This window comes from Armigeres subalbatus, chromosome 3 (genome assembly GCF_024139115.2).
Source record: "Armigeres subalbatus isolate Guangzhou_Male chromosome 3, GZ_Asu_2, whole genome shotgun sequence".
NCBI lineage: Eukaryota > Metazoa > Arthropoda > Insecta > Diptera > Culicidae > Armigeres > Armigeres subalbatus.
Genome location: NC_085141.1, coordinates 159,585,211 through 159,646,158, shown reverse-complemented (window position 1 = coordinate 159,646,158; position 60,948 = coordinate 159,585,211). Strand labels below are relative to the sequence as shown.

At 40.6% G+C, this 60,948-nt stretch overlaps 1 protein-coding gene and 1 pseudogene across 1 annotated transcript; both read right to left on the bottom strand.

Annotated features, from left to right (window-relative positions):
- Positions 1 to 352: 352 nt before the first annotated feature.
- On the bottom strand, positions 353 to 27,609 carry LOC134221272 (neuropeptide SIFamide receptor-like). Its single transcript, XM_062700469.1, is given in 6 exon segments — positions 353 to 1,134; positions 1,456 to 1,569; positions 1,572 to 1,778; positions 26,104 to 26,369; positions 26,925 to 27,259; positions 27,331 to 27,609. Coding segments are annotated over 6 exon segments (1,392 nt in total). The 5' UTR covers positions 27,556 to 27,609; the 3' UTR covers positions 353 to 889.
- A 15,698-nt stretch (positions 27,610 to 43,307) lies between these two features.
- The window catches only part of LOC134222090 (persulfide dioxygenase ETHE1, mitochondrial-like), a 21,328-nt pseudogene continuing 3,687 nt past the window's right edge, over positions 43,308 to 60,948 (bottom strand).

Below are 60,948 nucleotides of genomic sequence, written 5' to 3'. Positions count from 1 at the left end.
CCTACGTGGAATCCGGTTTTGTTTTTCCTTCCGCTCAATTTCGGACCTAGTCCCGCTACTATTAGATTGATATTGATTGTGATAAATTATGTGTGTGCGGGATCTAAAAGTGAACTTAAACTGAAAATAATGGGACCGAGCATGGATGACTGCTGCTCCCGCTAGGTAGGTAAGCAACCATTCGTCGGTCGTTTTACGGCTGCTACAATTTAGCAGCGGTCGGACCCGATGGGCAGAGAGGGTGATGCACAATGGAGATGATGCCAACGTCTTCTTTGATGATAGTGGGTGGGTGGGTTGGTGCGGTGGGTGGTAGTGTGTGCCGTTTTTCTAGCGTTCATGCTTGTTTTTTTACAGTTGTTTTCGGGAAGTGGGTCTGGATATGGCGAAATATATATTTTTAGCACAGGACATATGAGAAGCCGGATTTATCTGGTGCACTATGCCTCGTTTCGTTCGTTGGTTGAAAGCGTGCTGGTTTTGCTTTTATGGACAGGATAGATGACAGTTGTTTCAGTGTCTCTCTCTCATTCATTCTGTATCGCTTTAGCACTTGCTCACTTTCTACTCGATGGATGCTGCTGCTGCTGCTGCTACTGACTGTCGCTAGATTGTGCCGTCGTACAACATGAAGCGAGGATTTTCCTTTTTTGTTAGTGTTCCCTATTCCTAGATAGGGCAAATATAAAACGTTGGTTTCTAGCTTGTTGTATGTTGGTTTGGTATACGACTACTCAGGACGAATGGTCTCGGCCTCCCCTACTGTTGGGTCTTATATGTCACTACGCTAAACATCTGGGCAGGCGTGGGGACGAAGGTCATTCAGTTCCGTACAAAACACAGGAACCAGGGGAAAATGTAATAAACAATAGACGGACACATGGCCGTCTTATCCGTCGAAAAATCCAATATTTTTCCTTATCGGCGAGGCTGAGCTGCACTGCGAGTCGGTCTTCTTCAGGATGGACGATATGTACGGACCGTCGCCGTTGCCGGTCCGGTGAATGGTCGTGACGGAGTCCTGCTTGGTTAGGCTACCGCCACGTTTCTGGTCAGCGAACGAGATAACCGAGTGCTGCTTGACCAGCTGATGGCGTTTGTTCGATGGTGGTGCGACCGCCGCATTCTCGTACACTACAACGAGCAAGAACAATAGAGGATGCCGTTGATTAATGGTCGACGGTGGGTGAAGCGACGTGCGACGCTCACGACTGCAGTAGCATTGCGGGTGGTTGTGAAGATGGTTTTGGTGATGATGGTGGTATTGGACAGGTATTGGTGAACAACAACTACGAGCTCCGAAAAGCGGCCAGCTAGAGGGATTGGCAAGTTCTAGACAGGTTGGTTTTGGATTTGCTATTAACAGTGGTGCGGGTAGTGGTGCATTGGGAAATGTCGTGCTTTTACGTGCAGGAGACGTGCGTAGACACCAACTATGAGAGGGCTGCTGCTTACCTGATTTGGGCTCATTGAACGAGAAAATAGAGTCTTGCTTGACGAGTCTGTGTCTCTTGTGTTCGATTATCGACAGGACACTGTCTTGGCTGGACAACGAGGCCGAGTACTTTTGCTGGCACTGGAGTGCTCAATGTACGATATTTGCGTGTCCTGCTTGCACAGGATACCTTTGCGTGGCTCAATATACGAGATTTGGCTGTCCTGGCGGGAAATCGAATCCGATGCTGAGCTTTGCTTCGACAACATGTCTCGCGAGCCGTTTCTATCCTGCTTCAGCAGCATCTGGCGGGAATTGTCGCTATCTTGTCGATACAGTATGGCTAATGGATGGATGTTTGGTGTTTTTTGTTCGTGAAGTAGAAGTGGATTTTGATGATGACAATTGTGGTTGGTGGCATGATGGTTGGTGATGAACCGGACAGCGACAGACAGAGTTCGATAGGAAGAAACAAAGAAAGACAGACAATTCATTACGACTCATCTTTGGAAGTTGAAGTTCTACTGTCTCTAAAATAAGACACCACATCAGAGTTTCTCAATTAATCCATAATAACAATGAATAAACAAATGAATAAATTTTCTACCAAATGTTTTCAACTCATGTGGTTTTTGCACGTGATTTTAAGGACTATGCAGATAAGTAGCTTTAATTACATTTATATGCAATTTAAATGAAATATTGTTTGCTCTATGGACTGATATAGTATCCGTTAGATTTTTGGTGTGCCAGATCGCGTATGCTTCTTATTATTTCTACATGTTTTCTCCGACATACTATATGCAGCGCCGTATCGTGGTCTCTCATCGCCCTTGGCGGGAACTATATTGGGCGCCCCTTACTACGTAAAGTATCTTATATTGAAAGAATTTTAATCTTAAATCTAAAAAAAATATAGGTTCAGTTGTTCAAAGATGCTTCAAATAACAGTCAAATCAGCGGTGTGTAAGAATCTAGTCTATGTGGATTTCAGAAAATCCATCTGACCGTCTACTAGACCTTTGCGCCAATGAAATCCAACTCTGCAGTAAGATTGTCGATGATCAAAATCGATGTCGGACCTAGTCGAATCAAGAATATCCCTGAAATGGGATGGTTGTTGACGGAATTGACATAGCACCAATTCAGATTAAGACAAATTTTACCATAAAGTAGGTGTCGGTGATTTGGAGGAACATCTGTACATAGTTGAGTAAAAAAATCAACTCTAAAGTGGGTTGGTCGATGATTGGAGTCACCATTGGGAGCAAAACGGCCACAGAATAAATAAAAGTTAAGACCCATTTGAGTCTGATTATTCACCCCCATTCTTGTGTACGGAGGAATGAAACTTACGAACGGATGCAATTCGTTCTAATCATTTTCCCATTTGATTTGGCTGGCCTAAACGAGAATGCTCGTCAACTTTCGTTCGAAACCGTGTTCGTACGTGAACAAGAATACGGGAAATTATTTCAGGAAAGGAAGAAAAATCCAGTAGATTTAAAAATCAGAAAGTTTTTTGCCGAAATCATTTCCATTGATTTCTCCTTTAGCAAAATTAAGTTTCTATTTAGAAAAATTGTCATACGTGTACCATAATTTCATATACGCATCCTCGCTTTAAGTTTTTTGACTCTTTAGACCTCATCTAATATTATATTTGCTTTTCCAGCATTGTACTGGTACATGTTTCTGGTTTGCTGGAATCGGAAGTGTCGCTTGCTTCGGAATTTGGTTAACCGTCTGTTAATATTGTGTTGTAGTTCCTGAAGCAAACCACTAAGGAAAGCTGATTCATATCAAATCAATGAAATTGAGAGTGAATTGCTTACATTGCTACAAAACATTAAGATTCCGGAAGCCGCTTGGTGACCGTAATACAGCCAACTTTAACTCGTTGGGCTATCTTTAGATGGGCTACGATTTAGTTTGGCTGTAGCCCAGTTAACAAGAAGTTGGATTTTAAATTATGACGTCAACAGATGACTGTAATGACAAAAAATATAACTAATTAAATCAACACTTTATGGGCATCTAACCTCATTATTTCCAAAAAAAAAATATGTTTATACTTTCTGATTTCTTCTAACTGGCACCTTGATACCGGTTCCCGAGAAATCCTTATGACATGCCGATGTAAAAAAAGAAATATTTTTTGTTAGCTCTAGATTACTCAAAACATCTCTACCATAGTCCTTTGCACTTTGAAGTCGATTTGTTAGTTATCGGTAGAGTTATTCAGTATCACTATCACTACAGCGATTTAAGTAATATTGATAGCAGTGTTACAACCAAAGTCATTATTTATCATAGCATTCAGCGATCAATGACAAAAAAACAAAAACAAAAAAAATAAACATTATATGAAAACAAAATAAGGTACACCGGGGCAAGTTGAAACGGTTTTTTCAAAGTTGAAATTCGAAGTGCTGTGTAAAAATCACCCTTTGGTATATTTTGAATCCGTTTGCGGTGTTTGCTAGTTCAGGCCAAATATTATACATAAAAAATAAACAACCTTAAAAAACTTTTTTATAAATATTTTTTTATATTTAAATTATTTTTTTGTATGCATCGTTTCAACTTGCCCCGCGAATCAGGGCAAGTTGAAACACTGTGTTATATTCAGACGTAAGCCAATTTTGCCGTATTAATAACAAAATGTATGTACTCAGACACTCAAGAAGCACGAGGTTGTAAAGGTGACTATAAAACTGCCAGGATTCGCATAAGACTCCCATGTAAGTTTTTGACGATTTTAATTTTCTTCCAGAAATTAGCTGAAAATTGTCTCCTGCTTAAGAAAAACTGATAAAATAGTAGGCTTTGTTCTAGAAATTTGAAAACAAATCCCACTTTTGTTGTCTCATCTTGATATTTACTCGCATAAAAAAAATTAGATTCCAGATTTTGATAGGTACTCTTTTACACAAAAAATAAACTTATGGTCCATTTAATTGTCCCACATATATTCATCATCATATTCATAATTGTTTCGATTTTATTCATTAATCATTAATTTTAATCATTGGATACATCGCTTTTATTCATTAATCTTTAATCATAATCATATAATTTTTATACCCAATTTGGAAGAAAGGTTACTTGCTTTTTGATCACTATGCAAATCATTCAATTTGATTATTCATAATCATTAATCATTAATCATATCGATCGTTAATCATAAATCATACACATATTGTGTCAACATTTAATCATGATTGGTAATCGTTAATCACACTCCAAACATTTTATTCATTAATCATAATCGTTAATCATTGTCAAAAATTAATTTAATCGTTAATCATAATTATTAATCATTGTCAAAAACGAATAAATCATTATTCATAATCTTTAATCATAGAGTTGAATGATTTAATCATAACAAATTTAATCATTCATTAGAAGCTTTATTCATTAACGCTCTGAGTCACAAGCGTATTTTCAAAGACCAAACTCTGGAGAACGCACCACGCAGAAAAATTTTTCAAATTGATTTCCTTCTACTGGTGACCACTCGGATTACTATTCAGGATGCTTCATTATTTGGTACACTTGTATATTGCGCAGCTGATTAATTCGATTGTGGCTTCTTCACAAATGCACATTAACTAACCAGCCATCATATCTCTCATAAACTCTTCGATTGGAGAAATATGCAGCTGGGGAAGTGAAAGGTGGAGTAAACGAAATGTTTATATACTCTATGCTTTATTTTTCTGAGAGTCAGTGCTCAGTAGATTAAGAATCTCAAAACTGCATTTTAAACATGACCCATTTTCATTCTAGTGGATATTGTAGGAGGGTTGCATTCATGACGGAATGGGCGGAAATTTATTAAATTTATGTTCAGAAGTTTGCATATTTTTATAAATTTGTGTTTTTCGAATGTATGTTTGAAACCATGCTGAATTCCGGAAAAAAAATACTTTTAAATCGAGGGTGACGTTTTGAATTCTTGTTTCAACTTGCCCCGCACCACGGATTTCTATTTGCCCCGATGAGTTGAACATGCAGAGCAAAATCAATCAACCAAAAATACAAAAACTAAAACGGGTCTTTCATCGATTTTTCGTAATCATTATGCTTATTCAAGATTGAATGATTACCTACCGTGAAAATTTGATGAAAAAACTCTTCCAAACATCGTTTTGAGACCTATTTCATTGGCACGTCAGATAGTTGGTTTGGATTTTGCAAAGGGCGAAAATAAACAATGGCAGGGATTGCCTTTGAAAGCTGCAATCTTTCGGAAATGCCTGTCAGAAGGTGCGTTTAGGCGAGTAGTTTGTTGATAAAAATTATCAGAGCATTCGGTCTTTTCCTATCTGAATTACAGCTTCCGTTTCAACTTACCCCGCATTTCAACTTGCCCGGTGTACCTTATGAAATTATTCATGAGTAAAAATTGGTTTTTACCCATTATTTGTTCACGTAATTTTTTATATATTTTAAAAAAAATTCGGATATGTAGGGATGAGGTTGATAGCCAATGTTCGAGTTGAGATCCCAACGAGAAGTGAAGCGAAACCAAGTCCTGAATTGGGGATGGTAACTGGTTGGCTTCCTTATTGTGAACGATTGGATTATGTATTTAAAATAAACGGAAGATTAAACCATAATTCGATATTCAACACACCTAAACTGCCGCTTTGTGAGCAGCAGGGACTATGTCCAAGGGCTTGACGATCCCTCCCCAGGCCATCTGCGAGTTGTGGTGCCTGCCTAGGATGTGGTGGGGTTTGACAGTGGGCCCTGTTAAAGCTGCATGTATCCGCAAGTAGGCTCCGCCAAAGCGACCGTGTGCCGCTCAAAGCGCACAAGCCCAAGTCCTGGTGTTAGGTGGGACGCTAAACAGCCCTGACACGACGGCCCTCCGACGAGACAGGAGGTTTGCGCAGGCCCAATAAGCCTCTTTTAAAAACAACTATTACGAACGACATAGAAAATAATATGACTCGATACAATCGGCAACGACCTAGGCGACGAATAAAGGATCACGATTGGAAGCTTGGAACATGGAACTGCAAGTCGCTAGGCTTCGCAGGTTGTGACAGGATAATCTATGATGAATTACATCCCCGCAACTTCGATGTCGTAGCGCTGCAGGAAATCTGCTGAACAGGACAGAAAGTGTGGAAAAGCGGGCATCGAGCGGCTACCTTCTACCAAAGCTGTGGCACCACCAACGAGCTGGGAACGGGCTTCGTAGTGCTGGGAAAGATGCACCAACGTGTGATTGGGTGGCAGCCAATCAACGCAAGGATGTGCAAGCTGAGGATAAAAGGCCGTTTCTTCAACTATAGCATCATTAACGTGCACTGCCCACACGAAGGGAGATCCGACGACGAGAAAGAATCGTTCTATGCGCAGCTGGAGCAGACATACGATGGATGCCCACTGCGGGACGTCAAAATCGTCATCGGTGACATGAATGCTCAGGTAGGAAATGTATAGACCGGTCATCGGACCGGATAGTCTGCATACCGTATAGAACGACAACGGCCAACGATGCATAAACTTTGCAGCCTCCCGCGGAATGGTAGTCCGAAGCACTTTCTTCCCCCGCAAGAATATCCACAAGGCCACATGGAAATCATCTAATCAAGTAACGGAAAACCAAATCGACCACGTTCTAATCGACGGTAAATTCTTCTCCGACATCACGAACGTACGCACTTACCGCAGTGCGAATATTGAATCCGATCACTACCTCGTCGCAGTATGTCGGCGCTCAAAACTCTCGACGGTGATCAACACGCGTCGGAGTCGTCCGCCGCGGCTTAACATTGTAGTCTAGCCCAAGACTACGCTCAGCAGCTGGAAGTGGCATTCCCAACGGAAGAGCAGCTAGGCGCAGCATCTCTTGAAGATGGCTGGAGAGATATTCGATCCGCCATTGGAAGCATCGCAACCGCTGCACTAGGCACGGTGGCTCCGGATCAGAGAAACGACTGGTATGACGGCGAATGTGAGCAGTTAGTCGAGGAGAAGAATGCAGCATGGGCGAGATTGCTGCAACACCGCACGAGGGCGAACGAGGCACGATACAAACGAGCGCGGAACAGACAAAACTCGATTTTCCGGAGGAAAAAGCGCCAGCAGGAAGATCGAGATCGTGAAGAGACGGAGGAACTGTACCGCGCTAATAACGCACGAAAAGTCCTATGAGAAGTTGAACCGTTCACGTAAGGGCCCCGCGCCACAGCCCGATATGTGTAAGGACATAAACGGGAACCTTCTTACGAACGAGCGTGAGGTGATCCAAAGGTGGCGGCAGCACTACGAAGAGCACCTGAATGGCGATATGGCAGACAACGGTGGCGGTATGGTAATGAACCTAGGAGCACGCGCGCAAGACATGCGACTTCCGGCTCCGAATCTCCAGGAAATCCAGGAGGAGATCGGCCGGCTGAAAAACAACAAAGCCCCTGGAGTTGACCAACTACCAGGAGAGCTGTTTAAACACGGTGGTGAAGCACTGGCTAGAGCGCTGCACTGGGTGATTACCAAGATTTGGGAGTATGAGGTTCTGCCGCAGGAGTGGATGGAAGGTGTCGTGTATCCCATCTACAAAAAGGGCGATAAGCTGGATTGTAGCAACTACCGCGCAATCACATTGCTGAACGCCGCCTACAAGGTACTCTCCCAAATTTTATGCCGCCGACTAACACCAATTGGAAGAGAGTTTGTGGGGCAGTACCAGGCGGGATTCATGGGTGAACGCTCTACCACAGACCAGGTGTTCGCCATACGTCAGGTATTGCAGAAATACCGCGAATACAACGTGCCCACACATCATCTATTCATCGACTTCAAAGCAGCATATGATACAATCGATCGGGACCAGCTATGGCAGCCAATGCACGAAAACGGATTTCCGGATAAACAGATACGGTTGATCAAGGCGACGATGGATCGAGTGATGTGCGTAGTTCGAGTTTCAGGGGCATTCTCGAGTCCCTTCGAAACGCGTAGAGGGTTACGGCAAGGTGATGGTCTTTCGTGTCTGCTATTCAACATCGCTTTGGAAGGAGTAATACGAAGGGCAGGGATTGACACGAGTGGTACGATTTTCACGAAGTCCGTCCAGTTATTTGGTTTCGCCGACGACATTTATATCATGGCACGTAACTTTGAGAGGATGGAGGAAGCCTACATCAGACTGAAAAGCGAAGCTAAACGGATTGGACTAGTCATCAACACGTCGAAGATGAAGTACATGATAGGAAGAGGCTCAAGAGAGGTCAATGTAAGCCACCCACCACGAATTTCTATCGGTGGTGACGAAATCGAGGTGGTTGAAGAATGCCAGACAGTAATCCGGTAAAAATGGTTCTCGACAACGATCCGACGGGAACAAGAAGGCGATTCTCGAAAGTGAAAGGTTATTTGAAAAGTTAGAAGTGAAAAGTTAAGAAGTTGGAAAATTGAAGAAAGTGACAGTAGGAAGCAATTACACATATAAAAATTTGTTGTTATTTTAAATGAATTTTCATGCAGATATTTGGAGCATGCAAACAAACGCAACATCCAATCGATCTCACTGTTCTTTTAAATCTAAATAAATTTAGAAGGTGCTTGCTTGTAAAATTTAGTCAAATTCAATTGAATATTGGATGTTAATTTGTTTGTTGGGATCAGCTGCAATTTTACACAGGAAAGTGGTTTGATTTGCTTATACCGTGGGGCATCGAAATCCGTACACTTAAGCACCTTAGTATATGAAAAAGTCATTAGAAAATAGGAATCGAATGTGAATAAAACATTTGTCATCGACACAAGAGCATGAAGGCTTCTACTTTTGAACTGTTTCACATTTACTCATTAAAAACTACGAAAAACATGATAAAATAATGAATTAAATCAACTACTTCTGACTCGAAATCCGTCCACCGTGGACGGATTTCGAATCAAAGGATCAAAATCCGTACAGCTATTTGTTAACTAAATATTTAAATTGAAACAGCCTGATTGACCGAACTACCACTGAAAATAGTTCTATACACACCTTGAGAAGCGATCCCTTTGATTTGTATTCCGCTGATCTTATGTAATGATTCGCAATTAGCAATGAAACACAGTTACTTTTGGTGCAATTATGCTCTACCCGAAAACAAAATGGCGGCACAAACTCTGCGTTTGGTGGGTGGAGATTTGTTTTTGATTTTTCTTGTTTTAATTTCAAAGCCTTCTTTCCAATTCTATGTCCTAAAAGCTTACTGCCAAGAATCTGAACAGGATAAGATTAATTATTTCTACATTAATTACCTTTAACCCCCTTTAATTTATTGATATCTCATGAGGTGGACGGATTTCGGTGCTGTACGGATTTCGGTCCCGCACGGTATAGCATCGCGTGCGGAAGGGTTTCTATCTACGAGTAATGTCTCTAAATTTTTAATATGACATCAGTATCTAATCAAATTTTTATTGCGCAGTTCTGTTTTCTCTATGCGTTTGTCTCGTTACAACTTACTTAGCTGTCTCGGAGCGAACAAAGCAGAGTAAAGGCACTGCTGCTTTACCGTCGACCAACAACAGCCGAATTGCCGTAGAAGTAGCCGTAGAAGTAATACACTCATATCACTAATAGCCCTTACAAAATTAGTGTGTCCGTGAAAGACTTAGAGGAGAAAGGATAGATTTGATAGTTCTGTATTAAGGTTACGGCAGGCATGAAAAATGTCGACGGACGGCAGCAGTGCATTTACCCTGCTTTGTTCGCTCCGAGACAGCTAAGTAAAGGGCGAGCCATAGTAAACGCGACGTGCGATGCGACGCGACAGTGAAATTTGACAGCCTGTTGATAATGATTGTCATTCTTTTACGTGAGTCGCGTCACGTCGCATCGCTCGTCGCGTGACAGTGTGAGTCAGTGTGACCTAAAAATGAGAGTACAATGTACATTGAAGATGAATGCTAGTCCCAAGCAACTATGGGCGGTCAATAAAACTCAAGTTCAAGCTCAAGCCTTAGAAATCTAACCTAAGATTGTGTTGAGAAAGATGAGCGTGCTGCTCTTCAATATGAGTAAATTTCTAATGAAAACTATAAACAAACAGACAGAGAAACCAATTCATTAGCAGTTTACTTCTAAAATGTCTGGTTGGCAAATGCAACAATTTCAATACCAACAATAGAAATTTAGCATAGCAATAAAATATAGGTTGGCTTTAATATTAAAATTGCTGTTTGTAGTAATAGCTTTTACATTTAAGAGGAAGAGCACACACATGTAAACCAAATCAGCTTTGTTCGAATATTAGGCTAAAAATATTCACTGTTTTTATATTTTAATTTGCCAAAAGGCTTAGATTGCCAAACATGAATCGCCTGCTTTGAGCGTGCTTACAGCGGCACACTAGGAGTTAACTTTCTGAAATCAGTTTGGCGAAAGGCATCTAAGGTTCGATTTCTCAAAATTGAGCACCTTAATCGAAAAAATAAGTGGTAGGCGTAGTAGCGGACACCATCCTTCATAACCGGTACCACATAGTTTTTCATGAAAAGTTCCTAATGTTGAGAAAACCCGCGTTAGATGTCTTTCGCCATACACATTTCTGGCAAATTTCTAACTCATGCTTGCTATTTGCGCACATAGTATAGCGCCTGGATGTGGCAGCGGCGGGTAGAAAATCAGCCACTGCCAATAATTCATTGGATTTTTTGCCTGTTTGATGCATTAACCTAAGCTTTCTCTAATGCACATCATTAAGTCATTGCTTAAAATAAGTCATTGTATTGTCAAAGTAGTACATATTAGATATCTTGATAATAGTCATTAATTTGTTTCATGTTTGGGTAAAACATGTTTTCTCATCTTCCAATAAAGATATGAAATTCATTCAGCAAATGATAATACTCAGAACCAATTTGCTGCGGTTTGCTCTAGTTACAGTGTTGGGATTTATTGTTCTCCCTGGAAGTCAATGTTTTGTTCGCCATATCATCCAATGTATATTCATGCTTCTATAGAAAAAACTTCTCAGATGTGGAGAAATATCGACAGGAAATTTTTAATTGGCACATCTGCATAATTATCTGAACTTTGAATTCGTCATGGGTGCTTCCGTAGCCCTGGTTAGTTATGCTAGTTAGGCTGATGATGTATGTTAACAATTTATGAGTTTTTCCTCAATGACAAAAGTCGGTCAGGGCAAAACACAATTACTGCTTCTTCTAGTGGACGTGGAAACTGATCTGGCCAATTACACAAGGTAGGAATATGGAAAAGTTGTTGGAGAAAAAACTGCCGAGCGGTTTGATACGAACAGTTTTCGATCTCATTAGTCAGAACTTTTGTCGGAATGTGGTGTCCAGTCGAAATACGAGATGTAGTTCAAATTTTGCGTGGTCACTGAAACAATCTTTAGGAGGGTCAAAACTAATAAACCGTCATGCAGAATCAATAGGTTTCCAATCCAAAATATAACTCACCACATAACGATTATGTATCTAGAGGATCTATATAAAAAACGCAAGAACAAAACTATTATATTTACAGGGGGATCAAGTTTCTCAAGGAATCAAGTTTCTCCACCTTCCCCTATACAGTCTACTTCACTCCACATGATTCGTCTTGACAATAAATCATGTTGCTGCATTGAACAATCAGATTTCATGTTATCGTGCCACATTGCATATGCTCGACATACCATGAAGCAATAGATGAACCTTACCTTTGGAGATTATTGATGTCATGTCCATCAAACTATTTCATAGTGTGATTGAGTAGGTACTTTGCGATTTACTTTTGCGCGGTACCTACTTTGCGCTTTATTAGACTCCTGAGCTGGAATAATTTGCCCAGTTACGATCCCTCAGCTCAATATGAACGCGTGATTGCTTGGATTTTTCTAGGGTTGTTTTGATCATCTTCGGATTATTTGTCTGTAAAATTTCGTAAAATGCTTGTTGATTTGTTGTCGTAATGAGCTGCATTGGGCATTTCCGAAAGCAATTCCAATAAATATTATAGTTAAACGAAGGTAATCTATGAAGTGATTGAAACAACAGCTTTTCTAACCAAACACCTATTTCACAGCTTTCAAACTATTCTTTGTCGAACTTGCTCAGAATTTCCCTAATATCAATTGGGACCCCTGCTTGTGGAATTATTCGATCATTTGTGGGGATGGAGCTGATAGAACAGAGAACAGTTTATTTGAAGCTGACATTAGCTTAACATTCAAAATTAAATAAAACTCTTTAAAAATGATTTGATTATTTGGCGCTACAAGCATCACAATTCGAATGTGTAGAATTTAATAAAAGTTTAGAATATCTTGTGAAAAGATTCAAAGCACAACAAAAAAACTATTGTGGACACGCACAAGATACCTAAAGTTAGTGAGTATTGAGTACTGCTGATAGCTTGCGAATTTTTGCTAATAGTACTAGCCTTTTGAAAGCTATCCAAGGAAGGCTCACAAGGATCTCTGCTTATCTGACACCAACTGCTCACCTACGCTGATAAGTATTTGTGGGATGTCCAATTCTGGAATTTGGTATGGCCAACGGTATTTGACAGATTGCTTTGATGAGGAATTATGACCCACCATCAAAAATTTTCGCAGAGGTCTAAAGATTGATATTGTAGGGTGCTGTCAATATGATACACCGCGCGGCTGTTGTAATGTTTCCAAAAGCGCATTTGCTCAAGATTCCACGCGGCGTTTTCCATTCGAAAGGAACAACCGCACCCTAGGAAACGCCGCAATGTTATCTCCCCATAATTGGCCAAACACAATGGATACGTTTGCGTGCGTTTTGACAGTTTTCCCATGACAAATTTGTCAAACCGCACGCAAACGTATCAATTGTGTTTGGCCCATAAGAATCGAGTATATACGGGCAGCAAAAAGCGCGGTGCATCGTTTCCTCTGGGGAGCGCCGCGTGTACTGTTGGGCAAATGCGTTAATAGCATAAGCAATAATGACCATCCCATTTTATTGGTATGAAAAAGTAGGCCGTTTTATCCAGGTATCTGGCAACCCCAATCCTACCCACTACGTTTGACAATAGCCAACATCTTTGAGTTTCCCATTGTTCGGTTGAAATTGGGTTTCCACTGACAATTCTATTTTGTAAACAAACCACTATTCGAAACTGATTTTTCCAAATAGACGTAATTATTTTTACCACTTTTCGAGAACTTGTGCGAAAGTATAAAAGCGAGGTGTGTTTCAACAAGAATATTGATGCTTTTAATAAATTTTCAAATTTCGATCGGCATCAAACGCTCTACTTCGCCCAAATATCACGGCATTTGAAACATATTTTCAATGGGAGGTTTTCGATGACTATAATTAGGCCTTCGTGTTAAATTAATCGATGTTTAGTACCGACTTTTCAGGAATATGTGATGTTCACTGATGTAAAACAAAAAGTCAACAAACGCTGTTACCGACTTTTCAGTATTTACAATATTGTTACTGAGTTTTCATTAAAATAGGATGACAGCTTGTTGATAATTTTAACGCGGTTATTCAGTTTATCATTATGACATCGTCCTCCACATTTTTCCAATCTAAGTTAATTCTAATGCTTTTTTTTATTCCTTTATTTATTTGATAGGCACTCTGTGTTACTTGACCGCTACTGTGCCGAGATCTACTGAGGTATTCTGCAGCCAGAATCCACACAGAATCTATTTTTAGATTTTTTCCATTATTCATTGTTGTTGTCGTTGCCGGTCCATCTCGTCGTGAGTCCATTGTGTTCGTTTTTGTCCATGTCGTGTATCCAATGATCGTTGCATTGTCCGGTTGCCATTTATCCGTGTAACGTTGGAGGAATGCCTCCGAGAAGAACAAGTTGTCAGTCGTCATCAGGCAGCCGTGACGGTGAGGCGTGCACCCCAATACGCCACCGCATAGGCTGCGCATCCGGCGACTGACGAGGGTTTTGGTGGAGGGGCTGGGAATCGAACCCATGACCATTCGCTTGAAAGGCGAACGTGTAGCCAACTACGCTACGGGACCCCCCTAATTCTAATGCTGTTGGAGCCAACTTATCTGATTAGCCCCCTTAGGTTTTGAAAAGTTAGTTAGCAGTGATATCAATTTTCAACAGCATAATGAATTACTGGAAAGTTTGAAAACAAAAGAGCTATCTCCCATATTCACCCTATTATAATGAAATGAGTGGAAGACACATGAGCTTGTTTCACATTTCTGAGAGAGATTCCTGTGTGATAGTGAAATTGTACTTGGTGTTATGAAAAGGCGATATCTTATTGATTTAAAAAGCATCAAAGTATGAACAACAACGGAGAGCCACCAAAATATCAATAAAAACAATCGTGGTACTTCGCCAGCAGCCCAAGATATGTATTCAACCATCACGGACTGGCAGCATGATAATCAACCATCACTAGCTTGCCTAGCAGCTTGATAACCTCCACAAATCCAATTAGCATTCGAGAAGGATTCTCATCAGAATCCAAAGGAATCCCCATCAGAATCCGAGAAAAACTCTCATTGGAATCTTTGAAAAATTCCTTTCAGAATCATCGAATTATTCCAACCGGAATTCAGAAGAATTCACACTGGATTCCTTTCGGTCTCGTTGAAAGATACCCTTAAGAATCTAAGCCTTTTTAATCCATGGAGGATTTGCTTCAGAATTTCGCGTTGATTTTAATCGGAATTCATCCGGAGTCGTTGGAAGATTTGCTTCGGAATCATTCGGATATTTGCTTCGAAATTCCTTGACGATTTGGTTCAGAGTACTTCGACGTTTTGCTTCGGAATCCCTCAATGATATGCTTCGGAATCATTCGACGATTTGCTCCGAAATCCTTCGATGGTTTGCTTCGGAATCACTCGAAAATTTGCTTGCGAATCCCTTAACGATTTGCTTCAACGTCCCTGGAGGATTCCGTTTGGAATCACTGGAGGATTCTTTACGGAATCCCTGGAGGATTAATTCGGAGTCCCTGGACGATTTTCTTTAGAATCCCACGACGATTTGTTTCTACATTCCTGGAGCGTTCTCTATGAACTCTCTGGAACACTAACGTTGGGAATCCTGGAGGATATCCGACGGAACCTCTGGAACGTTCTCGTTAGGACTCATGGATCATTCCCGTCGGAGTTCCTGGAATATTCTCATCGGAACTCCTGGAGGATTCCATTCGGAATCTCTAGAAGATTCTCATTGGAATCCATGAAACATTCTCGTCGGATTCTTTGGAACATTCCCGTCGGAATCCCTAGAGAAGGATTTGGAATCCCTGGAGGTTCCATTCGGTATGCTTGTAGGATTCCCGTCGAAATAGCTGGAGGAATGTTGCTCTACATTTTTTCATTTTAGATAGATAGAGAAATTATAGGTATTTGCAAATATATTCACAGCCTCGATGGGTACGTGACGGCGATCAATCACATATTGTCCTTTGAGTCTGCGGAATAAAGCCGAGAGCTACACTTAGATGCAATAGCCATAACGCTATCAGTTTGAGTCGTTCTCGCAATCATCGGGAGGTATACAAACACACTTCGATGCTGTGGGCTACAACAGAAAGCACGTGCTTAAGAAAAGAGAATATGGATGAGTGTGATTTATCCGCAATTGCCTTAGGTGGTTGGATCGGATTTATCACATTACCACTAAGATAACTTAATGAAGTGGTAAAATGTTTGAGAATTTTTGAAAAGAAGCTCAAAATAGATAAAATAGGTGAAGGGGCTAATAGCACCCCACCCCCTAGGTATCGGGGCTAGTTACGCCAATGAGCAATAGTGCCTGCATACATCATAGGGCACTGCACGGGCTAAGTGCTTTCTAGCTTTCTAGCAAAGCAAGTTCTTGGAGAGTAATCAATTCAGTCCGAATATTTTTAAATTCGATTTTTGACAGCACTCCAAAAAATCGATTGCGTATCAATAACAGCAGCAATTTACAGACTGTCACACATCAGTTAAGTTAAATTATATATGTCTTAGAGAGTCTGTGCGAAAACCGCGAAAGCTTATTCATTGTTTATCTTTAGATACATCGTTAGAAATTAGAAATCAGAAAAGGGGATCAAGTCTCCCTAGTCTCCCCTCCCCTTTTGGTACACATTTATTATATTAAAGCCCATTTTTCGTCATTACAAAAATAGCGTGTGCAACTCGTTTTTTTTTTATTTTTTCAGCACTAGTAGTATTTATCCAACTTGGATAAACGTACAACTCATGCTGAAAAAATCATCTTTTTGCAACTAGTTTCACACGCTATTTTCGCAGTGACGAAAAAAGGGGCTTTTATATGATAAATTTATACCAAAAGGACACTTATTCTCAATCGATTTACTCGCAATTGTTTCCTGTTGAAAATTGGCCAGTTCGAACTATGGGCTTTAAAGTAATGGCCAAAATACTATTTTAACATGAAAAAAGCGAAAAAAGTGTCACTCATTTTTTTTACACTTACCCTCAGGAATAATACAAGGGTTAGGTAGTTAGGCTAGTCATTATTTGTGATGCAAACTTTAATCATTTTTAAAGTTTTCCCCTAAAATTCCGTGCAATGCTGGCTGCAGATTGAGAACCCATCAACAATACGTAGAAATATGGTCATTTTTATAAAAATGGTCCTGGAATTTAAGCCTTGAGTCGCCGGACACAGGGGACCTGTTATTGATTGGCCAGAGAGTTTTACAGTACTGAAAATGTTTCTATAGTTACTATAGTCTAGCAGGCCCTGGTGTCAGTCCCTGCAAGCCAGCCAAAAAAAAAAACTCACGCAACGAACAATCAACAAGAAAGTACGGACCGGAACCATCGGCGAAGACCACTGCGACGAAAAGGGACTAGTGATTGGAAACTCGGTTCGTGGAACTGCAAATCTCTCAACTTCATCGGGAGCACACGCATACTCGCCGATGTGCTCAAGGACCGTGGATTCGGCATCGTAGCGCTGCAGGAGGTTTTTTGGAAGGGAACAATGGTGCGAACGTTTAGAGGTAATCATACCATCTACCAGAGCTGCGGCAACACACACAAGCTGGGAACAGCTTTCATAGTGACGGGCGATATGCAAAGGCGCGTGATCGGGTGGTGGCTGATCAATGAAAGAATGTGCAGGTTGAGGATCAAAGGCCGGTTCTTCAACTTCAGCATAATCAACGTCCATAGCCCACACTCCGGAAGCACTGATGATGATAAGGGCGCATTCTACGCGCAGCTGGAACGTGAGTACGACAGCTGTCCAACGCCCAAGCCACGACGTCAAAATCATCATAGGAGATTTGAACGCTCAGGTTGGCCAAGAGGAGGAGTTTAGACCGACTATTGGAAAGTTCAGCGCTCACCGGCTGACGAACGAAAACGGCCTACGACTAATTGATTTCGCCGCCTCCAAGAATATGGCCATTCGCAGCACCTACTTCCAACACAGCCTCCCGTATCGGTACACCTGGAGATCACCACTGCAGACAGAATCACAAATCGACCACGTTCTGATTGATGGACGGCACTTCTCCGACATTATCGACGTCAGGACATATCGTGGCGCTAACATCGAATCTGACCACTATCTGGTGATGGTTAAACTGCGCCCAAAACTATCCGTCATCAACAATGTTCGGTACCGACGACCGCCGCGACTGAAGCAACCTGATGTCGCCACTGCATACGCGCAGCATCTCGAGGCAGCGTTGCCGGAAGAGGGTGAGCTCGATGGGGCCCCTCTTGAGGACTGCTGGAATACAGTCAAAGCAGCCATTAACGACGCAGCGGAAAACAACGTCGGGTATATGGGTCGAAGTCGACGGAACGATTGGTTCGACGAAGAGTGCAGACAGATTCTGGAGGAGAAGGACGCAGCGCGGGCGGTCGCGCTGCAGCAAGGTACCCGGCAGAACGTGGAACGTTATTACGTTCAGGAGAAGAAACGCCGCCTAGAAGAAGCGGGGTGCGAGGAGATGGAACAGCTGTGCCTTTCTCAAGAAACACGCAAGTTCTATCAGAAGCTCAACGCATCCCGGAAAGGATTCGTACCGCGAGCCGAAATGTTCCGGGATAAGGATGGGAGCATCTTAACGGACGAACGAGTGGTGATCGAAAGGTGGAAGCAGCACTACGAGGAACATTTGAATGACGCTGAGAGTACAGGCAGTGAAAGTCAAGGCAGCGGAGGAGATGACTACGTCAGTTCAGCGGACGATGGAAGCCAACCAGCCCCCACCTTGAGGGAAGTTAAGGATGCCATTCAACAGCTAAAGACAAATGAAGCAGCTGGTAAGGATGGTATCGCAGCTGAGCTCATCAAGATGGCCCCGGAAAAGCTGGCCACTTGCCTGCACAAACTGATAGTCAGAATCTGGGAAACCGAACAGCTACCGGAGGAGTGGAAGGAAGGGGTTATATGCCCCATCTACAAGAAAAGTGACAAACTGGAATTGTGAGAACTTTCGAGCGATCACCATCCTTAATGCCGCCTACAAAGTGATATCCCAGATCATCTTCCGTCGTCTGTCACCATTAGTGAACGAGTTCGTGGGAAGTTATCAAGCCGGCTTCGTTGACGGCCGCTCGACAACGGACCAGATCTTTACTGTACGGCAAATCCTTCAAAAATGCCGTGAATACCAGGTCCCAACACACCATCTGTTCGTTGATTTCAAGGCGGCATACGACAGTATAGACCGCGTAGAGCTATGGAAAATTTTGGACGAGAACAGCTTCCCTGGGAAGCTTACCAGACTGATCAAAGCAACGGTGGATGGTGTGCAAAACTGTGTGAAGATTTCGGGCGAACACTCCAGTTCGTTCGAATCGCGCCGGGGACTAAGACAAGCAAGATGATAGACTTTCGTGCCTGTTGTTCAACATTGCGCTAGAAGGTGTCATGCGGAGAGCCGGGTGTAACAGCCGGGGTACGATTTTCAACAGATCCAGTCAATTTATTTGCTTCGCGGATGACATGGACATCGTCGGCCGAACATTTGCAAAGGTGGCAGAACTGTACACCCGCCTGAAACGTGAAGCAACAAAAGTTGGACTGGTGGTGAATGCGTCAAAGACAAAGTACATGCTTGTGGGCGGAACCGAGCGCGACAGGGCCCGCCTGGAAAGCAGTGTTACGATAGACGGGGATACCTTCGAGGTGGTCGATGAATTCGTCTACCTCGGATCCTTGCTAACGACTGACAACAACGTTAGTCGTGAAATACGAAGGCGCATCATCTGTGGAAGTCGGGCCTACTATGGGCTCCAGAAGAAACTGTGGTCGAAAAAGATTCGCCACCGCACCAAATGTGTCATGTACAAGACGATTATAAGACCGGTTGTCCTCTACAGACATGAAACATGGACAATGCTCGAGGAGGACTTGCAAGCACTCGGAGTATTCGAGAGACGGGTGCTTAGGACCATCTTTGGCGGTGTGCAAGAAGACGGTGTGTGGCGGCGAAAAATGAACCATGAGCTCGTCCAACTCTACGGCGAACCCAGTATCCAGAAGGTAGCTAAAGCCGGAAGGGTACGATGGGCAGGACATGTTGCAAGAATGCCGGACAGCAACCCTGAAAAGATGGTGTTCGCTTCCGATCCGGCAGGTACGAGACGGCGTGGAGCGCAGCGAGCGAGATGGGCAGACCAGATGCAAAACGACTTGGCGAGCGTGGGGCGTATCCGAGGATGGAGAGATGCGGCCTCGTACCGTGTATTGTGGCGTCAAATTGTTGATTCAGTGTTATCTGTTTAGATGTTAACTAAATAAATGAAATGAATGAATGAGTCTAGCAGAAACACGACGATCCTGAAAATGTGTCTGAATGTAATAATTTCGTCTAAATTTTACATATACAAAACTGCTACTTTTTTCATTGGCGTAACTAATGAAAAATTAAAGGGAGACTATTTTTTTTTAAACTTTTCTCTTTTTACAGTCATAACACAGAAAATTTACCATTTTTGATCAACCTAACTGATGTAAATTGTTCACAAGTTAGCCTACACCAAATTGACAAACTAACTTATAGGAACAAATTTAATGCATATTCACGTAAAAAAATTTAATGTCATTTATTATTAAGATTTCTAATACTTTTTTGCCAAAGTAGGCGCTTCTTCTTCTTCTTCTTCTTATTGGCATTACATCCCCACACTGGGACAGAGCCGCCGCGCAGCTTAGTGTTCATTAAGCACTTCCACAGTTATTAACTGCGAGGTTTCTTAGCCAGGTTACCATTTTTGCATTCGTATATCATGAGGCTAACACGATGATACTTTTATGCCCAGAGAAGTCGAGACAATTTCCAATCCGAAAATTGACTAGACCGGCACCGGGAATCGAACCCAGCCACCCTCAGCATGGTCTTGCTTTGTAGCCGCGCGTCTTACCTCACGGCTAAGGAGGGCCCCTAAAGTAGGCGCTTAATGATATGTATAAGAAAAACTTATACATCGCACTAGTTACATACAGGGGGGATCCCGTGGCCTAGTTGGCTACACATTCGCCTTATAAGCGGATGGTCATGGGTTCGATTCCCAGCCCCCTCCAACTACCGTTCGTCAAGTCGCTGAAAGGTGCAGCGTGAATAACGACGCTTTGGGGAACGCTTGTGATCACAATCATCGGACAGCGACTGACAATGACCCTCTTTACAACACACGAATAATGGATACCAGACCCCCACAGCAATGAAAAACGGACTCGACAATGGACTTGAATTGAACCACCGCGCGCACCTCTGTTACAGCGTCATGGACTTCATCGATCACGTCGATAAAGCAGATGTGGACGCAACAAAACAAGGCGAAAAACAGAAGCAGCAAAAAAAAATAGGAAAAATGACTCTGCGCTACAGTGTTGTAAAGCCAGATGTCGCTTAGAAATACGCTCACGCTGTGCCCAATGGGACGAATGAGCTTGATAGCAGGAACTAAATAAAAAAAACTAGTTACATACATTCCAAAACTTATACTTTTCATTAACTTATGAACGTTATTAGCTTTTTGATATGGGATCATTCATTAGGTGGCATAATGAAGCGTATAAGTATTTTCGAATGTTTTTTTGCCATAACATATAAGGTTATTTTTTTACGTGTTTTCAATAACCTGTCTGAGAAAATTCTTGCACGAGTTGTCACCTAACTTCATTTGTTCACGTCTAATGGGACCTTTTCACTGGTTATATTGTTGCGGCTACAATAGGAGCTAAGAAAAGCAAAATGAGTCTATGGAGTTCTTTCTTATTGAACTTTCGCCTTTCAATATCTATAGAAACGTGAAAGATGAATGGTGTGCTACATAGATCTCAAAAAATATTTGTTCCGTGACAGGGCATGAAAGTGTGCAATATCTGCTTTATTTTTGTGTTTATTATCACTTTCAACTCGCGTGAATTAAAGCAATATGATTAATTCATCTACTAGTCACTATTCTTCGCATATATCTATTAAAATAATTTGGAAATTTTAATTTTAAAACAAAGCACAACATCATTTCTTGACTGTCTTTCATGCGAAATTGATCAAAGAACCCACGATTCGTTCGTTTGGACGCTTGAAAAGGCGCTTTGCTCTCTGTCTTATAGCGATCACGACATTTTGCAGTACTGTGATTAGGGCTGTGACGATGTAGCATTTATCGATAATATCGATATCGGATTAATAAAATATCGATATCGTTTCGATATCGAGTTTTGGATATCGATATCGGGTCCGATATCTGATAATTCATACAAAGCTCAGAATTAATATTTTTTCTAACATTTTGATCTTAGATGTGCTATGCAACAAATAATCAACGATTCCACGATGTAATTTAAGCTACTCAACGTTTTAAAAAGCCACACTATCAACGATGTGCAAACAAAAATAATATTTATGCTTTCAGAATCATGACTGGTACCTATTTCGTTTAACATGCGCCCTAACAATGGAACAACTGCAACTTGAGGCAAAAATTTCACAGCGGCTTGAAAAGAAATTATTTCCCTTTTCAATACAATATTCATTTTTTTTTTAAATTGAATTCAATACAATTTCAAATTTCAAAAAATATTGCTACTCATAGATTCACTTGTATTAGCAAATATCGACACACATTTATATAATTTTCTGAGAACCTTTTTCAGAATAACGATATACAACAGGGCATTGCTGTAAATCTAATTTCATATGTAACCGGTACAGGCCTTTAACATCTTTACTCAAGAATAGGTAGTTTGCAGTACGGTACACATCTTATTGGGGCATGTTTATAATAACGAATAGCTGTCCCAAGGGAGAGAGCGATCTATACACACCTTCAAAATCTAACTCAATGACTCGATCAAAGGAAGGTTTGGTTGCCCTAGAAAGTTTTTCTAAGTGCATCTACTTTTTCATAGTTTGTTTCACTGTGAGTACCGGCATAACCAAAAATTGTATTGAAATGAGATGTAGAAAAAATCCGGATTGAATCGGTTAAAGCAGTGTAATGTTGGACTGTAAAGCGTTTGACAAAATTGTTTAAATGAATTTGACTCCTATTAGCTTTTTCAAACTGCGAGCTTTACCACTTGATAAAATGTATTATGATAAAGAGTAGATAAAAAGGAAACGTCATATACTTCTTTCCTAGAAAAAACTAAATTTTTGATCTTTGACAAGATACTTTTTATCTAATGACAAGCTTTAAAACCCTTGCATTTGGACTCAGGAGAAGTTTAGTTTAGTTCAAAAGTCTGTGAGAAAAGTTTAGATCAAATTGGCGATTAACATGTTTTAACACTGCTTGTGACAGAAAAGTGTACAGTCATTGTCAAATAAAGTCATATCGGCGATATTATCGAGTCAATTATCGACGATATCGGATTTTGAAATATCGGTTATCGTATCGATAATTTCAACTCGATATTTATCGATATTATCAGATATATCGATATCGTCACAGCCCTAACTGTGATACACTGCATCGTTTTCGTAAGGATTATCCCAGGGGAACGACACCCAATTTTTTCACTATGGATTTTGACAGGTTTGCTTGTTCGTGCTTCTTTGGGTGATAAATTTATCCCCCAGTGTCAAATCACCCCAATACTGATTTATTTTGCAATAGTATGTGCGCGAATTTTGAATGTTTACCTTTTTACAGGAGAGTATGATGCAAAACGCCCATTTAACTCAATAATGCAACATGATACAATCATGAGAAAATAGAGAAAAAATGAACGAACTATAAATTAAAACTATTTTAGACTCGATTCCATGCTTTAAACTTAAGAATGTTCAACTTATTTGCTCAATTCTTTAGAATTCTGCTTGCGTAAGGCACTGTCTATGCCTTCGTTCGTTTTATATCATTTGCACCCTGGAAGTTGTTTGTGTTGCATTCGCAGTGCACTCGTATTGGTGATTCAGAAAAGATGTGACAAAGATGGCGTGGCTTGTCATCCCCGTGGATTATCCTGGAATGCAATGCATATTTTTAGATAAGTTTTAGTTAGAAAGCTAAAGATCTCGTTTTAGTTAACAATTAATCACAAAACTCTGAGAAAAACTTGAAAATCTTAAAGGATTGATCATTTGCTGATAAATTCCATTGCACAGTCAGTTTTCGGCTGATTCGAATCGATCAATAAATCCAAAATTACACAATCCTGCTCCTGAATCAGCCGAAAGCTAAATAAAAGTTCATTTAATCATCGTACAATGTTCTGTGAAATTGTTCTGTAACATACCAGCTGCCCATTTTGCAATTTTAAGCTCAATCGAGCAATCAGAACCAATTTGCAGATCGATTAAGTGACGGAGGTGCATTTTCCTATATATTTTGAATGAAATCCCCATACAAACTTCAAATCACATACACCTACTTATGCAACAAGCAATTGAGCTGAAATTTTGAGAGATTGATGTTCTCACCAAAAGACACAATCCTGGGGGATGCCCCGTGGAATTCGACCACATTTTTCTCTTCGTATACTCAGCTGGGCCAGTCTGTTAACCATTGCTCGAAGTTCTAAAACTTGATCGAATTGATGCAATTTGTAAAGAGAGGGATAACGAAGACAATTTATTCTCTGCATTTACCCCCATATATAATGGCTAGATATTTGCAATACTTTCTCATGCAATATGGTAACTGTTCTAACTGGCTAGACCGTAGGTGGGGTGGGGCCAAAGCCCCCTAGTCCCCCTAGCCCCCTGTAGTTTTGCCAATGACTTTGCCGATCAATTCGTGGTAGAAAATAGAAAATTACTAACTAGTTAATTTGGATGACATTTTTTGAATTCACTTCTTAATTTTTCTGGAGGGAGTGACACGCAGAGCTTAAAATATTCATCTTCATGAAACAAATTCGGTCCGAAATTCGACAACACATCGCATGTTTATTCAAAACATAGAATGACATAGTCAGACGACTACTCCACCAACTCATTCATTTGACTGTCACTGACTGTGCTTACTATGCGCAGAAACAACATAATTAGCATTGTTCATATTGATGTTTACCATTGAAAGTGCCTAGCGAATGAAAATCGGATTAAGAATTTATAAATTTGCGCATAAATATTCAATGACTAATATTCAACCGAATATTGACAGTCCAGAGCCGACTATGAATGTGTTTGTGTTCAGGGTTGCCACATATACAGATTATTCTGTATTTTACAGATTTTTGGGGTACAGCGGTGACCAAGAATCTGTATATACAGATATACAGATTTTTAGCAAAATTACAGGTTTTACAGATTTCTTGTAGAGTTATAATTAAATTATAATTAAAATTAGATAAATAATATGCACTTAGTAAATACCTGTTTTCAATAAAATTTTAGGCTTATAAAATTATACTCTTCGCCAAACTGATCTTATTAAAGCCATTTTAAAATTAGCAAAAACTTTATTGAAAAGACAGAACATGTTGGCTCTGGCAGGTTTTACTTTTTGTTAGCAGTGTATGCAAATCAACGGTTTTGAAACCAGATTATGCTCCGCAAAATGTTCAGACTATATTTAAATACAGGGGTCTCAGAAAAAGTTCAAGCAATAATGAATAGAAACAGTTTTAGCCTTTTTTCACATATCCTGAAACAGTTAATCAGTAGTTCTGTTTAGTAAGTTTAGCGTGAGTGAGCAATGTGGTTGGTCCACTAAAATTGTTGCGTACATGGCTACGATACAATAGTTAAAGACGGACTCTCGACAGATTTCATTCACAGATTATAGAATTTACATCTTTTTGAAAACAAAGTTTTTCCAAAAACCATTTTGGTTGGGTTTAGATGGATACAGATTTTCAATACAGATTTTTTGTCTTGAGATACAGATATGAAGATTTTCTGGAGAAATAATACAGATTTAAATGTGGCAACCCTGTTTGTGTTTTCATTAGTCTTATTAAATCGGTATAATTCAAAGCCAATCCCAAGTTGTATTGATAATGTTTCATGGCTTTCAACTTGAATCATTAACTCTATTACACCTTTGATGTTTCGAACCGCGAGCTATATGTAGTTGAAAATGAATGAATTCTATTCAAAGTAATTGAGAAACGCTGATGTGGTCCAAAATAAATAATTGTACAAAACGGAAACTGCTGGTCTAAAAAGCTTTCCAACGAAATGTGTTTATGTGGCACGGTACACATGAAATCTACCGTCAGCCTTAATAGCTACATAGTAGACTACACAACACAGGGCTCTAGTACTTCCGCCGCTGAAACTTTACGGTACCCGATCGTGATGCGATGCTGTCCTGTTTGAGCAGCGTTTGCCGCGATATGCTGCTGTCCTGCTTGAGGAGCATGTGGCGCGAGAGGTTGCTGTCCTGCTTGGAGATGGCATGGTGCCGGCGGCCGCCCTTCTCCTCGTAGATGTACGACACGGCGTCTGTGGACTTCATCGATGGGCTGTACGGTGGGCGCTTGGTGCTGTTGTGATAGTGCGACGACTTTCTAGTGCTCGTCGAGGACGATGCGATGGCAACGGTTTCGTAGTACCTGGGAAGCGGAAAACGATTCATTAGTGGTTTTTTGGAACGTTGCTGGTTGCATTCGGTGCTGATTGGTTCAACGATGCGAATGAAATTTGATTCCATTACAGCCTAGAGCAACCTTTCGCACGAAAGAGGAAACCTCTACAACGTAAATATCATTCGTGGGATACGACGGTTGTGTAACTATCCTGATGGAAGATTTATTCAAAATGAAAGAAGAAGCGAAGAAAGGAATAGATTGTAAAATAAATAAAAAAGGGTGAAAAGCGATAAAAATAAATAAAACGTTAACAAAAATAGGTAGACGATTCCAAGAAGAGTGGAATAGAAGGTACTGCAAATAATAGAGAACAGCAGAAAAAATGACAAGAAGACAAAAAGGACAGAAGACGGTTAGTGAGGACAAAAGGTAAAAAAAGGAATTGAATAAATATAGGAACAAATTAGGATGAAGAGCAAACTATTAAATGATGATAGGAAAAGGCAGAATAAAACAGACTTTTACAGAACGATAAAAAGTTAAAAGTTAACATCTTTGACAATCCGTCCATGTACTCACCTCAACCGTCCGCAGCATTTCCTCGATCGAATGATGGCGACGAATCCTTTCCGGTACTTTTTGTTGAAGAAAGCGTACAGAATCGGGTTGATGCACGAGTTGGACGCCCCCAGCCACTGGGCTATCGGAGTAGCAATCTGCAACAATTCTTCTTCGCTAGTCTCGAGCGCTCCCCCCAGCTTGATCCGTGCAAAGATCACGTACAGCGGTAACCACGAAAGTACAAATAGAATAACAACTACAACAAGCATTTTAACAACTTTGATCTTGGACTTTTGCTGCATCCGATCCATTTGGGCGTCCTTGGAATCACCGGGGATGGATCGTCTCCAGACCTGTGTGATAGATGTTACAATGTTTGTTTGCAATGAAACTGATATTCCTAACTTTCGGCTTCCTAACTTACCTTTATCCAGATCAGGATATAACAAATGGTGATTAGCACCATTGGCAGCAGGTAGCACGCCACCAGGTTGGCAAGTAGAAAGTACAGCGCACCATCGGTTCCCGGTGGCCACACTTCTACGCACAGCTGAATCTCCGGGGCTTCAGGGAAGATGGGCACCAGCTCGAAGAACAGGGCCCACGGTATGGTTGAGCTGAGCGCGATGACCCAGATGCACACGATCATGAATCGTGCCCGGCGCTTGGTGATCTGCAGCTTCAAAGGCCACCAGATAGCGAGAAATCTGTAAGAAAATGAAGAGAATAGAAGTTGATAGATTAGATAATTGAAGGTATGATGTAAATGTTATGAAGATGTTGCATATGCCATTGGGTTGGAATTTTATTGAATTTCTGTTCAGATAATTATAAGTAGGAGAAGATGGTCGGTTGTCGGTACCTTTTTGCTTTTATTTGATTACGCTCGTCCAATTGAAAAAAGTGGTTTAGTTTAGTTGTTTAATTCGTACCACTTTTAATGCTTATGTTTGTTCATTAATAGTTTTCCTTTCGGCAAATGCTGGCATGGCAAATGATGGGTTATGCGGCCAATTGGCCGGATTGGCAGGGAAGGGGGATGTTTACTCCTTTTTGGAGATGCAAATCTGATCGAGTGTCTGTTCTCTGTTAACCCGTTAACGCCCAGTGATCTATTTATAGATCAGAAGCGCTTAACGCCCAGTGATCTATTTATAGATCAGTTACATTTTTTATATCTGTTGGCAAGTTTTAGCTCAAAAGCTATACATGTCTTCGTCAATATTGTTCTATGAACTAATATCTTTCATATGGTGAACAATTTAAATCGGAACTGACTCACTAGGTGGCGTAGGCGTCCATAGAAAACTGAACTTTTTCATACAAAAATCAAGTAATGAGTAGTGAACGTCCAAACAGCATCACTCTATACCTCAAAAACCTGACTAGTTAGCTACATGGAGTCTTCAGCAAAGTTGTTCAGAGTATCTTGGCGGTTCAACAACTGATCCAAATAATTCTGAATTTTTGCATGAGGTGGCGCTAGTGAGCATCCAAACTTCTTCTACATGAAACATCAATCTGTATCTCAAGAACCTGATAAGTAAGCTATATGGAATCTTCAGCAAAGTTGCTTAGAGCATCTAGGCGGTTCAAGAAATGATCGAAATAATTCTGAATTTTGCATTAGGTGGCGCTAGTGAGCATCCAAACTTCTTCTGCATAAAACATCAATCTGTATCTCAAGAACCTGATAAGTAAGCTATATGGAGTCTTCAGCAAAGTTGTTCAGAGTACCTTGGCGGGTCAAGAACTGATCCAAATAATTCTGAATTTTTGTACGAGGTGGCGCTAGTGAGCATTCAAACTTTTTATGCATAAAACATCAATCTGTATCTCAAAACCCTGACTAGTTAGCTATATGAGAACAACGTTTCATCCTTCTACTATGCTCGCATCAATATCCGATAATACTCCACTTAGGTCTTCACACGATGAGTAAATTTCAACTGGGCCAGGAGCACGAATATCTCCATCCAATACTAGTTCATCATCGGCGGAACTTTCGTCGCTGGATTGTTCTGGTGCTGGTGGCAAAGCAACTATCTCCCGTTGAACCTTTTCAACGGTGATATGATCGATGGCAGCTTCAAATGTTTTGAATTTCATCTCAAGCAATCAGAATCTTCATAATTTTAGTAATAAATATATACTGCTGATAATTATTATTATATAAAACCTACCAGTACCATAATCAAATTATACTCCACTGCGCACTTCTAAAGATCCTTCCACAAACAAACTCGTTGTGAAACAAGGGAAGTTGCGGAAGACACATAAAAACCAGTTCGCTAATATGCGTACCAATTCTTATTGACCGATTTCGAAAACATGCTCAAGGAGGAATAGTCGAAATCATTTTGTTGACGTTATGAAGGTACCGATTGAATTTGATATGATGTTCCTAGTTTGCAGTCATATGTTATATTGGTTTCAAAGCAGCCATATTGAGCAAGTCATGAACGCCATGGCCGTAATAAAACCAAACAGTGCAGTACGGATCGTTATGTAGAGAAGAAATCTTTTTCAAAACTTCGAAACCACCACCAATGAAGTTTATTTCGAGTGATCCGTGAGTATGCGTGTGTTGAGCTGTTAGAACCTTTTCTAACAATGTGCGTCGCACAAAAAAAAGAATGTGATGATGAATGAATTTGCTCCTTTATGCAATGTGCAACCAAATGTTGTAGGGAAAAGTATGGGTGAGGACGAGAGATGGCGAGAGAATGAGTGAGAGAGAGATAGAGTGAGTGTGAGAGAGATAGAGTGAGAGACAGAAGGAGTGAAAGAGTGAGAAAGAGAAAGAGTGAGAGAGAGAGATAAAAAGAGTGAGAGAGTGAGAGAGAAAGAGTGAGAGAGCTAGAGAGAAAGAGTGAGAAAGTGCGAGAGAGAGAAAGAGTGAGAGAAAAGCAAGAGAGTGAGAGAGAAAGGGTGAGAGAGAAGAGCGAGAGACAGTGAGAGAGAAGAGCGAGAGAGTGTTAGAGAAAAAGTGAGAGGGAGAGAGAGAAATAGTGAGAGGGAGAGAGAGAAAGAGTGAGAGGGAGGGAGAGAAAGAGTGAGCAAGAAAGAGTAAAATTTTCAATTACTTGATTCATTCTCGAGTCAGGCACAAAAATGTGGTTCATTTGCGTGGGAGCCCCTGCCCCCCCCCTTCTACCCAAAATGTAGAAGGGATTTCCAACTAGCATTAGGACTTTCTCCGGTCTCCCTGCGTCTCCCAAAAACTATATGATGCTTGTGCCGATTATAATTGCTATCGAATATACTGCTCAATGTACAATCATTTTTTCATCATTTTAGCACATATGGCCCACCGTGCTAAAAAAAATTGTGACCGTAGATTTTCAATTAAATTATTTTAAGTTTATTATTTTAATGTGTTGAGATGTTCCTGAAAAAAGCAAGTGATTATCATGAAAGTGAGTTAATTCGGGCGTTAATGGGTTAAGAACGGCTCATAACAGCGTCTGTTCTCCATGTTAGGGGCGGCTGATCATCGTTCGGAACGTGTGATCTTTGAATGAACCTGTATGTGTTGGGCTTGTAGCTCGTGAGCTGCATAAGATCGGCGCGAGTGTGGCTGCAATCGGGGAAATACGGTGGCACAAAACTTGAGAACGTGAAATTGAAGTTGGCTTCATGGCGATCGCGAAGCAAATGAAGTGAGTTATTCTGTGAAAGCCATTAAGCGACTGCATTTGCTTGTTGAGAATGAAGGGATAATTCTTCAACTACAACCGGATCAGCATATGTGCCCAAGAAACGATAAGCATGATCTGAGAAGCATGATGACGTAAAGGATCCATTCTAAGAGAGCTTTGATAAGTCCGACACACGATGTAAAGATCGTCGTCGGAGATGCAAATGCGCAGATCGGAAAGAAAACTTCCTTCGCCATGTTATTGGCACGGAAAGTTTTCATTTCGCTGCCAACGATAATGGTCTGTGACTTGTAAACTTCGCTGTAAATTCGTTAGGTGTAATTATATTTTATATTGGATCAATAAATCATTATCGTATTGTACACCGTAGTGAGCAGATCTGTGCGGACGATATTGACCTCATTGGAATCGATCGCAGGGCAGTAGTGGAGGTCTTTGTTCCACTTAAAAGGGAGGCGATAAGCTTAAGGACAATCCTCACGGAATCCAAATTTAAAAGTACTCGCGTTTTCGAGGACATGTCACTCAATACCGAAGCAATGCACAACTGTTCTATTTATGCTAGTTTAAGAATCTATCTACCATACGCTTGTGTCATGTGACAATGACGTTTCCCGTGAAATTAAAAGACGAAATTTGCTCTTTACAGGGCTGGTAGCGATCAATGCTGCTCAAAATAGTGACTTTTGTGGCCAACGTTGACGAAATAAAGAAATAAAAGAAGTCGACCGAAATCTAACCTGGCAACAGGTTAAAGCGATAGCTGGGCAACGCTCAGGATGGAGATGTGCAAATAATGTAACAAAAACTATCATAAGGCCTCCAATACCTCTGGAAGATTGTTTTGAAGTTGCTCTAAATAAATGAAAATTTCATATGAACCTACAATAATTCAACATGCCCATAAAAGTCCCTAGAGCCTGTACGAATGCTTCACCAGTCGAATAAGTCTAACGCAGATGTTCTAGAGTCTCAAAATTATCCGGGAGTTGAGTTCAATTGATCTACCAGGTCAACTACGCCTGACATCAAACCGATAGCAACCCAGCTTGTCTATATAAGTCTTAGGAACCCTTGTGAATGGTCCACCATTTAAATAAGTCTATCGCAGATACTCTAGGGTATCCAAATTGCCCGGAAGTGGCGTTGAATTGATCTACCAGGTCGACTACGCCTGCCATCAAACCGATAGCAACGCATCGTGTCCACAAGAGTCCTTAGAGCTCTTGTGAATGCTTAACTATTCAAATAAGTTCAACGCAGATGCTCTATGGTCTCCAAATTGTCCGGGAGTTGAATTCAATTGATCTACCAGGTCAACTACACCTGACATCAAACCGATAGCAACCCAGCGTGTCCATATAGGATCGCGAAGGCCTTGTGAATGCTTCACCATTTAAATAAATCCAATGCAGATGTTCTAGGGTGTCCAAATAGTCCGGAAGTTGAGTTTAATTGATATACCAGGTCAACTACGACTGACATCAAACCGATAAATACCCAGCGTGTCAATTATTATTTATTTATCAGACTAAGGCCGGAGTGGCCTGTGCTGCACATAAAAGTCTTCTCCATTCAGCTCGGTCCATGGCTGCACTTCGCCAACCACGTAAATAGTCTGCGGAGGGTCCGCAAATCGTCCTCCACCTGATCGATCCACCTTGCCCGCTGTGCACCTCGCCTTCTTGTTCCCGTCGGATCGTTGTTGAGAACCATTTTTATCGGGTTATTGTCCAACATTCTAGCTACATGCCCAGCCCACCGCAGTCTTCTGATTTTCGCAGTGTCAACGATGGATGGTTATCCCAACAGCAGATGCAACTCGTGGTTCATTCGCCTTCTCCACGTACCGTCCGCCATCTGCACCCACCATAGATGGTACGCAACACTTTCCTTTCAAAACTCCCAGTGCGCGTTGGTCCTCCACGAGCATCGTCCAGGTCTCGTGTCCGTAGAGAACTACCGGTCTTATAAGCGTTTTGTAGATAGTCAGTTTGGTACGGCGGCGAACTCTATTCGATCGGAGCGTCTTACGGAGTCCAAAGTACGTACGATTTCCAGCCATTATGCGCCTCCGAATTTCTCTGCTGGTATCGTTATCGGCGGTCACCAGTGAGCCCAAGTACACGAATTCTTCAACCACCTCGATTTCGTCCCCACCGATAGAAACTCGTGGTGGGTGGCTTACATTGACCTCTCTTGAGCCTCTTCCTATCATGTACTTCGTCTTCGACGTGTTGATGACTAGTCCAATCCGTTTAGCTTCGCTTTTCAGTCTGATGTAGGCTTCCTCCATCCTCTCAAAGTTACGTGCCATGATATCAATGTCGTCGGCGAAACCAAATAACTGGACGGACTTCGTGAAAATCGTACCACTCGTGTCAATCCCTGCCCTTCGTATTACTCCCTCCAAAGCGATGTTGAATAGCAGACACGAATGACCATCACCTTGCCGTAACCCTCTACGCGTTTCGAAGGGACTCGAGAATGCCCTGAAACTCGAACTACGCACATCACCCGATCCATCGTCGCCTTGATCAACCGTATCAGTTTATCCGGAAATCCGTTTTCGTGCATTAGCTGCCATAGCTGGTCCCGCCGATCGATTGTATCATATGCGGCTTTGAAGTCGATGAATAGATGATGTGTGGGCACGTTGTATTCGCGGCATTTCTGCAATACCTGACGTATGGCGAACACCTGGTCTGTGGTAGAGCGTTCACCCACAAATCCCGCCTGGAACTGCCCCACGAACTCTCTTGCGGTTGGTGTTAGTCGGCGTCATAAAGTTTAGGAGAGTACCTTGTAGGCGGCGTTCAGCAATGTGATTGCACGGTAGTTGCTACAATTCAGCTTATCGCCCTTTTTGTAGATGGGACATACGACACCTTCCATCCACTCCTGCGGCAGAACCTCATCCTCCCAAACCTTGGTAATCACCCAGTGCAGCGCTCTAGCCAGTGCCTCACCACCGTGTTTAAACAGCTCTCCTGGTCGTTGGTCAACTCCAGGGGCTTTGTTGTTTTTCAGCCGGCCGATCTCCTCCTGGATTTCCTGGAGATTCGGAGCCGGAAGTCGCATGTCCTGCGCGCGTGCTCCTAGGTTCATTACCATACCGCCACCGTTGTCATTCAGGTGCTCTTCGTAGTGCTGCCGCCACCTTTGGATCACCTCACACTCGTTTGTAAGAAGGTTCCCGTTTATGTCCTTACACATATCGGGCTGTGGCACGTTACACTTACGTGAACGGTTCAACTTCTCATAGAACTTTCGTGCGTTATTACCGTGCGTTATTACTGTACCGCGCCAGTTCCTCCGTCTCTTCACGGTCTCGATCTTCCTGCTGACGCTTTTTCCTCCGGAAAATCGAGTTTTGTCTGTTCCGCGCCCGTTTGTATTGTGCCTCGTTCGCGTGCGGTGTTGCAGCAATCTCGTCCATGCTGCATTCTTCTCCTCAACTAACTGCTCACATTCGCCGTCATACCAGTCGTTTCTCTGATCCGGAGCCACCGTGCCTAGTGCAGCGGTTGCGGTGCTTCCAATGGCGGATCGAATATCTCTCCAGCCATCTTCAAGAGATGCTGCGCCTAGCTGCTCTTCCGTTGGGAGTGTCACTTCCAGCTGCTGCGCGTAGTCTTGGGCTAGTCTACCGTCTTGTAGCCGCCCAATGTTTAGCCGCGGCGGACGACTCCGACGCGTGTTGATCACCGTCGAGAGTTTTGAGCGCAGGCATACCGCAACGAGGTAGTTAATTACTTACTCTCCAACGAGGTAGTGGTCGAATTCAATATTCGCACTGCGGTAAGTGCGTACGTTCGTGATGTCGGAGAAGAATTTACCGTCGATTAGAACGTGGTCGATTTGGTTTTCCGTTACTTGATTAGGTGATTTCCATGTGGCCTTGTGGATATTCTTGCGGGGGAGAAAGTGCTTCGGACTACCATTCCGCGGGAGGCTGCAAAGTTTATGCATCGTTGGCCGTTGTCGTTCGATACGGTATGCAGACTATCCGGTCCGATGACCGGTCTATACATTTCCTCCCTTCCTACCTGAGCGGTTATGTCACCGATGACGATTTTGACGTCCCGCAGTGGGCATCCATCGTATGTCTGCTCCAGCTGCGCATAGAACGCTTCTTTCTCGTCGTCGGATCTCCCTTCGTGTGGGCAGTGCACGTTGATGATGCTATAGTTGAAGAAACGGCCTTTTATCCTCAGCTTGCACATCCTTGCGTTGATTGGCTGCCACCCAATCACGCGTTGGCGCATCTTTCCCAGCACTATGAAGCCGGTTCCCAGCTCGTTGGTGGTGCCACAGCTTTGGTAGAAGGTAGCCGCTCGATGCCCGCTTTTCCACACTTTCTGTCCTGTCCAGCAGATTTCCTGCAGCGCTACGACATCGAAGTTGCGGGGATGTAATTCATCGTAGATTATCCTGTCGCAACCTGCGAAGCCTAGCGACTTGCAGTTCCATGTTCCAAGCTTCCAATCGTTAACCTTTAGTCGTCGCCCAGGGTCGTTGCCGATTGTATCGAGTCGTATTATCTTCTATGTCGTTCGTAATAGTTGTTTTTAAAGGCGGCTTATTGGGCCTGCGCAAACCTCCTGTCTCGTCGGAGGGCCGTCGTGTCAGGGCTGTTTAGCGTCCCACCTAACACCAGGACTTGGGCTTGAGCGCTTTGAGCGGCACACGGTCGCTTTGGCGGAGCCTACTTGCGGATTCATGCAGCTTTTTATAGAGGTTTAACAAGGCCCACTGTCAAACCCCACCACATCCTAGACAGGTGCCAGGATGTCTATATAAGTCCTTAAAGCCCTTGTGAATGCTTCACCATTCAAATAAACCCAATGTAGATGTTCTAGGGTTTCTAAATTGTTCGAGAGTTGAGTTCAATTGGTTCACCAGGTCAACTAAGCCTGATATCAAACTGATAACAACCCAGCGTGTCAGAGTGCAAGGATTTTAGAGAATGGCTGGGTTGATATCAGTTTGATGCTAGTTAGATCAAATGAACTCAACTTTCGAATAACTTGAAGACCCTAGAACACCTGCGTTGGACTTATTTGAATGCATTCACATGAGCTCTAGGGACTTATATGAATACGCTGTGTTGCTATCGGTTTAATACCATTATAGTTCTTTAGACGGGCAGGATTTTGATTTCAAAGATAGAATAATATTTACCCAAACGCTTTAAATCGAAATTGCTGTTTGCGATTCTACTTTTATAAAAAATGCAGCCGTTCCCGGGCAAAAGCCATGAACAGAATAACAACACATCATACATGATATGGACTTGATTGATGAAGAACAGGCAACAATATCAAAAACTTGCACAAAAATATCATTTAAATATCCCAAGCAGCACAACTTGTTTCACTACTGAACATTTCACTGTGTTGCAACTATTCGGAAAGAAACAATCTTTGCCTATGTGCCATCAAATATAACTCTCTTGCAATCTAAAAAGCGCAAGAGGTGGAGCCTACGGAAACATCCTTCGATTGCAGTAAAATTGCAATAATGTGGCAAAATACTACAGCGGAAAAAAATAAAATAAAAATATAAAACTGGATTCGACATTTCTTCGACACTTCGGAGGGACTGCATGTTGACTCACCATAAAAACCATACGATTATGAAGTTTAGTACTCGGGTTTTCTGTTACTTGATTGCACCATCACCGGAAAAAAATGTAAGTTGTCAAAACGTTGAACGATGCTAAATTAAACATGAAGACACACTTAACTTATCTGCAACTTAATTTAAACAAACAAATAAATTTTGAAAGACGCATTTAAGTTACATGGTAAAAAATATGCAACTTGATGATTTTGTTTTGTGTTTGCAACATAAAGTGCAGTATTCTTTGGTTGTTTGTTTCCAAATGTCAAACTCGTACTGCATTGCAATGTTAATGAAATATTGATCACAACTCGAACGTTTTTGACATCTTGATGCAACTTTCTCGTGCTTTGATGTTTTTCCAATGCCTTTAATGAAACTGAATAGAAACAAGGTGCTTTTTGGAAAATGTTGCGTGTGCTACTTGATATCAAGATAGGCTATGGATAAGAACAATGGCACTAATGGAACATGATATTGATCATTTCTTACCCATAGCATAACTTGATCTCCTAATTATATTTTAGGAAATGCTACTATCATCTTCCAAACTTAGACGTACATGTTCATGGTATAATTAGAGGCGAAAGTATAGATTTGATAGTTCCGGTAGGATACAACAGGCATGAAGAGTGTTTTATAGAAGTCGATTTGAAAGCGAGCGAAGGGCAATATTTGTGATGGTATAAATCTCGACCTTCCTTTAGCCAAACTCCCGTTTGAAGGGGGACGGAAGAATATCAGTGTGCAAGCCGATATATCTCCACTGGAAAAAGTAAGGTGGTTTGATTTGCTCATATACCGTCGCGTGCGGAAGAGTTTCTATCGACGAAGTTTCAGGTGCCATTTGTTCGCGTGTTAGAAATAATTATTAGACCTGTGCGCCGATTGAAAATTTACCGGCGGCGGCGTGATAGATAATTTTCTGTTAGCGGATGCGGCGTCACGCCGTTGGTGATTGAAGGCGGTCCGGCGGCGTGGATAGGCGTTAACTGATATCAAACGTCAAAAAATTTCCGGAGTATCTTCGGAAGTTTTTCAACGAGTTCGTTAGGAAGTTCATTTAAAAAATTCCTCTGGACGTTCCTTCAGGAAGTCCTTTAGGAATTCATCTGAAAGTTCCTCCAGAGGTTTCTCCGGAAGTTTATTCAGCAGTTCCTCCGGAAGATCCTTCAGGAGTTCCTCCGGAAGTTACTTCAGAATTTTCTCCGGAAGTTTCTCCAGGGATTCCTCCGGAAGTTCCTTCAGGTATTCCTCCGAAAATTCCTCCAGGAATTCCTCCGGAAGTTCCTTCAAGAATTCCTCCAGAAGCCTCTCAAGAAATTCCTTCGGAAGTTCCTGAAATTCTTTCGAAGGTTCCTCCAGGAATTCCTCCGGAAGTTCCTTCTAGAATTTATCCGGAGGTTCCTTTAGGAATTCCTCCAAAAGTTCCTTCTGGAATTCCTCTAAAAGTTCCTCCAGGAATTCCTCCGTAAGATCATTAAGGAATTTCTCTGGAAGTTCCTCCAGCAGTTCATCTAAAAGTTCCTCCAGAAGATCCTTCAGGAACTCCTCCAGAAATTCGTCAGGAAGTTCATCCAGGAATTCCTCCCGAAAATCCTCCGGAAGTTCCTCCAGGAAATCCTCCGAGAATTCCTCCGGAGGTTCCTCCAGCAATTCCTCCGGAAGTTCCTCCAGGAATTCCTCCGGAAGTTTCGAATCTCACATAGAATTCCTCTGAAAGTTCGTTCAGGAATTCCTTCGAAAGTTCCTTCGAGAATCCCCCCGAAAGTTCCACCAGGAATTAGTTGAGAAGTCCTTAATGATTTTTTCGGAAAGCTTCTCTAGGAATTCCTGTAAAAGTTACAATAAATTTCTCCGGAAATTCCTAAGAAAGTTTCTTCAAGAATTTCTTCCGAAGTTTCTCCAGGAATACCTCCAGAAGTTCCTTCAAAAATTCCTCCGGAAGCTTCTCCAGGAATTCCTCCAAAAGTTTCTTCAAGAGTTCATCCTGAAGTACCTCTGGGAATTCCTCTGGAAGTTCTTCTAATAATACAGTCAAACCTCCATGAGTCGATGTTCTATGACTCGATATCGACACATGGAAGCAAATTATGCCACATCAAAAAAATATTTTCTGGGTTACTGTGATGGTATTTCAAACAGCTTTCCAAAGATTTGCTACTCCTCATCTCGATATTTCCATGAGTCGATGGTCCCTTCAATATCGACTCATGGAGGTTTGACTGTACCTTCGGAATTTCCTCTATTATTTCCTTTGGATCTTGCTCCAGGAATACCTCCGGATTTTTTTCCATAAATTCTTCCAAAGGTTTTACCTGAAATTAGTTGGGAAGTTTCTCCAGGATTCTTTGAATTGAATTCCCTGAATTCATATAAAAATTCAATCAAAATTCCTCTAGGAATACTTCATGAAGTTTCTTCAAGTATTTATTCGGATTTTTTCTTCAAGAATTCCTTCGAAAGTTCCTCAAGTTCGCCTGGAAGTTAATTCCTTCGGAGATTCCTTCATATTTTTTTTCAGAAGTTCCTTCCAAAGTTCCTTCCGAAAGTGATCGTGTTCAAATTGCAAATCCCAATTGGTCTAAAGGCCAATCACTCAACTTGTAAAAATATTGTAAAACACACAGAAATCCGAAATAATTGGAATTTATGTCACACTAGACCAAGATGACACCACTAAGTGTTTCAATCTGCCTAATTCACAATTCAGCCATTATGAATTTTAGTATGGGAGAGCCAGCCAGTTTGTTTTCGTTTTGCACTGCTAATGAATTCTTCACCCCCGCCTTCTTCTCTTCCACAAACTTGGCAGATTGGAGCACCTACTACTGTATTCATCTTGCACCAGACCATGCTCGTAAAAGATATTTTAGTTACTAGATAAAGATTGTCGCTGTCGTCGCTGTCCGGAACATCTTTTGCTGCTGAGGATAGGGGAGCTAAATGTCAGAGAAGGAAAATCCATACGGTTTGACAGCTTGGTACCCACACGGAAGAAAAAAAGTACCCAAAATTGAGTATTTTTAAACTAACTTTTGAGTTTTTTTTTCTCTTCTCTTTGTTGCCAAAAACAAAAGAGCCAAACAATCCAACGACGCCAGTTCGATACGGGAAGCCAATTTTGAGTTTTATTACCTGAGGTCGAAATTGAGTGAATTAAACTTACATTTGAGTAAATAAATTTTCCGTTGGGTACTTTTTTAACATGGGAGTAAAGGCAAACTACTTCGACCCAACTTACTCAATTTTGGCTTCCCGTACGGATGTTCGAGGTTGGGTGAATTAAACTCACTATTGGGTAGTTTATTTCATCCGTGAAACATGTTCCGGACAGCAGAACAAAGGGAACCGAAGTGACAATCTTTATCTAGTAAATAAAATATCTTTTATGCTCGTGCATGGCTTGCTATTAGGGTAAGACGGTATAATATGCCTCCCCTAAGGCAACTCCTTGATAACTTTTTACTTTTCAACGCAGTTTATACAAACTTTGTGTTATTTGGTAGTCCAGGATGTCGCAAATGCATTGTCGCAAATGCATTGCAAAAATATTACAGATAACACGTAATAAAGCTTTTTTGAAAAGTCGTGAAAAAATGAATTTTAAAAAGTGCCTGGGCAATACGCATCACCTCAACCAAAGACTAATAAAAAGGCTACACATCCTTATGCGCTTGACATTAAAAAACCAACATAGGTACCCATTCAAGCAAGGTGTGAATTACATTTTAATGATATCTCCATATACAATTTGGGAAGCAACTGCTGCAGGCTCGCGCTGCGCTTGTGTTCAGTTGGTTAGGGGCATATCGTCCAGCCAACACTGGGGCGTGTTGGCCAGTGAAACATAAGTTTTCAGAAAATCGTTACATTTTTTAAAGATGGAAGCAATTTTATATTTTATCGAAATCACTGAGAAAAGTTATTTTGTGTTGCCTCAACTGTATTGCTCCAGTGAAAACAGTTTTGCGATGACCAGTATGCCAGAGTAAAGCTCCAGAATGTTAAGCAAACAAACATGAAAAAGTTACATCAAAACCTGCTAACTTCTTTGTATTTTACTATTATTTTTCATTGTGTAATGACAAAAAAACTTCCCACATTCACATAGTATGATGGGTTTAGAAATACTTGCTGAGGTACCAACTGATTTTGACCCATAATTAGTTGCATCAGTTTTTCTATAGAAATCAAAGGGGGGCGTTTTGGCCAGGTGGGGCGCATTATACCGTCTTACCCTACTTGAAGTATTCGGATGACGCGTGATTAGGACCATCTTTGGCGGTGTGCCAGATGCGATGTTGTCTCGGACTGTGTAGTGTGGCATCAAATGGTTGATTCAGTTGTTATTTGTTTATAGGAAAGCTTAAATGAATGAATGAGGACGAAGCTCGGTGATCTAGTGGCTACCACTTCTGCCTTACAAGCTAGGGGTCGTGGGTTTTAATTCAAGCCTCGTCCCTTTCCTTGTTTCTCTCGTTCTACCAAAACGATTCCTTACTGTTGTAACCTTCACACAATCCACAAAAAACCTCCGTGCAGCACCTCATGAGAAGTCGTAGAGTTCTCTGCATCTTTCTTGAGGAGGTGTCCAACAAACCATCATTCCCCCATCCTTAGCATTCACAAGTACGTGGCCAAGGACAGATCTCTCGACTATTGAGAGAGTGCATTGCTTCCATCTAAGAGAGAGATATTGATTAGTCCCTAAATCAATATCTGTGGTAACCAGATGAAAGTAATAATACTCTACATACAATAGTCTTAGCTTGTACCACCTACGAATTTGTGCGAACTGCCCTAAATGCTTATACTAATGATAATGCTAATATGAAAGTCTAAATGAATAGAAAAGAGTAGAGTGATAAACGAAACCAAGGCTCCGCCAGGAATTACTGGTGAAAAACTTCCTAATATGTGCAATGTTTTGAAGGCCACGTGCATTCTGCAGAACTCAGGAAGCAAATAAATTTGGCGTTTAAGAACTGATGATTCTACACTTAATTTTTTTACCGGGATCTCCAGCAAAATGTTGAACTTTTTACCGAGAATCGCACAGCCGTGCCCAAGAAAAAATGTTTTTGCCGAGATTTCTGTCAAAGTTGCTTGGACAATCAGCAAAATAATTTGCCGAAAATCAGCTTTAACAAACGCTGTTTTTGCCGGAATATCAGTTGTTTATTTTGCTGGCGCACGGCACCTGTGCGGAGTTTTACCGAGCTGCAGAAAATAAAAACTGAGTGTGGAGGTTTTAAAGTTAAATCCTACATCAATTAAAATGGATATTGTGTGAGGTTCTTTTACTGTAAAATCAAATCTCGTCAATGAGAACAAAATCTTCTTCTTCCTATGGCTCTACATTCCAACTGGAACTTGTACCTTTTCCAACTTTCTAGTACTATTAGTACATTTCCTCGAAGTTATTAATTGAAAGATCTTCTATGTCCGCCATTGCATAAAGTATGTATCTTTGTATGGCAATACAATGGATGTACACTATATGCTCAGGAATTGTCGAGAAAGTTTCCAACCTGAAAAAGCATCCTAAGACCTGATCGAGAATCGAACTTCGCCATCCTCCCGGATTGGCAATCCTACACATAAATGGGTAAGAATTTCCAGCTCGGTAATATTTTTACTGATTTTGTACGAGTAAAAGGAAATTTGAAACGAGAGCTTCAGTTATTTCAAAGTGAAATTACTGATTTCAGTAATGATTTTTACCGCTTTTCTCAGTAGTTCAAAATAAAAATACTGGTTTACGGTAGGTACTGAAATTACCGAGCAACACTGTTACTGAAAAAAGATTGCTGCACTTGTCAAAATATGTACCGATCATTCAGTTAAAAAATTGATGCGCTTTACTGAGCACCCGGTCAAAATAACCCCACCGAGCGCTCGAGTTTCGATCGATCGGGAAGTTGCCGCTTGATGCAAAGTTTGGCGCCATATTAGTGGAAAGAAACTGATTTCTGATTTCTTTGAAGGAAACTGTTGCGTAAATTATGTGTTTGATTTGTAGTAAATTAATTGAAGTGGCCGGTACAAGTACCTCATAATACCTTTTCTATTAATGTTCTACCGGTGTTGATTTGATCATAGTTCAGGTTAGTTCTTACATTTTGTTATATTACTGTTTTAAACATAATATTTCTATATTCCAGGCAAATTAATATCTCCCGCAATCTCAAGTTGCTGGATTACCCGTGCTACAAAAAACATCTTTTTCTCATGCTTTTTAAATATTTAAGGAATAAATATGGAAAATAAATAAACACAAATGTTCTTGCCATTTCTTTTTTTTTTATCAAAGAAAATACAAAAATATGGATTACAATTTGATTTCGGTATTCTTCTTTGATTACCGAGGTCCGCACTTTTGGTTTTACAAATTCCTCGGTATTTTATTACCGAGTACTCAGTAATAATTGACATTTGCTGCCATGGTACTCAGAACCGAGTCCCTCAGTAATTAAGTTGAACTATTTTACTGAGCTGGTACCGAGAGCTCAGCTGTTGAGAAATCGGTAATCTGATAACCGAGCCCGGTAATTTAAATTAAGTGTGTATGCCTTTGCCGATGAGAGCAAATACAAAACTAATTTTGGTGTTGGTTTGGTGAAAAGTTCTCGGTTCCTGATACATTCATAAAATTTAGAAATCTACAGCAAAATGAGATCGAAATGAATATGTAATCTATTACGTAGATTAAAATTTGAAAACAAAATATGATTTCAATTTGATATCAACATCGAAATATTTTTTTTTCTATTTGCTTTATTGATACGATACAATTGTAATTTGTTCGGACTATCTCCACTCCTGTCTGGCTTTAGTTTTGACTTCTTGCGGTGGAAATCGGACTTGAAGGAAAGTTTCCTTGTTAAGATCCTGAACTATGAATAAATAATGCATCAAGTATAATCATAGGCCATTTGTTTTTTTTTTAATTCTGTATTAATTTTGGCCACAAAATGACATATTGCTCAAACTGTTTCAAACAAATTACTTAGTGATGGGAAGTTCATTATCCCTGAACCAAACGCCACTTTTCAGCTTAGGTAGATAGACAAAGCCAAATTTCACGCTACCAAATGTAGTAGACAGTGGTTTACCAACACAGCATAACAGGAGGACCAAGAAATGTCCCATTTTGTATCGCATCCGGAAGAGTGAAAATCCTTTCGTGAACCGACTTATACATTGTTCGTGAATCGCCTTCCTGGAAATCAGTACGCCCACAACCGCGAATCAGTAGCGTGTCTCCGGTGAATGCAATGCCTAAAGTGACTCAAAATAATTAGTTGTTCAGTGGCGTGACTATCGACTATAGTTTCCCACCTGTTCTTCGACTACAAATGTCATGCAGCCGTTAGTGTGACCCAGGTACACGGGGCCTTCAACTCAGATCGCCGAACTTAACCCTTCGTTGTCTTTCGAAATTTGTCGGCTTTTGCCCACTAGCTTCGGAAATCACGCTGATCGTTCCGGATAACTGCTTTAGGTATCCGTACCAGTAATGTGATCGGCATGCATGTGATGTTACTGTAGGACAAAATGTTGAGACATTGGTTGATTCTGATTAGGTTAAAGAATGGTTAAGGGTCTAATTACATGCGTAAATGAGTTTAAATCCAGTTCCTGGATCAGCTTGGTATCCGCGTGGCTTGTTCCAATACAGGATCGATAAGAACAGCTTCTTTGGAATTTATATCAGCCAACAAGTAACTGTAGGTCCATGAATTGTCGTCGAAAAGCTAGCAAAAAGGAATAGACTGGTAAAGTACGACCACTAGGTAATTTGAATAAATGTTAGACCATCGGGCAGATCAATAATTGAGCTTAGTATCGGTAGGGTTCAACAAGCATGGAGATTTTTCAACACAAATAAATTTGAATGCAAGCACAGAAAGAAAGGATGAATATTGTGGGGACAATACTATCTACGTTGGAAAAAGAAATTGTCGCACTATTAGTTCATATGCTTTATTGTAAGTCATGCGTTAAAAACGTGTAAATTCCGAAAATCGTTTTTTTTTGCGGTTTTTACGTGTTTTCCGACCTTATAAAAAAAGAGTGTAAATAAAAACTTTTTGGTAAATCCACGTTGAAAATGCGTAAATTCCAAAAGGCGCAAAAAAATCCGCGTAGAAAGCGACCCGCGTAAAAGCAACCAACCGTGTACAGTATTATAAATATCTGCAAGCAGTTCAAATTCATCATAAATCGTATCGATTGTTACTCAACATAGTGATTGAACGGAAACGCCATGAGTGATCTCTCTGTGTGGCGCCGGCAGTGGGTGGGACAAGTAGGACATGTCCTACGCATGAATTTTCTTGATCATGGAAAGAACATATAAACACCGACGAACCGACGTGTCACCTAATGGAAAATTATTCAAATTTGCTGCCCATGGCGTCCATGATGAAAAATCATTGAACACTACCGCCACCCCCATAATGGCTCGCGAAGTTTTGTAGCTCAGCTACCAACCTACGTGTATTAACATTGCAGCAGGTTGTGTCTTAGCTCATTTGACGGGAGCGATCGCCCGCAAAAGCGAATGGCCGTTAAAAAGTGTGAGACAATCAGAGAGCGCCAGTGACACGTCGGTTCGTCGGTGATATAAATCCATTTTCTTGCAAGAATTTGTGTGTTAGGAGAAAAGGTGATTTTAAAGCTAGGTTTCAGGGATTCTAAAGCAATAGACTACTATTTGTTTAGGACTTCAGGCAATTCATAATTCCGAAAGCACTCAATGATGTGTAAACTTTATTTCTTTAACTCTAAAGGTTTTCAGAGTTGTTGACATCTACAAATGCGATCAATTAATTTTATTAGAAGTGATGGTGAATAAATAACGATTGTGTTTTCTGCAAACCTCAAAGAATTTGTTATCTAATTAATCAGAAACATTCCAAAGCCCGCTCTTATGGACCAAATTTGTTTGGTCCATAAGAGGTTCTAAGATTCTTTGACAATCATACGATTTTTTGGTATTTTGCTTTGAATCGCTAGGTCCATAACCATTCCTGAAAGTTAATATGAAATCCTAGCAGTAAGCAATTATTGAACCATTGAGTATTCGCAAAGTCGAAGCAAATTCTGCTCTTCCCTCCTATGGGAAACCCCATTGCTATCTGTCAGAGTTTGAGTGAAACATGTCCGCCGTAAAAACCCATAAAGAACTGTCATTGGTTGTGTGAAGAATTTTGCTTCGACTTTGCGATTTTTTGGAATTTCTGTGATCCGTGACTTCTTCTAGAAGCTTGTAAAGATATTCGATAATCGTAAAAAAAAATCCAAGATGTATTTACTATGTCTGAAACTCGATTATGCATATGTAAAACATGTGATAGATTTAGTTCGGAAATGGTATTGGAGGTAACGCACTTCTTGGTGGGCTTTGATCCCGACCCCAGTACGCTAGACAGGTGCTTTCCCTACTAAGCTACGAAGGACCTCCGCCGTCCACCGCAGCTTAGCGGGTACTGATGAAACCAAATTCCCAGCACCAGGTACCAGCCGGGGGCAGCAGGGACTATGTCCAAGGGCTTGACGATCCCTACCCAGGCCATCTGCGAGTTGTGGCGCCTGCCTAGGATGTGGTGGGGTTTAACAGTGGGCCTTTACCTCTATAAAAGCTGCATGAATCCGCAAGTAGCTCCGCCAAAGCGACCGTGTGCCGCTCAAAGCGCCAAGCCCAAGTCCTGGTGTTAGGTGGGACGCTAAACAGCCCTGACACGACGCCCTCCGACGAGACAGGAGGTTTTCGCAGGCCCAATAAGCCGCCTTTAAAAACAACTATTACGAACGACATAGAAGATAATACGACTCGATACAATCGGCAACGACCTGGGCGACGAATAAGGATCACGATTGAAGCTTGGATGGAACTGCAAGTCGCTGGGCTTCGCAGGTTGCGACAGGATAATCTACGATGAATTACATCCCGCAACTTCGAGTGCAGCCTGCGAAATCTGCTGCAGGACAGAAATGTGGAAAAGCGGGCATCGGGCGGCTACCTTCTACCAAAGCTGTGGCACCACCAACGAGCTGGGAACCGGCTTCATAGTGCTGGGAAAGATGCGCCAACGCGTGATTGGGTGGCAATCAACGCAAGGATAACAAAAGGCCGTTTCTTCAACTATAGCATCATCAACGTACCTGCCCACGAAGGGAGATCCGACGACGAGAAGCGTTCTATGCGCAGCTGAGACATACGTGGATGGATGCCCACTGCGGACGTCAAAATCGTCATCGTGACATGAACGCTCAGGTAGGAAGAGAGAAATGTATAGACCGGTCATCGGACCGGATAGTCTAGTACACCGTATCGAACGACAACGGCCAACGATGCATAAACTTTGCAGCCTCCCGGAATGGTAGTCCGAAGCACTTTCTCCCCGCAAGAATATCCACAAGGCCAATGAAATCACCTAATAAGTAACGGAACCAAATCGACCACGTTCTAATCGACGGTAAATTCTTCTCCGACATCACGAACGTACGCACTTACCGCAGTGCGAATATTGATCCGACCACTACCTCGTTGGAGTATGTCTGCGCTCAAAACTCTCGACGGTGATCAACACGCGTCGGAGCGTCCCCGCAGCTAAACATTGGGCGGCTACAAGACGGTAGACTAAAGACTACGCGCAGCAGCTGATGGCACTCCCAACGGAAGAGCAGCTAGCGCAGTCTCTTGAAGATGGTGGAGAGATATTCGATCCGCCATTGGAAGCCCGCCAACGCTGCACTACGGCACGTGGCTCCGGATCAGAGAAACGACTGGTATGACGGCGAATGTGACAGTTAGTTGAGGAGAAGAATGCAGCATGGACGGAGTGCCAACACCGCACGACGAACGGGCACGTACAAACGGCGCGGAACAGACAAATCGATTTTCCGGAGGAAAAAGCGCAGAAGGATCGAGACCGTGAAAAGACGGAGGAACTGTACCGCGCTAATAACGCACGAAAGTTCTATGAGAAGTTGAACCGTTCACATGGCCGTCCACAGCCGATATGTGTAAGGACATAAACGGGGACACTTCTTACAAACGAGGTGAGGTGATCCAAGGTGGCGCAGCACTACGAAAGCAGCACCTGAATGACAAGCAGACAACGGTGGCGGTATGGTAATGAACCTAGGCACGCGCGCAGGACATCACTTCCGGCTCAGATCTCCAGGAAATCAGAGGAGATCGACCGGCTGAAAACCAAAAAGCCCTGGATTGACCAACACCAGGAGAGCTGTTTAAACACGGTGGTGAGGCCCTAGAGCGCTGCACTGGGTGATTACCAAGGTTTGGGAGGATGAGTTCTGCGCAGGAGTGGATGGAAGGTGTCGTTGTCCCATCTACAAAAGGGCGATAAGCTGATTGTGCAACTACCGGCAATCACATTGCTGAACGCCGCCTACAGATACTCTCCCAAATTTTGACGCCGACTAACACCAATTGCAAGAGAGTTCGTGGGGCAGTACCAGGCGGGATTTATGTAAACGCTCTACCACAGACCAGGTGTTCGCCATACGTCAGGTATTGCAGAAATGCCGCGAATACAACGTGCCCACATCATCTATTTATCGACTTCAAAGCCGCATATGATACAATCGATCAGGGACCAGCTATGGCAGCTAATGCACAAAACGGATTTCCGGATAAACTGATACGGTTGATCAAGGCGACGATGGATCGTGATGTGCGTAGTTCAGAGGGGGCATTCTCGAGTCCTTCGAAACGCGTAGAGGGTTACGGCAAGGTGATGGTCATTCGTGTCTGCTATTCAACATCGCTTTGGAGGAGTAATACGAAGGGCAGGGATTGACACGAGTGGTACGATTTTCACAAGTCCGTCCAGTTATTTGGTTTCGCCGACAACATTGATATCATGGCATTAACTTTGAGAGGATGGAGAATACACATAACTTATTTCACGGTATTCAAGGAATTTTACCGAAATCTCAGAACAGATCTGTTCAGTAATTATACAGATTTTTGTAATTCCATTCAACTCAGCAAAATAACCGAAATCAGTAGGTATTTACCGAACAGTTCTATATCGAATTCGGTAAAATTCAGTCAACGATATTAATTGGCACATCAGACTGACGAAGCTAAACGGATTGGACTAGTCATCAACGTCGAGCGTACATGATAGGAAGACCAAGAGGTCATATGCAATACGAGTTTCTCACTGGAGACCTGGACGATGCTCGTGGAGGACCAACGCGCACTGGGAGTTTTGAAGGAAAGTGTTGCGTACCATCTAGGTGGGATGCAGATGGCGGACGGTACGTGAGAGGCGAATGAACCACGAGTTGCACCAGCTGTTGGGAGAACCATCCATCGTCACCCGCGAAATCGGAAAACTGCGGTGGGCGGCATGCCAGAATGTCGGACAGTAATCCGGTGAAAATGGTTCTCGACAACGTCCGACGGGAACAAGAAGGCGAGGTGCACAGCGGGCAAGGTGGATCGATCAGACTGCGTGGTTGGCGAAGTGCAGCCATGGACCGAGCTGAATGGAGAAGACTTTTATGTGCAGCACAGGCCACTCCGGCCTTAGTCTGATAATAATAATAATAATAGTTTATCGGAGACGAGCCAGCCTCGGGCTGAAAGTCTCCTTAATAAAGACACACAAAAAAAAATAATAGACAAAATAACTCTCGGACGGAATCCATATCTGTGAATCACAGAATGTGAAAACGGATGGAAGTGATTTTACCGTCATACAGTAGTCTAGGGTTTTAACACCCACGAATTTATGCGAATCGCTTAATGTCAATGCTAATACCAGAACTGTTCTCAATATCGGTATTTCCTGTTTGTCCTACCTACAAATCGGAACGTGGATGCGCCTCTGTTTTACTAATTGGAGTTGTTGTGATCCTTTTACCAATTGGAATTGAAATTGCATGAGGAAGAAAAATCAGAAAAGATGATATTTTAAAACCAAATTTTCAAAACGACATATCTGCTTTTGTAAACAAAAATTCAATCGTCGATTTGACGAAACTGATGGAACCAAACCAGCAACACGTAAGTGAAGACTTTTCTCAAAAATTCTAAAAGCAATTTAAGGTGAAGGTGGGTTGAGTACATCGCTTCGAATGGCAGGGGTTGACAAGAATGGTACGATTTTCACGAAATCCGTCCAGCTATTTGGTTTCGCCGACGACATTCACTGACAAAAAACTCCGCATTATATTCATGAGTTCACACATGGATTTTTGTGGTAGAAATGGATTCCATATTTTCGCACTTATTCACTTGCATTACGTAGTGTTCACCTATCCATTGGGTCATAGCATCATGTTGAATTGTATCAATTAAGTATGTGTCGACGCATGATGCATATTTCAAAATACATGGATTTTTATATAAAGTATTGTCGATTTTCCTGAGTGTTGATAAAGAGGGAAGTTAAGCGGATCGGTCTAGTCATTAACACGTCAAAGACAAAGTACATGATATGAAGATGCCACCTATCACGAGTTTGCATCCGTGTTGACGAAATCGAGGTGCTTGAAAACGATACCAGCAGATAAATTCGGAGACGCATCATGGCTGGAAATCGTAAGTAATTTGGTCTCCGCAAGGCGCTCCGATTAAATAGAATTCGCCGCCAAACTGACTATCTACAAAACGGTCCTTGCAGTTCAAAGTTATCTTCACTCTACCCCTTTATTTAAAAAAATTAAAAAAAAACTCAATTATTTTATTATCTCATACTCTCAATAAAAATGTCCAATATAGTTGATAAAGGTAATAAATAGATGAATAATAAGGTCATAAACGTTTGATCGGTGACATACATGAATTTGAATATAATCCGGCTGAAAAAAAATCGCTATCAAAGTGTCAAGTAATACTACATACTACTACACGAACATGATAAGCATATGTTTATCCTAGAGGTGAGCCAGGGCTGCAAGCCTCTCAAATAAAGACAAACAAATATGTTATCCAAGGACAAGATATATATCTCAATGACTGTTGTATGAATTTCGCAACAAGTGTCGATCGATGTGACCTTTGTGTCAATACCCAAGCCGTTCCCATCTAATGGATGATTGGCAAAACAATTCACGCTTCGACTGTGCTGTTCCCGTGTTTATTTTACCAACTCTGATTGTTTGTGCTCAGCGAATAACTAAATTTGTGGAATTCATTAATTTCCTTCGATTGTCTACCTACACTCTCATACTTGTAGGATAACCGATATAACCGATTATCATTGTTTAATAGTTAATTTGTATTTGCGATGCTCATGTTGCATTTGTAGTTCTCGAGCTCTAAAATCGACTGGTTACTGGCGTTTTTTGTTTGTTTGAAAAAAATCCGGGACACAGTAGGAAAATATACAGCGCTTTAACGGCGTTATGCTACGTTTAGACAAGGCAAGTGAATTGAGCAAGTCGCTTGAATCGAACGCGAACTGAATGTGTAAACACCTTAATTCAATTCATGAACGAAAGAAAGTTGAACATGTTCAACTTTTGGCAAGTCAATTGAATTCAACTGAGTTGTTCAATTCACTTGCCCTGTCAAAACGTAGCATTAGAGTCAATTGCATGTTTGAATGATTGCATGTTCATATAAGGTAAAATACCAAGTTATTACGATAATCTAAGTTATTCGATATCTGAATGTCCCCATGAGTGTTCCCAGAGAAACGATAGGAAGAATTTTGAAAATTGTTCAGCAGCATATAAGCATAAAAGCATATGGAACACATGTACATTTGGTAATTCATTTTGGGAAGTTAATTTATTGATTAACACCTCATTAGACTTATGATTTCAAACAGCAGCTTCCGGCCCTTCTAAGCGATTTTTACAATTCTTTCTCGATTTCCTGTATGTTGCTATTTTGTTATGTTTCAACACACCAATTTCATAAAAAAATATTTCACAAAATGCTTCCTGAAAATAATCAGCAATTTTGAACCTGCTGAAGAAATCATGGTTTGATATGTAGGTATTTACTGAAAACCGTCGTATTTTTCAAATTACTGATCACTCAGCATTTCCATCGACTAACTGTCAAACTTTAGAAAGAAAAAAAACAGAGTTGTTTTTACTTAGGCTGTGAACCATTCCAGCGATTCGTTTAACTTTTAGTTAAAATTTGTGTTCGTGAGACAGTTGTGAGGGTGACAGTGAGATGTGATGTGAGATGGTTCGATGGGTATTTTCCCATCGTGGTTAAAATTCTACCCCGTAGCCGACCCATTTGAGTTTTGACAGATTGATAGTTATTTGGAGCAAAATAGATTTGGCGCCAATTTTCTCGTGAAGAAAGTTTAACTATCGAACTGTCAATTATCTTCCGGAGCAGGGTTATTTTATACACAGAAAACCATCGAACTGTCAAATTTTAACTTAAAGTTAAACGAATCGCTGGAATCCCGAATTAAAAATACAGTAGAATAACAATACAATTTTTTGTAACACTACTATTAATAACATTAAATTGGCAATAGATTATATTGTAAATGAAACTATAGAAATACATTAGAATGCATTGTTATGAACCATTTACTCAAATGTAAATGAAGTTTTCAATAGAATGTACGGTTGTTAAGTATCGTAACTATACTTCTACATTTTTTTTCATCTCGTCAAACAATAGAGTGTATGGTTAATATATTGTTGAAATATCTAAACAAAACTGTTCAAAATACAATGATTTGTATTGTATTTGTATAGTAAAACAATACGATTTTGATTTCTCAGTAGTGACAGCTTTACTGTCAACAATGCAATTCAAGGAAAAAATGCATATTTGGCGCTATGAAGCAAATATTGTTGTATAGTTTAAAGGCAATGTAAAGAAACGTTTCAAAAGTTATCAATGTATGTATCTTACGTACGAAAACGTTTCAAAAACAATTGTAAGTATTGCTACATTAGATATGTTAAATATGTATTGTATCCTCAGCGTTGATACAATCTGTGCAACCATCAAGAAACAATGTATCCTATTGTATACCGTATATTGTATGGTAATTCAATTGTTTACACTATTGAACCAATAGTACATTATTATCCAGGATGGTTCACAGCCTTAGACAAGTTGGTGCGTGCTTTTCATTTTTCGTAAGTATTGACTGTGGAAATAAAGTGAGTCTGAAAAATGCATTTGCATTTGTTGGTTACATTGATGGATAAAGTGGAACGTATTTCTTATTTCATGATAAAATAATGAAATAAACTAAAATATTAAAAAATGACATTACTAGAAAAATGATAACATTTGAAATTCAATCGTAGTTGGCATTTGAAATGCCAGCATACTAAGAAGTTAATGAGAAGAAATTTGAAATTCAATCTCAGTAGGCTGACAGGATGATTCGAACGATGAAAATAAACGATCATTCAGTGTTATGTTTTTGAGGCGTGAACATGCGAATTATTCTTCGGTGCTCCGCGCTTGTTTTGTTGGTAAACAAATCGGAAGACGGATTTGCTTGGCTACATATTGACGTAGTCTTGCTCCTACAAGCTAAGAAAGGTCAGCAGTAGAAGAAAAGCTGAATGAGGCAAAAAAATATGGTAAGCCTCGACGTGAAAAATATGGCAAAAAAATGATAAGCTATGATTGGTGAAGGGTAAAAAAGGTAAACCCCAGACGAGATATGGCAAAAAAATAGTGGTAAGCCTCAGTCTGAACAAATGGCAAAAATAATGTAAGCCATGCTATATAAAGGGCAAAAAAAATGGTAAGCCTAAGTTGGAAAGAACGGCAAAAGAAAGATAAGCCTTGATATGCTAAGGGCAAATAAGAAAGAGAAGAACGCGAGAAAATAATTGGCAAAAAAAAAATTAAGAAAAGCCATGAAAAAAATTACACGCATAGAAAAAAATAAAATGTCAATAGGCGAGAGATTGGTCTACCATTTCAAGATCAGTTATCAGTTATGTTTACGGTTCATTTCTACAGCGTGGTAGATTGACAGTTACATTGGCAGTTCGGTTGAATATCTTGACATCTGTGAGATTTGGAAAGTTGTCTTCTACACTGAGGAAATTGGGCGTACGATTGTCAATAAAACGCCTTATGGAAATTTGCCACAAGGAATCGGTATGAATTTCAATATGTCGCCTTAGATGATGAATTTTCATTTAAAAAAGAAGTGCAGCAGACTGGTTCGAACCATGGACGTCGAGATCACAGGCCAGTATGTATACCACGCCCATCGACGCTTGAAGACTAGGGAAGGTAACTGCGTATAAAAAGCACTCTTGGTGGAAAATTCAGTCGAAGCTTCATAAGGCGCCAGTTATGAATTTCGCTAGTATAGAAACGTTGAGAAAACCAAAATCAATGAGATGAATATTTGTTAAGTCTTAAATTTATCGATTGACGGAGCTTTGTTCAAGATGGTATGTTGAGTTGAATATCTCTTTGTCGGTGAGATTTTGAAGTTTTTCGTAATCTAAAAAGTTGTGGAAAAAAATGCTGAATTGAAGATGGTTTGTTTGAATTCATCTGCTTGGTGGCATCAAGTTGATAAGTTTTCAATTCATTAGATATCTCAAACGCTTGGTTTGGATCGGTTGCATTGGATATAGATTGGATTGGATTGGATTGGATTTAAATAGATTTGGATTGGGTTTGTATGGTTCGGATTGGATTGAATTATTTGGTTGGTTGGTTGCATTGGATTGGTTGGTTGCATTTGGATTGGATTTGAATAAGATTTGGATTGGTTTGGTTGGTCAGATTGGTTTGGTTAATTTTTGATTGGTTGGATTGGATTTGGGTTGGTTGGAATGAATTTGGATTGGATGTGGATTGGATATGGATTGGTTGGATTGGTTGGATTGGTTGGATTGGTTTGGTTGGTTGATTGGTTTGGATTGGTTGGATTGGATTGGATTTGGATTGGTTTGGTTGAATTGGTTGGTTTGGTTGGATTTGGATTGGTTTGGTTGGTTTGGATTGGTTGAGATTGGATTGGTTTGGTTGGTTTGGATTGGTTTGGATTGGTTTGGTTGGTGGATTGGATTTGGTTGGTTTGGATTGGTTTGGTTGGTTTGGATTGGTTTGGTTGGTTTGGATTGGTTTGGATTGGTTTGGATTGGTTTGGATTGGTTTGGATTGGTTGGATTGGTTTGGATTGTGTTGGATTGGTTGGTTGGATTTGGATTGGTTTGGATTGGTTTGGTTGGTTTGGATTGGTTTGGATTGGTTGGTTGGTTGAATTGGTTTGGTTGGTTTGATTGGTTTGGATTGGTTGGTTGGATTTGGTTGGTTTGGATTGGTTTGGATTGGTTTGGTTTTGGTTGGATTGGTTTGGATTGGTTTGTATTGGTTTGGGATTGGATTTTGATTGGATTTGGATTGGATTTGGATTGGATTGGTTTGGATTGGTTTGGATTGGTTGGATTGGTTTGGATTTTGGATTGGTTTGGATTGGTTTGGATTTTGGTTGGATTTGGATTGGTTTGGATTGGTTTGGTTGGTTTGATTGGTTTGGTTGATTTGGATTGGTTTGAATTGGTTTGGATTGGTTTGGATTGGTTTGGATTGGTTGGATTGGTTTGGTTGGTTGGTTTGGTTGGATTGGTTGGTTGATTTGGATTGGTTTGTTGGTTTGGATTGGATTGGATTGGATTGGATTATCTGGACAGTTTAGGACATCAGTGCTTTGGCCTTGGGGCCCTTAGCCGTGCAGTTAGACGCGCGGCTACAAGCAGACATGCTGAGGGTGGCTGGGTTCGATTCCCGTGCCGGTCTGGCAATTTTCGGATTGGAAATTGTCTCGACTTCCCTGGGCATTAGGTATCATCGTTTTAGCCTCATGATATACGAATGCAAAATGGTAACGGCTAAAAACCTCGCAGTTAATAACTGTGGAATTTATATGAAGACACTAAGCTGCGAGGCGGCTCTGTCCCATTGTGGGGATGTAATGCCAATAAGAAGAAGAAGAAGAAGTCAATGCTTTAGAGCCACAGATAATAAATTCACAGCTGTTATTGATATATAAACAGCTGTGCCGGTATGAAATAAAGAATACAATTAAATTAACATTGATCGTCAATCGGGTCGGACGTATTTTTAATTCTAGCGACCGTAAGTCGTTTTGTTTTTTGTTTATTACTTTTTGCATACGTTTTGATTGTCGCGCGTCGGTGTCGTATAGTGATAATGAGTTGCGAATTTTCCACGCTGTCGTCCGAGGATCTCAGTAATGTGGACTTGTGTTGATGTCCTCGTAATTTCCATGCCGCCTGCGTGGGAGTAGCTGTCCAGCGTAGTTCGTTACGGAGATAAAAAAGGGTGACGGATACATCTTCATATGTATTGCCGATAGTGCCCATGCCAAAATCTTGTATACTGTAGCTTTGAATTCAATGCACTAGTGCAACAACAGGAGCAATTGGCAGACCAAATTAATAAAACACTGAAGTGATTCATCGCGCGGTAAATATACAAGGATGGCGCATAATTCATGGAAGCCATTGATCGACTCGAAGCTCACCTCAAATAAAAAAAATTGCTGACATCAGAAGATCAACGATTCTATTGGAAATTCTGTAATTAATCAATCGTTGGATATGTCCATGGCACAAGTGACTATAACAAATTCAGTGGAGTCGATGAGAACTGACATTTCCAAAGAAATGAAAATTTAAACGAAGAAATGAGGCGAATTAGTAGCCTCACCTGGATTTATCTTCTACAGTAACCATGTGCTCCAACCCGTGGCTGGGGACTGACATTCTAGATGAATTGAAAACGCTTTCAACCAACATCATGGGATGCCACAACGAGAGCCCACTGCAATCGCTCGAAACGAATTGGCTGCCGAACCTAAAAACACTAATGGTCTACAGTCCCTCGAATCAAATAATCAACCTGATTTGAATCTGCCTCCATTCAGAAAAGACACGTGACGAATTAAATTTCCACGCAAAGTACAAGAACCGCGCGATTATGACCCACTATGGCGCTGGAAAGGGAGGTGATATGGAAACGACTGGTCGGAGTTTGATGCATGCATTCGTCGACAGAAGCAGAAAAAACAGACAGATCGCGTGATAAGCAGAAACATAAACGGAATTATTGTAACATAAGACTGATCACACACCAACCAACACCGTGGCGCAGTGACAAACAAAAAGCAGCCATACACCCTATACTTCGCGCGATAGAGCTGCTCGCGGCGGCTAAGAACACTTTCGCGACCGCCACCACCACTCAAGCCAACACCCGTACCGCCCAACCATCGCTTTTCGGAGAGGATGTTAAATCCATACTTTGCTGCTAACCATTCAGAACAACCAACGCAATATCTCCATCGCCGAGGCCCTGTGTCTGTCAGTGTTTTTGCCAGAATTGACGAACTCCTTAGAGGAAAGCAATGGTTCTTCATGCCCTGCCAACAGACGGGTTTTAAAGGAATTGACGCAGTCGGAGATGCAGAATGTGACCAAACAAATAGTACTTCCGATCAACTTAACGCACTCATTGGAAGTCGTAGAAAATTGTAAGTGGTATTGACGAACTACCAAAACTTCATCAAACGCACAGGCAACAGAACCTATTGTATACCGTCAGAACTTCAATCGTATGAAAAGTGCTATCAAAATGAACGAAATACACAAACAAATTTTGAGTTCTCTTTCTCGGTTATTTTAGAACAGAAACAAGTTAGTCAGAAAGCGTTAAAAGCGAGGAAGTTTTTGGTAGTGATTATAATGTTTTTAGAGATGACCGAGATCTCGTCTAAGCGCAAGAATGTCTGAGGAGGTAGTTTATCGCAATTTCCTCAAAACATAATTCGAGCTCATTGATTCTACCAAATTTAATGAATTTGAGCATGTGTGGAAGTAAACGCATATTGATGTGTGAAACTCACATTTTGCAACAGTGTACTTTCCTCCAGATCAAGCTTGTAAATCCTCATATGAAAAGTTCTTCCATAATGCCGATGAAATTATTTCCCATTTTCCTCCTGAATTCAAAGTTCACATTTACGGCGATTTCAACCAACAAATGCAGACTTCATTCCAGATTCTGAGAATGAAAGTATTTTGCTGCCAGTTGTCGGTGAGAAGAGACTTTACAATTTATTTTTAAGAAAAAACTGCATGTTTAGGCTTGAATCAAATCAATCATGTAGAAAAATCGACAAAATTGGTATTTGGACTTTTTATTCACAAACACTCTCGATGATTTCTGTGTAAATGAGTCTCTATCGCTGTTATGGAAAAACTGAAGATTTCACACAGCAATAGAATACTCTGTATTTGTGCATCGGAACCAGATCCTTATGGCTATGATTTCGAAAATATTCTCGATTAAAAAAATGCAAATTTTGACAACATTAAAACAAAAATTGAACGAGCTAATTGGCAATTAATTTACAAAATCAAACTGACATTGAATGTGCTGTTACAGACTTTATGCAATTTTATTTAGACATTGTTCGGAATGAAGTACCATTCGTGCGGAAACGTCGCAATTATAACTCAAAAACCCAATATGGTCAACAAACAAATCAAAATTTGAAAACCGAAAAGCAAAAACTCATAAACTTTATAACAATACACAAGTCAAGAAAATTTGAAAACTATTTGAATATTTGCGATCAACTTAGTTTAAGCCATGTCTTCGGCTCTTAGAGTATAATGACAAACCGAAAATGAAATCAAATCATGTCCAAAAACTTTTTCAAGCTATGCAAAACCAAGTAAATCCAGCAATTTCCATCAAAGAAATGACTTAGATGAAAAATTAGAGATAATGCTGATGAAATTTGTACTCTTTTTGCAACCTTTTTCAAGAGACATATACGAATTCTTCCAGTGATCGTGATTATGAATATTTTTCACATTTTCTGACTATTTAAGCAAAAGGTGTAAACCAAATTAATGTAAAGGAGACTTTGGCAGCTCTACAGAATTTGAATGTCTCAAAAGGATGGACCAGATGGAATTCCACCTATGTTTTGAAAAAGTTGGGAAGCGAATTTACGACACCTTTATTTTGGTTATTCGTATCTTTAGAAACCAGTAGCTTTCCAAAAGAATGGAAGAATCTTTTCTAATACCAATTTTAAATCAGGAAAAAACTGATATTAGAAATTATCGTGGAGTGCCATTATTTCCATATTCCTAAACTTTTGAATCAATCATCATAGAAGGATGTTCAACAAATAAAACATATAATAACAGATGCACAAACGGTTCTTTAAAGGACGTTCGACTACAACCAATCTTTTAGAATTTAAATACTCATGAATGCTATGGACAAAGGTAGTCAGTTGAGGCGCTTTACACAGACTTTAGCAAAGCACTTAAGTAGACTCGATATTCTATGATGATTTCAAGTTTGAGAAATTGGGAATTGAGATGAGACTCTAAATGGAATTAAATCGTATTTAACGACCGCCACAAATAGTACGATTTGAAGGAAACAGTCGCTTCAGTCAATGTAACATCTGAGTTCCCCAAGGCTCGCATATAGGACCTCTTCTATTCATATTGTTTGTAAACGATATACATCACCATTCTTAGCATCTTAAAATCCTTATTTACATGCGGACGATATGAAACTATTTATGGAAATCAAAATACTGTTGACAATGACATCTACTTGAACGAAATACGCATATTTGATAACTGGTGTAACAAAAGCTTACTACAACTTAATGTCAAGAATGTATATTTGATCACTTTCAGTAGAAAACGAGCACACCATCGATAACTGTAACTCTAGGAAATCAACCAGTACAAAAATGTGAAAGGGTTAGAATTTGGGTAATCTTAGATGCTAAGCTAACCTTTACTGACCACTACAACACTATTATCCATAGAGCAACAAATATGCTCAGTTTATTAAAAGATTTAGTTATAACTTTCAAGATCCTTATACAATTAAAACTTTGTACGTTGCGTATGTCAGATCAATTAGAATATTGTAGCATTTAGCTGGTCTCCGTATATGAAATCACATGATGATCGAATAGAATCAATTCAAAAGCAATTCCTTTTATATCTTGCTTACGCAAATTAGTGGACAACATTCCACTTCCGTCGTACGAGGCGCGATGTATGCTTATAGATATCCAATCATTAAAAGCTCGTGAATTTGCCATGATCTCATTTGTGAATGATATTGTTTCGCACCGCATTGATTCCACCAAACTATTGTCTTGTTTAAATTTTTTACACTCCTTCTCGGCAATTGAGAAATCGAAACTTGTTTGCCACCTGTCATCATCGAACAAATTATACAAAATTTAGTCCAATGAATCAAATGATGTCTGTTTACAATCAGTATTGTGAAACTTGATTTAGCCGTACCTCATGAGCCTAAGAAAATATTTTAGAACATTAGTTACAATAGAACATAGTTATAAGTTTTTAATGTAGTCTACATTATGTTTGACGAAATAAATAAATAAATAAATACTTAAATACTGAAATTCTGTTATCGTATTAACAGCTCCAAAAAAATAATTTCCAACCGAAAAAAGAAAGGTAGAGACGGATGAATATTGTGGGAATAAAAGTCTGAAAAATGCATTTGCATTTGTTGGTTACATTGATGGATAAAGTGGAACGTATTTCTTATTTCATGATAAAATAATGAAATAAACTAAATATTAAAAAATGACATTACTAGAAAAATGATAACGAATTTGAAATTCAATCGTAGTTGGCATTTGAAATGCCAGCATACTAAGAAGTTAATGAGAAGAAATTTGAAATTCAATCTCAGTAGGCTGACAGGAATTGATGATTCGAACGATGAAAATAAACGATCATTCAGTCAGGGATGCCAGACATACAGACATGTCTGTATTTATACAGACATTTGGTCTTGCATACAGACATCATACAGATTACAGACATTATACAGACTTTTGATTAAAGTTACAGACTTTTGACACTTCAGTTTTAAAAAACTTTGGGCGAAACAGAATCCTGTTGGGCTTTCCAATTAAACTATTTTGGGCTTTCAAACAAAATCGTTTAAGGGATTTCGTACGAATTCTGTAAGATTTCAAATGGTATCATTTCGAATTCGAGCGGAGCCTTTCAGGTTTTGATCGGCATCCTTTGAATTCCAAACAGAATCCTTTTTAGAATTTCAAACGGAAAGATTCTTCGATTCTTTCGGAAACCTAAAAGATTGCATTCAGAAATCCAAAATTAATCCATTCAAAAGCAAAAATACCATTAGGTTGCCCAAAAGATATCCGATCATGGATTTCGAAGCAAACCAGAATTTCGGATAAGAAGGCTATTTTTTGGCTTAATCAGCCTCATTTAGTAATTTTTGTATGGTGGGAGCGTAAAGGAACTTTAAAGTTCCGCTAGCATACTTGGAACTTGATGTGAACCATGGGAAACCAATAGTTCGGTTAAGAGTAAATTTAAGTAAAATCGAACTTCTGGTTTGGGTTTTGATCAGAATTATGTGAACTTCGAACGTAACCTTCTGAGCTCACTTACGGAATCTATTCGATTTTTTGAACGAAATTCTTTTGGTTTTCGAAATAAATCACTCTGGGCTTCCTAAAGAAATCTTTTTGGACTTCCAAACGGAATTGATGGGATTCTGAACAAAATCATTCTAGAATTAAGAACGGAATACTTTTGGTCTTCGAACGGAATCTTTGGATTTTCGATTAGAGCGTTCTGGGCTTCTAATGAGAATATTTTTTCTGCTTCTGGGCAAGAGATTTGATTAGAATACTTATAGATTTCCTACGAAG